Source organism: Ricinus communis, chromosome 4 (assembly GCF_019578655.1).
Source record: "Ricinus communis isolate WT05 ecotype wild-type chromosome 4, ASM1957865v1, whole genome shotgun sequence".
Lineage (NCBI taxonomy): Eukaryota > Viridiplantae > Streptophyta > Magnoliopsida > Malpighiales > Euphorbiaceae > Ricinus > Ricinus communis.
The window spans coordinates 11,940,716-12,012,804 of record NC_063259.1 but is presented as its reverse complement, the minus strand read 5'-3'; the positions used below and the strand labels follow the sequence as shown (position 1 = coordinate 12,012,804).

At 32.8% G+C, this 72,089-nt stretch overlaps 1 protein-coding gene across 1 annotated transcript; it reads left to right on the top strand.

Moving 5' to 3' along the window:
- Positions 1–24,844: 24,844 nt before the first annotated feature.
- LOC8286241 (protein FAM135B) lies at positions 24,845–52,639 on the top strand. The gene is made up of 14 exons (XM_025157286.2): positions 24,845–25,215; positions 25,304–25,389; positions 25,794–25,954; positions 26,312–26,376; positions 26,502–26,682; positions 26,773–27,015; positions 27,128–27,261; positions 34,063–34,252; positions 35,131–35,190; positions 35,317–35,571; positions 43,461–43,719; positions 43,798–44,003; positions 44,655–44,705; positions 51,718–52,639. The coding sequence occupies exons 1-14, from the start codon at positions 25,061–25,063 to the stop codon at positions 52,006–52,008; spliced, it is 2,337 nt and encodes a 778-aa protein (XP_025013054.1). The 5' UTR covers positions 24,845–25,060; the 3' UTR covers positions 52,009–52,639.
- The last annotated feature ends 19,450 nt before the right edge of the window (positions 52,640–72,089 follow it).

The following is a 72,089-nucleotide window of genomic DNA, read 5'->3' as shown; positions in this document are numbered from 1 at the left end:
AATCATCAAATACTCAATATAAACCATTAGACACACAATTAAACCAAGAATTTCTAAAATTACAGGCCAGAGAAAAAATTACCGAGACGCTCGATCGCTCGGTCGACTCGCCTCCGTCCGCCGGAGTCCGATCGACGATCCGAACACACCATCGGACTCACAACGACGCGCTGATGATGATCTTCGCTTTCGATTTTCTGATCTGACAACCGATCATCCGGAGAGATTTTCGAACGATCACGGCCGTCGATTCGCAAACGAAGCCTGATCGCCACGAAACTGGTGCTATCGCGAAGCTTGAGCTGAGGAGAGTCGGGATACGTCCTCCGATCATCTGGAGCTCACCGGAAAAGCCCAAAAATGCAGCTGCCCCCTACTTTCTCTCTCCACCGGATCTTCCGTCTCCGGCCACCACAGGCGTTGCCACTGCTGCCAAAGAAAGCTCTCTTCGAGGGGAGCCGATCGCCACCAAGATAGGTCGAAAAGGCCACAGGAAACGGCCGGAACGACGCTCAGAAGCCGCTGCCACACGTCGAGCGATTCCGCCGCCTGCCGACGCTATCGGTGCCGCCGGCCGTCACTGGTCGTCCGCGAAGGACACCGCCGCAGCTTCTCTCTCTCTCTTCCCGGCACCGCACTCTCTCTCCCTCTCTTCCTCTCTTCTTCCCCGATTCATTTCCTTTCAATATCGACATTAAGCCCCCAAACTTTTCTTTATTACAATTTAGTCCCTAAACTTTCTTAATTACTTACAATTTCATCCTGCAGAATTCCAATTTAACCTCTAAACTTCTTTTTAGCCTTTCAATTTAGCCCCTAACTATTCAATTTGGGCCAAATTAGAATTATTGAAAATACACAATTACATAAATACCCCTGACCGACATATTTATTTACCAAAATACCAAACTCACAAATTTCCATTAAGTCCCCATAAAAATAAAATTATACTTTCAATCCTTATTCCAAAATAAATTTTCAATTTAGTCCTAACACAAAATTAATTTAAATAATCAATTTACTAATAAATTTTAATACCACTAGTTAATTAAAATACCAATTTTTCCAAAATTCTTTTATAAAAACATCCTTTACAATTTCTACCATAATTTTTCCAATTTATAATTTTATTTATATATATATATATACATTTGGGAAAATTTTGAATAACCAAATAAAAATATAATTTATTCCTCAAATAATTTATTTAATAAACTCCTTAAAAATCAAACTAATTGGATATGGAAAATAACTCATTTATTTTATTAATATTAAAATTTTCATTAAATCATTTCAAATTAAACCCAATAAAAATGAAGCTAAAATTAACTTAAATAAAAACTCATTATTAAATATATAAAAATTCTGAGTGTTACAGTGAGAATTTTTCTGGGTTATCTATTATGTTTGACGATGATGCTTCTCTGCAGGACGACTTTTTGAACATGGAGATAGAACCAGAAAAGGAAGAGGCAAACATGATCCCTGTGAAAGACTACCAACAGGAATGTACAGTTGATGATGCTGAGTTGCAGTTAGAGGAATTTTTGGTGGATTTTCCACAAGTCCCTTCGATGATGGAAGATGAGCACGAGTTATCCACTGAAGAAGTCTTGGAAGAGCTCGAGTTTCTTCTAGCAAGTGAACCAAGCCAAGGACTAGAGAAAACCATCGACGTTCCTGAAGAAATTGCCCAACCGTCGATCCTTCCAATTGTTGAAACTCCAGCTTTCAAATTGGAAGAGCCCCTAGAGCATCAAGACTACATGCACTTATAAGAGGAGCAAGTTTTGTCCATCATACTGGCAGCCTGCTTGATAGTCGGGAAGAGAAAATTGACGATTATCCCTCTAAGCGAATACTCAAAGACATTTCCTTGGAAGAAGGATGGATGGTCGTCGATCACCACCGTTTGCTTTTCACCATGAGTCCAGCTAAGAAGACTCATCACATAAAAAAGAAGTGCTTTTGGGAGGCACTCCAAATTCTATTTTTCAATTTGAATACTTTACCCTTGCATTGTGAACTTAGTTGATTAGGTTTTATAGTTGGTTTTTGTTAAGTTTTATTTATGTTGAGTGTATGAGTTGAGGACTTATTGGTTTTGCAGGTGAGAAAGAGTGAGAAAGTGCTGAGAATCGCAAGTTTTGCATTTTCTTGGAGCTCAACACGGGCGTGTTAAAGACCGTGTTCATTAACACGACCCGTGTTCTAATTGAAGAAAATCAAACTAAGATGAACACGTTTACAGAAGCTAACACGAGAATTTATGCCCGACCGTGTCCACAACACGTCCCCCTGTTCAAGACCGTGTCCATAACACGGGCGTTTTCTCAGAAGTGGTAAGTCAGCACGTTTTAATTCGCTTAACACGGCCCGATATCTGGACCGTGTTCATGAACATGGCCCCTGTTGGCGAACACGGGCGTGTTTCGCACACTGCCTATATATACCACTTCATTCAAAATCTTCAAAAAATTTTCTCTCCCCCATCTCTTACTGTCTCACTTCTTATTTCTCATCTCGAAGGCTTTGAATATTGCGTTTGTCAAGTAAGTACCCTCCAATTTCATTTTCCATTATTTTATTTTGATATTATTTTGAATTTATATTTTCTTTGTGTTTCAATTTTTTTTTTGTTTATTCCCTTATTTTATTATTTGGTGCATGCATTTACATTCATGTTTGTGCTTAATTTTCTTTTATTTTCTTTAATATAGTTTATATACTTAACTTGCTCATATTTTCCATTTTTCTTTTCTACCATTATTTATGATTGTGATTAATTCCTTATTTTTCTCTTTATTATTATTGTCGATCGCTAAACAATAGGCTCTGTCATAGATAGTCGACTCTGTTTGTGTCTGTTTTATATTAGCATGTTGGTTTACCTTGTGATGGATTATGGCGAAGTAAACTCCATATGGATGAATTGTAAATTTAATTGGTTAGCATTGGTTGGTAGTGTTGTGGATTAAATTTTCTTTACAGGACATTGAGCAGTTTAAATTTATCGAGTTAAATCATTTAGTTTGTCCATTTTATGCCGTTATCTTTTGAATTTTATTGATCCTTAGTACTAAAAGTTTCCTTTTCAGGTACCATGTCCACCGGACGAGGATCGGGGAGTTTACAAGAGGAGGCGGACCGATGGTTCCTCTTCCTCTCGATCGTCAGCGCACGACCGACTAGTTCAGCCAAATTAGACCACCGCAGCCATCGATTCTTACTTTTCCAAGGGCAGCCCACCTTTGAGCGGTAGATATCAATCGATGAGGCACAAAGATTTGGGAAAGGGCATAGGATAGATCGCTTGCGATTCGATCCACCGATATCTTGAGACGCCCCCATTTCAACATTTCTTTGACATTGTTGAACCAACATATAGGGAGTTGATCGTGGAGTTTGCCAAGCACTTTCTTTCCTGCAAAGCCGGGCCATGGACTTCCAACAAATGGATGCGATCACGGACTAGCAAGGGAAACTTTCACGATGAGTGTACAATAGTTTGGGGTACACTTAGGCTTGTAGACCGAGGGAGGATGCAATTTGGAGAGGTTTGATCATTGTATACACACGCCTGGAGTGTCATATCCGCAGATGTGGGCCGAGATTTCTAATGACACTGAGGTATACAGTGCCAGCCAGTCCAAGGCGTCTAACTTGCCTGAGGAACTGCGGTACTTGCATGCATTGCTGGCTAGGACCATCACTGGCAGAGGAGATAACGGTGGTGTAGTTACCCAGCCGGACCTGTTTATACTTTACAGCATGCACCAGCACCAGTCTGTCGACATGGGGTACTTATTGGCCAGACAGATCAGTGCCTTCTACAACAACTCAAAGAAGGTTTTTTTCTGTTTTGGGACTTACATTACTCGACTGGCTAGGAGCTTAGGAGTTTTGGAGGAAGCGATACCACATTTGACAGAGCTGGGGGTGATGGAGACGTTGGGACTTCCCCAGATGGTTAGTATGGGGATGGTGACTCGTAGGCAGGGTCCGCTAGGACTAGAGTATAGACTGAGGAATGCTCTCTTGGCAGCACTCAGAGAGGAGTGACCTGCAGCAGCATTTCACTCGACAAGAGGCTTTTCAACAGGACCTTTTACAGCGTCAGACTGAGTTTCAGAGCCAGATGATGGCTCAGTTTGAGAGGCAGAGGGCAATGCTTCAAGCCCTGATTGAGCAGGGAGGTAGGTTAGAGGCCTCTATGGCCAATGACATGTTTGATGATATTTTTGCTACAAACTTTGCACCTGCCTATCCACAGAGCCGGGTTCCAGAGCAGAGCCATTTTGACATCCCTCTAGCGGATGATCCAGCTGGCCTTCCCTCTCCGACTGAGCACCCTTCAACACAGCAGCCTGACGAGCCTCCTATTGATGCTGCTCCTGCTGATCCACCAGCTCCTGCATGTGACACTACTTTCGATCCTCAGAGAGCAGCCACTCCTCTACCTCAGACCAGCCAACGCCCTGATAAACCTACTGATGCACCTCTTTTCACTCTGGAGCCATAATCGGGGCAATATTAGTTTCTTTTTCCTTTTTTATTTCATATATTTTGTACACTGAGGACAGTGTGTCCTTCAAGTGTGGGGTGGTGATATCAATATATACTTACTTTCATGTTCTATTATTTTGTATATGAAATTTAGATCCTTTTCTACTATATATATCGCATTTCATTTATTCCATCTCAGTTATTTGTTTATTCTTTGTGCAATTTTTTGTAAAATTTTGAAAATTTTTCACTTTGTTTCGATGCTCTTACTGTTGACTTGCTTTTGAAATCCTGTTTATGTCCATGTGATCGGGTAAAACCGATAGTGTTGAGTTTTGCGGAAGAATGTAAGATAATTAGTTTGAGTTTTGCACTAAGTTGCTTTGGTTTATTTAATTATGTTTTAATGATTTTTGTTTGGAACCTACTCAAAAGCATACTTGTGAGAAATTGAGCCTAAATTGTAAGCATACACTTTATATGCTTGTATTTATTTCTTGTTGAGAGTACCGATTACTGTCTTTACTTTTAGAACTTGCTCGGTAATGCTTATGAGGGCCACAAGGAGAGTTTAACACTTTGGTATGATAGAGGCACTTAGGTTTTTCATTCTAGCTAAATAGCCTTCATTCGTTTATTGATTCTGTGGATAACCCCTTCTTTTACCATTTTTTTTTATCATAGTCCATTACTACTTAGTTTTATTCTGCTTTGGGTTATGATTTTGTACATGAGTTGTTTTTATTGGGAATTTTTGTCTTGGGAATAGCTTTGGAATCTTGTAGCAACTTACTTCAATCCAAAAAGAAATTCACTCTATTATGAGAATGTTCTTCCTTTATGAAAAAAAAAAGAAAAAGAAAAGAAAGAAGAAAAATATAGAAATAGAAGAATAAGAGGGAAAGGTGATGAAAAGAAAGAAAGTAAGTGAGCTAAACATTTTGACTTGATTCCTATTTCCCACCTCGGACTACTGTTCATTGTTTATCCCTTATAATTTTTGTGGCTTGTGTGCAGGTCATGTATTTCATTGTAGAACACCATAGGTTCAACTCTGACTAAATTTACCTACCCCTACCTAATCCCCATTACAACCCTTCTAAAGACCTCTTGACATGGTTGTTGACTCTCCATAAGTGGTAGGAGTAGGATTTAAGAGCAAGCATATAGTAAGTAAGGCAGTAGTTGATGCATTGAGCGATTAAACACTACCCCTTTAAACACTTTGAGTGATTTAGAGTGAATCTGGTGAGGAGTTGGTTCTAAATAATTTTGTTGAGATAGTATTTTGTGAATCAATAGCATCTTGGTTGTGATACTTGAATTGATTGCTTCGTTTCTGTCTGTTTGACTTACACTTGTTAAGGATATGTGCAGGAGCTCTCTAGTTTGTCTGTCAGTTTAAGTGTTGTTTCTTAGTGGTTTATTTTTCTTATTTTACTTTTGATTGCTTGAGGACAAGCAATGAGCTAAGTGTGGGGTTATTTAATGTGCGTAAAATACACACATCTAAATGGGGTTTTTAAGATCGATTTTATGGATATTTGGATGTGAATTGGTACCAACACTCACCCTATGCGTATGTTTGTGTGCATTAGGTCAAAAAGAAGTCAAAGAATGAAAAAGGAAAGAATTGGAGCATAATCGGACATCAAAGCTACCGAAACGAGCTAAGTACGAGCATTGAGGAAACTGAACATGGCCGTGTTCTCAACACGGTCACAAACACAGGCCGTGTTACCAACACGGGAACCAACACGGCCGTATTGGACATCAAAGAAGAAGTAGATCTTATGGAGCATGGCCAGGAACACCAGCCCGTGTCCTTAACACGGCCAGGGACACGGTCGTGTTGGAGGCGATAGGGGGTATTAATTAAAAGAACGAAGAGAGAAAAGAGAGGAGGAGGCTAGGGTTAGAACGTCCCAAACCCTAATTTTTCTCTCCCTAAGGGTTTTTTGAGCTGAAACCGAGGGAAAAGGAGACTTGGATCAAGGTTTCAATTGGATTCCCTTGAAGGATCGAAGATTGGGCAAGGTTCGTCGATTGATTTTCAAATCGAGCAAGAGGAACAAGAATCGATTCAATTGGAGCAAAAGGATTTGGGGCTGTTTACTCTCATCCAAGGGTGTAATTGGGTTTTCTCTACCTTTGCTTATTATTGTAATTGAATTCTTGTGTATTTTGAGAATGAACATGATTAGCTAGATTGATTAAATCCATTGGGATTTCTTTACTATGTTGGCTTGATATTATATTGTTGGATTGTTTGAGTTGGTTTTGTATTCTTCTTGTTTTCAGTATTAATAAGATAATGCATTATTCATGAGACGTTGTGAATTGTGATGTTTAGATTGCTTTATGAGATTGAGAAATCTATTTGGCAATTAGAATTTTGAATAGCAAGAACTGGTTAATAATCGCTTAGAGATAAGGATAATTAACTAGTCGGATTAAGAATAAACAAAGCTTAATAGAGGCGGATTAAAGCTTAATGCTAATTTAAGAATCAATCGTTAGGAAGAGATTCTAACTTTAGGTTATTAGGTTTAGGAATTCGGTTATCTCGAGAGAGAAACTGAATTCGGTTAAGAATTCGTCCACGGGTAGCATAATTAGACTCACCGATCCTTTATCTTTTGTTTGATTGCCAACTAGTTTAGATTCCCTTTGGGTTTGTCTTCTTGTCTTGATTATTTCGTTTATCAATCACTCTTGCATCTCCCTTAGGACTTAGTTTGTAGCTATTAGTTAGTTTAGAAATTATTTATCGCTAATTTTAGGTTAATATAACAAAGAACAAAGGAGTAACTCTGGGCTTTCACTTTTCCGAGGAATACGACCTTGATACTCGCCATTAGTGCTAGACTGCATCGATAGGTACACTGCCTTAGATTGTAGCTAACACGAGTAGCACCCTATCATTAGTTAAATTGGCTTGTTGTGGACCATGCAATAAAGGATGCAAAGGTCATTTTGGGTGATCTTTTCATTGCCATCACACCTTCCATGAATGGTTAGTATGATGATCCTGTAAAAAGTCCAATGGAGAAGGGACTTGAAGTGTTTGGCATTTGTGTTTTTATCAAGTTTAGTCTTAATAGAAATTTTCTTCCAAAAAGAAACTAAACTTGTAAAAATTGTCGAGTGTCGTGATGCCATATTCTCGGCAGTTGAAGATCCCTCCAAGTTCACTTCTTGTAAATTGCCATATTTATAAAAAAAGGTTGAAGGAGATTCCGAAGTACCCAAGGTCTCCTCGCGTCTTGCTTATTTCGAGAGAACTTAGAGACTTTAAAGTTAGTTTCTTGTATCCATCCAAACTTGGATACCAACTTTTCCATCTGGATGTTATTGAGGTGCTTGAGAACATCTTCATATATCCCAAGCTTTCTGAAGTCTACATTGAGAGGGACTCTTGATGTCTTAAACTTCTTCTTGGCAAGAATTTTATATTTTGTTCTTGCCTCTTGAGTGGTACCCTTCATTCATATGGATATGTCAGGCAAGAAAATTTTCATCTTGGGTCTTACTCTTGCCTTTATGCCTTTGAGAAATGGTGTTCTTAGGAGCCATTTGAGAAAGATAGAGGAGATAAAGATGAAATGAGATGTATGTTAAAGAAGTGAGAAAAAAACTTTGAAAAAGAGAGAATTTTCTTGAGGGATGTTTGAAAGAGTTAAAATGTATGAAATGAGGTCTAAAGGGGTATTTATACATAAAAAGGAGTAAAAAAACGGTAAAAATGCATTTAATATGTGTAACTCCTCATAAAATATCCAAAATAATGATAAAGATTTTTATAGAAATCATGCAATTCGCAATCGCGAACATTGAGTGCGACAACGAATTTCAAATTCCTGTCAGAACAGTTAGTTTGACTAGCTTCATGACCGCGATGACAAGGGTCGTGACCGCGAAAAGTAGCAGTTTTATTACAGAAGTAATGCTTCAAACTTTGCTATTTTTCGCGACTGTTACCATGACTGACGACCGCGTGTTTTGAAATTTTGCATAAGATGATTAAAAATTAAATGCAATTGTCCCACAATGTATGCAATTCACATTGATATATGAATGGATGATTTAACCAATAAAATTATTTCATTGATCTAAGTTTGATTCCATTCATAATTAAAATAAACAATCAGGAAACAATCTATTTAGACAATCTCCATCAAACATGCCTAATTATCTTATAATGAAGTTTAATCTATCCTCATTAAGGGGTTTGGTGAAGATGTCAACAAGTTGATTGGTTGTGTTAATGAAATCCAGTACTATATCTCCACTTTGAACATGATCTTTTAAGAAATAGTGTCTAATATCTATGTGTTTATTCCCAGAGTGTTGAATGAAATTCTTAGATAGATTTATTGCACTAGTATTGTCACATTTAATTGGAATATGACTAAGAACCTGGCCATAATCCTTAAGTTGTTGCTTTATCCATAATACTTGAGTACAACAACATCCAACTGCAACTAATTTCGCTTTCCCGGTGGATAATGCAACCGATACTTGCTTCTTACTAAATCAAGATACTAGACATTCTCTTAAGAAATGACAGGTTCTAGAAGTAATTTTTCTATCTAAGAGGCTACCCACATAATCGGCATCAAAGAAGCTAATTATGTCAAAAGATGTATCCTTTGGATACCAAAGACCTAGATGCATGGTTCCTTGAAGATATTTTAAGATTTACTTAATGACATGCAAGTGAGACTCTCTAGGACTAGATTGAAAATGAGCATACAAGCATATACGAAACATGATATGGGGTCTAGAAGTTGTTAGATAGAGTAAAGATCCGATCATATACCTTTATATTCTTCTCATCAATAGGCTTACCCTTCTCATCATTGTCCAACTTTGTTGAAGTGCTCATTGGTGTCTTGGCAATCTTGCATCCTTCCATTCCAAACTTTCTAAGAAGTTCCTTTGTGTAATTGGATTGGTTGATGAAGATGCCATCCTTGCATTGCTAGATTTGCAATCCTAGAAAGAACTTAAGCTCATCGATCATGCTCATTTCGAATTCCTTAGTCATGCACTTAGAATTTAAACCAAATACTATATCATCAACATAAATTTAAACAATTAGAGTATCATGCTCATGAGTTCTTACAAAAAGTGTTATGTCAACCTTCCCTTCTGAAAAATCATTTTGTAATAAAAATGAGTTAAGTCTTTCATACCAAGCTCTAGGAGCTTGTTTTAAACCATACAAGGCCTTAGCTAGTTTAAAAACGTAGATTGAAAACTCATGATATTAAAAATTAGGAGGTTGTTCAACATACGCTTCTTCTTTTATAAAACCATTTAAAGAAAGCACTTTTGGTATCCATTTAAAAAGGTTTGAAATTCATGTGACAAGCATTGGCTAGCAATATTCTTATGGCTTCTAATCTTGGTACGAGGCAAAGGTTTCATCATAGTCAATGCCTTCCTCTTGGTTATAGCCTTTGGCAACTAATCAGGCTTTGTTCCTAATGATGGCACCTTGCTCATCTAACTTCTTCCTATACACCCATTTACAACCTATGATAGGATGATCTTTGGGTCTAGGGACAAGTTTCCAAACTTAGTTCCTATCAAATTGGTTGAGTTCCTCTTGCATAACAATCACCCAACACTCATCTTCAAGAGCCTCACTAATGGTCCTTGGCTTAATTTGAGAGACAAAAGCAATATTATTATCTAAGTTCTTGAAGTGAGATCTAGTACTTACACCTTTTGTAACATCACCTATGATAAGTTCATTTGGATGTCCCTTTGGTTCCCTCCATTCTCTAGGTAATGGTCTTTTGAAAACTATATTAATCAAATAACATGATAACAGCTTCGGTCCAAAAGTAAGTAGGTAAACTATACTCATTGAGCATTTTTCTAGCTATCTTTACAAGAGTTCTATTTTTTCTTTGTCCAACACCGTTTTGTTATGGTGTTTTAGGGGAAGAAAAATCATGTGAAATGCCATTTTCATCACAAAAAGACTCAAATAAAACATTTTGAATTCTTTTCCATGGTCACTTCTTACTTTGGAACTCTTTTTGTAAAATTTTTAAAAGCTTCAAAGGCATTATTCTTATGAGTTAAGAAACTAACCCATGTAAATCTAAAGTAATCATCTACAAGGACATATGCATAATATTGTCCTCCTAAGCTAGCAACTTTAGTAGGGCCAAACAAATCCATATGAATGAATTGAAGAGGTCTAGATGTACCTAATATGTCCTTTGCTTTGAAAGAGGCTTTGTGTTGCTTTCCTATTTGATAAGGTCCACAAGTCTTGTCCTTTGAGAACTTCACCTTGGGCAACCCAACCATAAGTTCATCCTTCTTTAGGCCATGAAGTAGCTCCATGCTTGCATGTCCAAGCCTTCTATGCTAAAGCCAAGAATCTTCACTAATTGACACAAGGCACCTAAAAGATTTATTAGCAATTTTGTATAAGTTAATTATGTAGGTATTGCCAAACCTTTCTCCTCTAAGGATTTCCTTGCTATTTTCTAAGGAGGTGACTTGACAACCTTAGAATCAAAGGTGATTATTGACTTACACTCATCAAGTTATGCTTCAAACCATTAACGAGAAGTACATTATCAATGAGAGGTGAGTCTTTCTTACTAATGGACCCAATGCCTACAATCTTTGCTTTGGCACTGTTCCAGAAGTCACCTTTCCTCCATCAGTTTTTCTTCAAATGAGAGAAGAGGTTGGCAGTACCCGTCATGTACCTTGAGCAACCACTATCTACATGTCAATCTCCTTCTTTCAAGGTTGACTTAAAGCATACCTACAAAAATAAAATTTTCTTTATTTTAGGTACCCAAACCATTTTGGGTCCTTTGAGGTTAGTCAAGAAGGTTTCCCCTAGTTGGAGTTGTGCCTTCCTAATATAACAAAAAATGTTTATGTCCCCATTCCTCATGCAATAGTGATATTTGATATTGGGACTGAACTTCATCTTGCTTAAATATCTCTTTGCTTGAGGCTTGGGTTCTTTTATTTTCTTACAAGGATTATGTATACAAAAACAAGTTTTAGATGAATGATTTTTGTTCTTGTTCTCATACATATAATCATGATTGGTTCTTTTAGGCTTGGCCTTAGGAACTTGTGAAACTTTAACCTTCCTTTTAAGGGATAAAGTTTTTGTGTGTGTCTTTCCTTTGTGTCAACACCCTTAATTGAAGAGGTTTTTGGTTTTGAGGTCTTGATGAACTTAGAGATGGAAGGAGATGAGGTAGATGATGATGCACCATTAAAATCAAGTCCATATTTTATTAAAGGAAGTTTTGAGACACAATTAAAGTGTCCCAAGCTTTCTTTTCCTTTTAAAATTTTAAAATGGAGCTTCTCAATTCCTCAACCTCTACCTTTAAGGCATCATTCTCTTTTGAGAGAGAGTTAAAGGAGGAGTTTTTAGATGAGAGTTCATTCAAAGATATCTTAAGGTTATCATTTGAAAGATTTAGTAAAGAAATTTTCTTTTAAAGCTCATTTAAATCTTGCTCAAACTTGAAGCATTTTTCTTTGTAAACTTTCAATTTCAAACGATATTTTTTGCATTTCAAATTCATAAATTCATTTGGTTCATCCTTTTGTGCCATGAAGCAAATATTGGCTACCTCATCATCTTCTTCTCCACTTGATAAAGAATCATCCCATGTTGCCTTAAAAGCTTTCCTCTTCTCCTTTTTCTTCTCAAACTTCTTCTTACACTTGTTCTTGAAGTAATAAGCTTTGATATGCCCTTACTTCCCACATCCATAGCAAGTGAGATCGCTCTTCTTCTCCTTGTTTTCCTTGAAGTTTAAGTTGTTGTTGGAGATTAAGAAAGACTTCTTGAAGGGCCTATTGTCCTTCCTTCTATTTCTCATGGTTTCCTTGACCTTTATGGAGAGCATGGCAAGCTCTTCATCTTCATCTTCACTAGATTCAGATCCATTGGAGCTTTCACTCTTTTAAGGCTTTGTGAAGCTTTTAAGAGCCAAGGGTTTTCTCCTTGTCTCCCTTTTTTTCTCTTATTCTTCCTCCTTCCTAAGGGCCATTTCATAAGTAAGGAGCTTCCTAATGAGCTCATCCGTTGACACCTTCCCCAAATCTTCATTAGCTTCTTCTATACTTGCCACTCTTGAACCATAGTCCTTAAGTGGTAGAGCCTTGGTAATCTAGTTATTGATGTCAACAAGCTTATAATGCTTGCCCAGCTTTTTAAGATTATTGATGATGGTAAGAGGCCGGGTTGTCATGTCGGTGATGCTCTCCTTGGGTTTCATCTTGAAAAGCCTATACTTCATCACAAGTAATTGGATCTTCTTGGACTTGACTTGTCTTGTACCCTCGTGGTAGTTCTCTACGGTTTTCCAAATCTTGTAGGTGATTGGTAGATATTAACTCTTTCACACTCCTCTATAGAGAGTGAGCTAATGAGGATGATCATAGCTCTTTTATTCTTGCCATTATTTTCCTATGAGCATCCACCTACTCATCTTTGTCAAAAGGAATGTCTATTCTATCTTCTTTTTTGGTTAGGGCTTCCATTATTTCCTTACACAATCCCACACATCCACCGTGTCATTATCCATATAGATTTCCATCTTGTATTCCAATGAGCATAATTTGATCCATCGAAGTATGGTCTTAGATGGTGGATTCCTTTATTGGCCATCTCGATCTTTGACTTTTGTACTTAAGCTTTGGTAAAAAGTACTAGATTCTGATACCACTTGTTTGCCCTTATGAACTAAGAAGAGGAGTTGAACTGGTGAATTGGAAAAGGATGGTAATTTAAAATTTTTGTGTTAAGGAAGAAAGAGTGAGAGTAATAAAAATAGCACACAAAGAGTTATAGTGGTTTGGATGTTAACAAATCCTACATCCACTCTCTAATACACAATTGGGTATTCACTATATTAGAATCTTTATACTTGGAGTTTTTCAAGCTCACTCCTAACTTAGTGTTTAGGGCTCATACTAAACCTTGTACACCAATGTGTCTTGGGCTCACACGACAACTCTTACAAGAGCTTTCTTAGGCTAACCCTTAAACCTTAACCTAAATATTTTTGGCGTACGCTCAAACCTCATAAGAGCATTCAAGCTCTTTCAACAACTAAGAGAAATAATAATTTCAAGAAGAAAAGAAATGAATGCATAAAATTAGAATTTTGGAGGTTGTTGATAAACCATAAATGACCATTTTATGTGGTTTTTATAGACTGAAAATCTAAGAGAGCTGTTATTCTCATAATCTAAAAGATCCACCAATTTTTGCTTTAAAACAGTGCATTAAATGAACTTGTTAGAATGAAAATCGCGGTCCCAATTCTTGCTTCGTGATTGTGATTCTTGAAATCCTTCAATGGCTATCTGACGTGGCTGCATGGCATTGGCGGCTTTTTGATAATGATCGTTGGCGATTTCTAATGGATATTTCAGTCTTTAATTTTTGCGGTTGCACCCTCTTAAGGTGCGGTCATGCCCTCTTAAGGTGCCGTCGCAATTTCAAGCTTTTGAAGACTAGAGACTTCTGCCTTCAAACCTTTGGTTTTTTTTCGGTAGCGCTTTACATGGTGTGGTTGCAATTTTGAGCAATTGTAGACTAGAATTTGCTGCCACCAAAGTGTTGATTTTTGCGAGTGCGCCTTTATGGTGCAGTTGCGATTTCAACTCCACTTATGCTACACTAAAGACACTCAAGAAAAACATTGGTCCAAGTATCAATTTGTTTGTCCAGATCAAAAATAGGATAATAAACTATGTGACAAGGCACTTAGGCTAGCACTTTTCACTTGGGTTAATTCTCAAACTCAAAATTCAAGTATTTAGGCTAACGCTCAAACCTCTCAAGAGCTTTTAATGCTTTTGCAACAATCTAATAAAGTTTACAACACAATAAATTGAATAGAAAAGGGCGAGAAATTAAAGTACAATAATTTGGCATTCAAATAGATATTGATCAACCATTAATGTCCTCTGAATCGGGTATTTATACCCCTAAACCACCAAGGAAACATTATACATGGGTCTTAGACCAAATTCTTACTTGTAGCTCTTGATAGTGAATTAAATATTCTATTAGAGCATTGGTCTTTGCACCCTAATAATGCTCGCTATAGGTGAATCGTGATTGCGAAGCTTGAACAATGGTTGTGATTTTTAAGTTCTATACATTTCAGTTGAAGTGAAAGGGAAGAGGACTCCTTGTGTGATGATGGATGATGGATCAACCATCAATATTTGTCCTTCTCGCATCCTTCCTAAACTGGGAATAAATGCGAAGGGTCTGAAGCCTTCAAACATGGTCATAAAAGCCTATGATGAGATGAAGAGGGATATGGAAGGAACATTCTCGGCTTTAGTAAAAATAGGTCCTGTATAATCTTAGGTCATATTCATAATCCTAGACATCCTAGTAACTTTTGCATTGTTTTTGGGTTGGTTCCATGCTCTGGAGGAGTGCTCTCTACTACGCACTAGAAGGCCAAATTCCCTCATGAAGGAGAGATAGTCAAGATCAATGTTAAGGGTGGTAAAGTTATTTCGACCATCCAAGATGCTTTCACAGAACTTGATGCCTAACTAGGTTTTAAGTAGATGTGCTTTATAAGGACTATATGGATCCTAAGCTGGCTAGTATGGACAAGAAGACATACTTCATGCTAGGAATAGGGCTAGAAAAGAATTAGCAAGGTGTTGCATAATTGCTAGAATTTAAGGGGCAGAAGACACAACATGGCCTTGGATATAAGGAAGATGAGAATGAGAGAAAACCGAAGGGTTATACTCTAAAGGAAGTCTTTGTCAACAAATAAAACCCTTACTCTAGTGAGACTGAGTTGATCATTGTAGCTGGGACCAAGGTGTCTGATTTTGAGATTTTTAAGAGCTTGATCATTGACATGATGGTTGAACTGAGTATTGAGGGTGTCAGAGAGAAGGTCAATGCGAAGGTTGAAAACTGAAGTTGGAAAATCTTAATAACTTCCATAAACTGGAACCTATAGAGCTTAGTTGCATTACTTGTAGAGAATATAACTGAATTTCTAAACCTAAGAACCTAAAGTTGGAATCTCTTCCTAATAATTAATTATTAAATTAGCATTAAGCTTTAATCCGCCTCTATTAAGCTTTGTTAATTCTTAATCCGGCTAGTCAATTACCCTTATTTCTAAGTGATCATTAACCAGTTCTTGCTATTCAAATTTTCAATTACTAAAAGAATTTCTCAATTACATAAAGCAATCTAAATACCACAACTCACAATGTCTCATGAATAATGTGATTTCTCATTAATAATGAAAGCAAGAAGAGACAAGCATTAATAATCAAAGTCTCATAAGCATTAAAAACAATCCAACAACATAGGAACCCCAATGGGTTTAACAAATTTAGTTACTCATACTAATAAGCAACACAAAATAAAGAACAAATTCAGAAAACTAAATTGAAATCATGTATACCCTTCTCCTTCCAGTTGGATGAAAACCCCTAAATTCCCAATTCTGAATGATGAACCCTAAATTGCCTCTTGAATACCTCTAAATCTCCTTTTGATCTTCAATTTGATGTTAAAACCAATGTAATCCTTCCTTCAATAGATGAAATGGTCTCCTAAAGTCAAGTATTGAAGTCTGGAAAAAGATGGCTTATGCATGTATATGTAAAATCAAGTCAGAAAATCGAACCCTAACTCAATAAATCGCATTTACCTATATAAATCTCTCAACACGGCCGTGGTCAAGCCCGTGCTGATCAGTACAGGCGGAGTCTAGGCCGTGCTGGACCTCCGCATCCCGTAACTTAAGGCTTCTTCCTGGTCGTGCCCTTGCCGGTGCTGAGCCACCACTGGTCGTGGTGGAGGCCATGGTGGCTTCAGAAACTGTGCCAAAATGGCACTCTTGAGGGTCAAGTGTAGATGGTTCAGCACGGCCAAAGTCCAGGCCGTGCTCAACCTTGGAATGCTAATCCTTGCTCAATTTTGATGGATTCTGGTCCGTAATTGCACGTATTTCCCTTGATTACTAATAATGTCCATCGATAATGACCTGAAACATGAAAGGAACCAAAACACAGGTGATTCTGGCATAAAACAAGATAACTATACATAAAAATGTAAACAATTGGGCATATAAACATGTATAAAATGATGCATATCAGAAGACAAGCTACCTGCGAAATTCAAAATGCCTGAAATGAACAAGTTCAACAGGACTAGTGATCTGAAAATTCACCTGAAACAGTATGTAACAATCATGGGAACTACTCAGCTGAGTAGAACCTAAATTTTCAAGCTATTTGCGTTGTCTCTTGAAGAACTCCTTGTAAACTAGTACCATGGTCTAGATAAATCCGCCAAAGCTGAATGGTGTGGTTTATGTAATTCTTTTGTCAACCAATACAATTATAATACTTATTTGAAAGTGTCAATTAGGGATTTTGAGTCCACCAAGCAAAATCCAAATAAGTCCTTCTCTGATTTCTTAACCAAATGGAGGAATAAGGCTGGATTATTGAAGAACAAGCCCTTTGAAAAACACCAAATTCGTATAATGGTCTGAAATGTTATATTACTGATTTTATTGGATTTTAAATCTGATAATAAGAACACATTAAATTTTGAATTTGATAATATGCTTGTTGTGGGTTTTGAATCTAATTAGTCACGTGATTAGGATTATATGATTATATTTCTATTTTGTCATCAGATTAGTTTATTAGAGTTATATAATTAAAATATGTAATCTGCCATGTTTGTTCATTGTATGTCCAAACTTTTAGGGTTTGCATGACTTCTTAGGATTTCTAGTTTAATTTAATGTTATTTATATCTTTTATTTTGTCTTATTTTTGTGTTCTAATTAATTTTTTTGACCTTTCGTACATGTGAAGTTGGCTCTGGGACGTGAGAATTGCAAAGAAACTATAGAAACCAGCCTGGAGAAGCCTCAGGGCCAATCGGCTCTATGCCCTTAGGTGATCAGTTTAGCTCATCTCAGACCTAATTTTTAGAGTTTTTTACATGTATTTTTGGCGATTTTATGTACTATAACTTAGTTTTAGAATTTTTTCTTTATGATTTATAGTTGTAGGTCGGGTTATAATAGCTAGATTTACTTTCTGCATTTTATTTTTGTTTAATGGATGTCAAATAAATGTAACATGATTGTTTAATTAAAGTAGGACATAGACTTTAGGTTAAAATTGAACCCAACCTGAAAAATGTAGTCCATTAGGCTAATCAAGTGGTAATTGGGCTTAAGTTCTAAAATCAAAGTAGACTTAGTGGGTTTACCATATTTTAATTAGGTTGGTCGTATTAGAATTAGATTCACACAATTGGGCCTTATCATAACAAGTAATCCATCTAAAAGTAAGGGCTTAGTAAAACATAACTTATAATTGGGCTAGACTATGAGGGATTTGTGCATAATTAACTGGTAAGTTAGATTAATAATCTTAACATGGGTCGGGCTTAAGTAAAAAATTAGCTAGACTTAAGTGAACTATATGTGTTATTCTGTATGTTTATAGATGAACTATTGTGTTTATAGGGAATGATTTGTTAAATAATAAAATTAAAGACTAAGATACATGAATAAAGAAGTTGGCTTCCAGATCCATCTCTAGATTTGTGGCATAAGCTTCCTTATGGAATCTAAGAAACGTCACTCATTATTAGTAAAGGTGTCCCGATGAATTATCCGGGTGGCGACTCTCGTCTCCCCGCTAGTCTCACTGACTAGTTAGCGTGTTCCTAATTAGGTTGAAAAGCTTTGCAGTGCCGTAGTCGCTAAAGTCACTTGGGTGCACGCCCGAAACCGCCACCCACAAATAACCTATTCTCTATAAATTCAACAAAATATTTTTATACATAAACAATACAATATGACATGGGTCTGCTTAGCCTCTACTTTCAGCTAGGCCCAATCCTTACCTATTATTCACCCTAATTAGCTATTGATATTCCATACAAAAGGCCTACTTAGTCTAACATAAATTGATTTATTGAGTCCAAACTTACCGTCCTTTTTAATCCTAAATGGGCTACTTTTTACATATAAAGGTCTAACTTAATGACTTAAGTATAAATGGGTTAATTTATTAATTAAATATGGCAAAACCCATTTAAGTCTAGTTAGATATTACAATTAGGCTCAAATTACCATCTTCTTAATCTAATGGGCTATAGTTATGCAAAGATCCAATGTTAGGCCTAAGTCTATGTGAGTTATTTTTAATCAGCAATCACCCATCAATAAGATATTTGTTCACAACTCTACAAATTACATAATACAAAAAAAAAAAAAGCAAAAGAGGAGGAAAAATAATAAAATTATATTCCTCATAAAACTATTAACTTAAAATAAATAAAAACTAACTAAAAATGAATAAAAGGGGAAAATCTGTCAAAAACTGCAAAAACAGGGAGTAAGGGATGAATAGTCGATTGCCTTTATGCAGAGTCAATAGGCTTTGTGGCTCTTTTGGGCAACAGGTCATCGCTTTCAGTATTTTCTCAGGTTTTTAGCAATAATCAAACTCCAAAACACTCAAACATTGATTCCAACATGTAAAAAAAAAAAATCAAGTAATAAGGAACTTAATTGATGAAATAAGGCATATAATTAATAAAATAATAAGTTCAAGTCTAGTCATGTGATGGGAATCAATTTAATATAAATATGCAGTAATCTTAGTCAAAACATGAACATATGTATATATTAATCATCTAACATGATAGATCAAATGAATCAATCATAAAGAATAATAAAAGAACTTTAAAACTAATGAATCCTAAGTATTTTGGCAATCAGATAAATAGATTAAGAAGAAACAGATTCATCAGATGGTAAATAGAAAAAAAGAACTTTCCTAAAGAAAGCATATATAATTAAAAATGACAAATTCAACTTTTCACATTTTAAATATGGCAATCATTTAATCAATCAACCTAGCATACAAATCTAATCAATTAACATGAAATATATAAGATTTAATCCTTAACAGGCAATATCATAACATATATAAAAGCTTGAAGAAAGGGGAGAGCAATTAAATTTACTAAGGCATCTTTATATGTTCTTCTATAAAGATTGGGGAATATAATAATTTACTAATTAAATTATCTTAGGTGAAAGAAAATAGAAAAAGAAAACAAACAAAAAAAATTAAAAGATGTTAACTCAAAATTCACAAATCTTAAGTTAAACAAAAATTCTCTAATAAATAGGAAGGTATATTCTTATCTTTTTCAACTAAAATTTTATCTTATTGGAGTCTTTAACATCTTTATTTACATATCTAACTCTATATAATAATAATCTTTTCATAATTAGTATTAGTTAAATAAAATTATTAATATAATTAAAAAACTTTATTAACGTGTTCTAACTATTGACATAATCAAAAAATAACTAAAAATATATATATTCATTTATATTAGCGCGTGCTATTGAAAATATAATAAAAATTATAACATTAAAATTAAAATAACTATAAATATAAATAAAATAAATAAATTAAGAAAATTATAAAAAAATTGATGGCCAAACTAATATGCTTTTGAAAATTAGATTAAGAGAATAAATGGAAAATAAAAATAATTTATATTTACATTTATAAATAAACAAAATATTTTGAATATAATTTTATATTCAAACTTGCAAATATATTAAATTAATATCTTAATGAAAAACATTTAAAAAATTTCTTTAATGATAATAGGATTTATTTTTTATGAAAGTTCCATATCTCTAAAAGTTAGTTTGAGAAAAATATCAAGTTAAAGAAAATTCAGATTTTAAGACAATAAATTTAACTTTTAACTAGATTGAAATATATTATTTTGGACTAATCTATATTTTATCTTCCAATCTTAATGTCAAATGACTTATGTGTCGCAACTTATTTATAAATGGATTATATTATAATTACAATTACAACCATGTAAATTATCTAAAATTATATAGATTTATCAAAAAAGTTAATTATTTTAATTAGAGTATAATAAGGTCAATGTTTGATGGTGTAAAAGAAATCATTTGATATGTATGTTATTTGATTTTTTTTATTCATTTTGAATTATTTTAATGATTTTAAATTGTGTGTAATATGGCAATTTAGTTTTAATTTAAGTAACTTTATATTTTCATTTTAACTTAAAATATTTTATCTTAATAATAGATCTTCTTATTTAAAAAGATATTTTCTAGCTTATTTTTTTACACAAATTGATATTAATTTTTTTTTAAATATGCCTTTTCGGCATTATTGTTGATGCAAAAAGAATTCTCATATAGATAACATCAAAAATAATTGAAACATCATTTTAATAATAGACAATTTACATAATTTCTAACATGTTAACAACTCATATAAGTTCCAATAATATTAAAGATCCACTATGTAAATAGAGATACAATCATGCATAGGCGTTACAGTTGAATTGTTGACATGTGAAAAAAAAATGTATCAATTTTAAAATTTCTCAATCAATAGAAACACATTAAAAAAGAATATGAATTTGATGGGAGGTTGTTTCATGAATCATTCAATATAAATGTATTCTTCAATTTATAATGATCTTAAATTTACGGGCACAGATATATACTCGTCTTGATATCAACTATATTATAATAGAAAAAGACTATTTATTTTTTATTGTTGATTATAAGAAGAGTCAAGGGTGTATCATTAATGAACATACAATAAATAAATTTGCATTTTAATTATATTTAGTTTTTGAGTTTATTCATGATATGGTTAAATTTAGATTTTTGAAAAGAATGTATGAAAGAGACAATTTCAGGCAAAGGTATAAGGCAAAACTTACTAAAGCTCCAGTTTTAATATTCCCTATTTATTGTATTACAAAGTAACTCCTAATTAAAATATTAATTTGGTAAATTATTATCTTTTAGCTTATTTCATGCATTTTTCTATAAATTGTTTCAATCACCTCTTCAATGATTGGTTCAATAACTAAAGCAAGCAACTCCGCAAAGATTAACATAATTTGTAAAAAGAATTAAGAATTTGATTATTATAATTATAAAATTAGTATAAAAATAATAACTAGTCTAAGTAAATATTTTTTAATATTTGATTTAATGCATACAAGAATTATATGAGAAAGAATCTATGTAATAAATTAATAATGACAAGTCCGCCTATTAACATTTACGTATAATGCACGTAGATTAAAAACTAGTCTATTCTAAATAAAATTCATATAATCATGGTAAGAACATCATATTTAAATCTAGGCAATCAAAATCAAAAGAACATATCCTAAACATGCCACTAAAAATAGAAAATCATAAAGGGAAAGAAGAAGAGATAATGAGATGATTGAGATTTGGAAACTCTCAAGTCATTAGTGTATTTTGCAGATCTTTAAGTCTTAAGAATAGAGGAGGAGGTCGATTCAAAAACTTTATAGGAATGTAGAGTATTTATGTTATTTGTGTTTACTTTTTGAAATCTCAGTATATTTGCCAAAAATCTTACCAATTGTTCTCTACTGAAAATCTATGTGCCCCTCGGTCTAGAATTTTCTTTTCTATTTATAGAAAAGATGGGAGAAACTCTAGAGGCCAAGATAAACAACCATTTAATTATCGATAATTCTAAAAAATTAAAGATAATTAAAATGTCTTTATCAAAATCTTTTCTAGCGATAAACACAAGGCCTTTTTTAATAATTTGGGATAATACTGATAAATATCTATTTAATTATAAAATAATTAAACAAAAATAAAGTATTATTGATAAAATCTCTTTAGAAAATTAATTTCGATAATTATGGGTGTTAAACATCTAAAAGTTATAAAAAATAAGCACAAAAATCAAATTTTAAGCTAATCATCATTGTGTCCAACCGATTGGCTCTATATAGAGCCGATTGGCTTTGAATATTGGTAGTCTTGAAAAAAATTTACGGTTTAGCCCTTGAACTTGGCCATTTGATTAACTCTGACCTAAAACTCATTATTCTAGTCAATTTGGTCTAATTTTGATGCTTCTAATTTCAAGAAACTAAATTTTGACTCAATTACTCGTAATCCTAATCGAGACCTTGACTTTCCCTAGCCCGTGAGACTCGAGAAGAATAGCGATTTTTATTATCGAATTTTCTGTAATTCTTTTGATATCTAAATTCAAAAATCAGGTGCTTGTAATGACTCACTCGAAATTTGACTTGTCCAAACTCGAGTTTTAATAAAAAAAAAGTTAAATGTTCAAATCCAAAATAACTCAAGATTGAAATGTCTGAACCTGAAATGACTCAGATTCGAAGCGCCCCGTGATCGAAGTGATCCAAGACTCGAGTGATCCTAGACCAAAATGGCCTGAGCCCGAAATAATAAAATATAAAAAATAATCCGAACCCGAGATGGATACAATTTGAAACTTAATAAGATCTGAATTTATAACCAACAGAACCTGATTCAAAATCTAAAATGACACAAACATAATTCTTTATGAAAATAAAAATAATATTTTTGTGACATTTAATTATCATATACAATTATTTTTTATACTAGTTTTACTAATATATTTTATTTTCAATTAGAATTTTAAGAAATATTTTTTGTAATATCATCTTCAAAAATTTTAATTTTTAAAATTATGGCTTCGTAAATTCTTAATCATTAAATAAAATAATTAGCTTAAGTTTATATATATTAACAAAATAATTTAATAAAATAATTTAAATTAAGAAATTGATCTTTATATTTGCTATATTGTAATTTAGTTTTTTTTTTTTACATTTTTCTTTCTAAAAAGAAAATAATTGATTTTTTTATGTTATATTTTCTAAAAAATGCTTGAGATTAAACATATAATTATATTTTGAATAAATAATAAATTAATAATATTAAGTATTTTTTATAATAAAAATCAAGATACTTAATTAATAATAAAAAATCAATTAAAGAAATATTATCACTATTTTGAATTTAATTTTTTAATTTATTTACAAAAACACTTTCTAAATTACTTTAATAGTTAAATTAATTATTTTAAAATAATTAAAGAAAAAATCAAGATAAATGAAATGATAGTTCAACAAAAAGACGGCTATGCATATATGAGGTAGAAGATGGTCCCTCATAAGTATAAAAGATTTGAACTCCAAATATTCAACTAGAGAATTTTAAGAAAATGAAATATATAGAATTTTACATGATAAAATTTATGAGATAAAAAAATAAAAGTTAATCTAAAAATTTAAGACTAAATACATAATTTTACTCTTGTACTTTTCACATTTGACCTTTAATACTCCTATACTTTTATTTTAACTAATAACATATTTATATTTATATTTGTAATTGATTTCACCTTTGATATCATTTACAGAAATGCAGATTAAGCAAATGCTATAACATGGGAAAATTACACCCATTGTTAATAAAAATTAAAAGATAAAGGACGTTAAAGGAAACCAAATCCCTACATTAGACATATTAAAATTGAAATTTCTAAACTTTCTTACAAATAAAAAAATTTTCTGAACTCCTCATTTATTTAACTAATTGCTTAAGGAATCTTTTAAATATTTATTTAATCTTTTAAGGGTTTGTGGTCCATTATTTGTGATTCTGAAATTCTATAATATTTGTGTTTAAAGTGATGGATAAGTTACTAAAAGTCAAAGAGAGAGAGATTTGTTAGTAATTTAGGATTAGAAAAGGAAAATCTTCATTAAATTGCACGTTAGCTAAGTTAAATCATTTCACACGTTGAACATCATTTATAATCATGCTCTTTTCCATGGTAAAACAAAATGAACTTGCATGATTAAATTAAAATTTAATGGTAAAATTGATTAAAAATAAAAATATAGATGTGGTATTGGTTAAAATAAAACTCCAAGAGTATCAAAGGTCAAATATGAGAGGCACAAGAGTGAAATTATGTATTCAGTCAAAATTTAATCTAAACTTAATAAATTAACCTGAAATCTGATTAGAAATTCGAAACAATTAAATTAAATCTTATTTGAACTGGATTTGATACGAAATAAAAGGAAGTAGGGCCATAAAGATCCAAACCTAGCCTAATCCAAAATCTAAAATTAGAAGAATCTAATACTATCTGAATCTAAAATTACCTAAATTCAGAAAAATTTAAACTCAAAATGGTTAAACCTAAAATAATTTTATAAAACCTAACCGGATTCGTACGTTAAAATATGTGGTATAAGGATAAAAGAATGCTAAATAACACGGGGACTAAAGTGTATATTAAGAAAAATTTGGGTGTTTCAGTACTCCATTTTTTTCTCTCTCTCCAAAAGTCTAACTTTTCACATGATCCCCTTTCACTTTTGACTTGTTTCTCAAAAGGGCCCTATTTGACTATTTGCAAGTGCCTGACGGTTTTCTTGTCTAAATTTGACTCGTGTGCAAAAGCAGTTCTGGGTTTGGATGGATTTTGGTGAAATTTGAATATAAAGAAAGAATTACAATAATAGAGAAGATATGAGAGATTTGATTATGTTGAAAAGGAGAGTGCTAATAATTAGATATAGAATATGATCAGGAGACTAAGATGGTTGATGGGTCGTAACTCACCCAAGAGCCTCCCTAGTAATGCTAGCCAGCAGAGCTCCGACATCACTCCTGAGACTCTGCATGAAGTTGCTATTTACATTCATAGGTTTCATAATCTTGACCTTTTCCAACAAGGGTAATCTTTTGTTTTACGAGTGTTGTCTGTTTTCTTGTTGGTTTCTTATATAATGCTGTAATAACCCTCAATGTTGATGTTAATGCAGATGGTATCAGATTAAGATCTCCATGAGGTTGGACGACAGTGAGTATAAGTCTGTAGGAACTCCAGCACGGGTTGTTCAATACGAAGGTACTCTATAATTTGCCATTGCCATTTGCTATTCAAAGTCCTTTTTCTTTTTTTCTTTTTCAAATCTGCAATTTGTTAAAGCCAATCACTTAAAAATGTGAAATTTGCTAAATGATACCCTTGTGGCCTGCTCAAATATAGCAGTTCGAGCCTTACCTAACTGCTTTGCATACACAATGATGAGCCTTTTGTTTTCATGTAATGGGTTCATTATCTTCCTTCATTCTCTGTGGTATTTAGTTCTTTTTCTCTTTGCATTCTTTTCATGGTTTAGGTGTCTATCTGCTTGTGTTATTGAAATACAGTCAGCTTTGGCTTTTTTTTTTTTTTTTTTTCCATAATTCATATGTTTAAATGGACTGAGGCTGAGAAGTGTGAACAACTGACTTTTATTTGATCTACAGCTCATGAACAAGGCTCTATAGGTGCACATGGAATTTGGACAATTGATGATATTGATAACAGTTTTTCAACACAACCTTTTTTGATAAAGTACGCAAAGCAGGATGTTTATTTGTCTATCATGATCTCCTTCATCCTGTCTCTTCATGCACATGGGGTTGAGGTCTCTTCTTCCTCTTTTCTTTACAATAGCTGAAATCGCTGTGGGTTTCATATAGGTTGTGTTCTAGTTATCTTGAATGATAAAATTCCTTGCTAAACTTGAACCAGTGGTGAATCTCCTAGGAGGATGCCAGACACTTATGCAGGAGCTTAGCACTTTGTATTCCAGCTTTTCTTTCTTCCTTTTCTTTAAAGGAAAAAACATTATAATCATTTTGATTTTGCAGAGATACATTAGTCAATAACTGGAAAACTATTATAATTTATTTATTTATTCCAACTCTTTTATGTTCCTCTTGGCCATTACATTCTGATACTGCTATAAATATCCTAGTAATTATAGCATGATGTTATTCAGGGTCCACCAACACCGGGTGTTGTTTTGAAGTTTGAACTCATGTATACTCCTGCTTTGAAAAAGGGGTTAGTTTACAATTATATAACAACTTATATCTCGGTATTTTGATATCTATTTGAACTTTATCTTATCTTCTTTCTTGTCGGTGTTTAACTTAAATTGGATATTCTTTGTAATTTCCCAATTGTAGGTCTGAGTTGCAGGGTTCTTTGAGTGCATGCCCTGCAGCAGTCCATGAATTTAGACTTCCTCCTAAAGCGCTTCTGGGGTTGCATTCTTATTGCCCTGTACATTTTGATGCATTTCATTCTGTCCTTGTTGATACAAGTGTACATATTATTACGGTAAAAGCCTCTTGGACACCCCTCAAGGTACCTTGGTTTGCCAGCTTGAGTTGCTAAACAGATTGCATGGTTGTGATTACTTTTACTTGACAACATTCTTTGTTTGTGACTGACCAGGCATCAGGGCAAGTGGGTTCTGCAGATTTTGAACAGATCTTGCTTATTAAAGAATTAGTAGCTGCACATGACATACTTCTTGATGACCTGCGAAATATTAGCAGAGCTATTGACCAATCAATTGAATTGAGTAGTTTTGTTCTTAATCTGGAAAATACAAAGTTTGGTTCCCTTATGCAATCTAATATGGGTGGTGCAGAGGAAGTTCTTGAAGTGTTAAACAAGCCACAAAATGGGGTCAAGGTGCTTTATTCATTTATAAAACTCGCCTTTTTGTTTTTCTTTTGTCTTAGCTTTATTATCATCAAGTTGCTACAGTTTTCATTCACTTGATATTCCCTTTGTATTTAAACAGAAAGAAAATGATACGGCTAATCTCCAAAATGATGGTTTGCTCCATTGCTTATCTCGGGATGATATTTTGGACTTTTTGCATTTGTTGGGGGACCAAATTTTGCATTTGTGGAATGCATTTTTGATGTTTCATAGGTACGTTTTTGTGCACTAACTTAATATTAGACATCCTTTGAATTCTTATGTGATCTGAACTTTTTGCAACACATGATTTCATTCATTTTTCTTTAGAGTCAAATTGGTAAAATATTTTCTCATGATCAATTTTCGGTATAGAATAATATTTTTGAGGTATGAGATTTGTGGGTAGATTGTAGATTTCAAATCATTTTTGTTGCTTTCAGTTATAATTATTATAGACTTCCTAAATGATGATATAAGGAAATAACAAATGAAGTTATATAGTTCAGGCCTGCTTCATAATATGTACTCAAACTTTCTTTAGTTTTTTTGTCTTATAAATTTCTTGTATAGATTGTTAGCAATTAAGTATACTATCTTTCAAAGATTAGCTTCTCTTTTGCTTGTCCCCAGCTTGCATCCCAAGCCAGCATTGCAACTCCATGGTTATCAATTTTTTACTGTCACTGGATTATCTCATATTCTAATATTATTCTAGGTATGGTTGTCCTTACATATTAAGGGTTGACTTTTTTTTTAACTGAAAGATTTATGGTGGAACTGGTTTAAGCTTGAGATACAAACCTGTAATATTAAATATTTTACTGAACTCCAATTTGGTTTTGAGTTGGTAGCATAGATCCTTATTCTTCATTTCCTTGTGCTTAGTGCTATATCTACATAGGGAATAAGCTGCTAAATCCTTGTTATTATTTGATCTTGATTTGAAGCCATCCATGGTGTAGCATGCTTGACCTCTCATATTAGTGCACTTTCTGGTCTTCAATGGACATGTCCTAGCCACCTCAAGTGTTCCTCTCACCTTATTTTCAGCGGATATCGCTATTACTTTCCTCCAAATGTCATTGTTCCTTTTCTGGTTTTGTTTTTAATAGTTTCCACATATTTATCTTAGATCTGGATATTTGCTACAATAATTTTATGATATTTCTTTGTATTTCCACATATTCATCTCGTACTCCCATTTTCTACATGTCATTTTTATGAACAAGTTTCTTCACTGCTCTAGGTACATCTTCACCAACAAATGTGAAAGTAGTTGAATTGCAATCTCGTGGAATTCTCTTTGAACTTATTTGGAATTACGAGTACTATAGCACTTCTCAATATCACCATTTTGCTTTAATTTTATGTTTGTTATTTTCAATCTCATCTACTTGTATAACATATCCTAGATTTTGTAATGTGCTTTATGTGAGACATCTAGAATATCCAAATTAACTCTACTTGTTTCACTTCCCTTTCCATTGCTTAAATTTAATGCATATGTTTTTTTCTTTCCTTTCCAAGTTATTTAGCTTGAAAATCTTGGACTCTAAGGGGTTCATAGCTATGGCTTGTGACTCTTTAGTGGGTTTCATTTACAGAGACAATACCATCTAATTAAACTTACATCGAGGATTATCCTATTGGATTTCTTTTGTTAGTTCATCCATGAAGAAACCAAAAATGATACACTTTAAAGATTGTGATGGTGTGAGTAAAATGTAATAGGAAACTATATTTGATCAATCAGAAGTTTTTACTGATCAGTGATGACCCTCTTTATTGCGTTCTTTGACACATTTAGGCATTTAGTAGATAATATGTTTCTTTCCAAAACAAACCATTAGGCTTGAGCATGGATTGCTCCAATTTGGTTATTTGAAATTCACCAGTGCTATACCAAACTTCAATTCTTTTCAAATGAAGGTACTAGAACCATACCATATATATAGGGCACTACACCGAATTGAACCAATTTTTCGGGTTCAGTACAAGTCGGCTCAATGCCATTTTCGATTTTGACATTCAAAGAATACAACTTCGAGTTGTGAATTAGGTTTTAACATTTTAAGAAATTACACAATTAAATATCATCAATATTGAGTCCTGAGTCTCGAGTCGTTAACAAAATAGAAGAAAGTACCTAGTCAACAATATATACATTGGTAAAAGCTAAATCCATAAACTGGAAAATAAATAGTGTGTACCTTGATTTTAGGGTATCAGCTCAAAACTTCAAATAAACAGCCAAAAAGACAGATCAAAGAAGAGATATTTGATTAAAAATTTCAACTTGATGTATCAAATGATTGCGACTTTTATTGATGAGTGAAATTGAGTTTGTGAATTGTGATTGTGATACCGATAGGTAAAAGGAAAATTAGGATACATAGTATTAGTAGTAACTGAGTGTGCATGTGTCTATTCAAATTATAATTATCAATAAAAATACATATAAAGTTGGTTCTATCAGCCTTGTATTTCAAAGTGAACACCCCATCTGCATCCAACCTGTTTTACTCCCAATGGTTTTGCAACAATATCCTATGTTCTGTCCATTTCCAACATATTTTTTCCTTTCTCATGCCTTGAGTCCAATTCTTGTCATTCAATGCATCCTTTATAGTTCTAAAAATTTCTGTTTAGTTGATAGGTGAGAGAGAAGCTTTGTGTTTATGTGAGAATTTGTGATAGGAGACAAAGTGGGAAACAAGATGTTAGGTACAACTCCTGATTACCTTTTTGAGAGCTATAGGTAAGTCTAAATCATCAATAATATTGGAAGAGAAAACGAAAGAAGTACCTGTTGAATTCTCTTATAGCCTAGTCACTGCAACTGGTTCAAATGATTGGTTTTGCATTAGGATCAATTGAACTTGTCTCTTCCTTGAGTAAATTAAAGGCAAATCTTCTCATTTTTTTGGGTCAATTTGTCTCTTTTCTTCTCCTATGGTAGCAACATGTTCTATAGATGATGGTAAATTAAATGGGATGCTTGTTTTTGGTGAAGCAAATGACTCAAGTGTTGGTGATGTTCATTGTTTGGTTGACTCTATGGCAAAAAAGTAGGCATGGCTAGTGGTTTAAGAGGAATAGTCAAAAGAACCTACATTATCTCTAGCATTGTTGTTCTTAATCTCCACCCAACAATGAGGATTATGTATTAAGAAACAGAGAATAGACTCACAAATGTTACATCCATGGAAACAAAGAATTTCTTAGAAGGTGGATAATATTAATAGCTCTTTTGGCTATGGAATACCTAAGAAAGACACTTTGGGCTCGGGGATAACATGAAACCATTTATGTAGGTGCATGAATGAAACACAACCAAATACCACACAAGTAAGGAATCCATGAGATAAGTAATGAGGAAAATGTATATAGAGTATTTGGATAGGCTTTTTTTGTCAAGAGTACGAGAGGGAACCTGTTAATAAGAAACGTAGCAACAAGCATTGTTCACCCAAACATTTCGGGACATCCCTTTGGAAAAGATGGGATTGAATGAAACTGAGAATATGTTTGCTATAGGGCATTCATGTATGAAGACTCATAAACAAGCCCTACTCTGTCAAAGAAAGAATAAAGAATTTATTTGAAATACTCTTTGGCATTATCAAATCTTATTCTTTTAAAGGAAACACCAAATTGTGTGTGAAGTAATTTAAGGAATGAAGGAATAATGGAACAAACTTTAGATTTATCTTTCATAATATAAAGCCTAGTAACTTTAGTACATTCATTATTAAAGGAAAAGCGAACAAGCCCTATTCACATTTGGAATTTTGGAAGGCCGCCTTACATTAGTATGAATCAGAGGAAAGGATAAAGAACTTTTGTTGATAATTGGAAATGACACTTGATGGTGCTTAGCAAGTTCACAAGCTTCAAAATGGAATAAACTAACATTGACATTTTTAAATAAGGAGGCTAACATGGTTTTAGCAAAGACAAAAAGAGATGGCCAAACCTAGAATGTTCAACCCTATTCCTAGTGGAAACAAATGAGGAGCCAAAAGAACACTTGAATACTAACCAAGTTCCTTAGTCTTAGATATGCCTTTTTCTCAAGGTTGTAGAGGTTGTTTCGCTTTCAAGCCCATGCAAATATCCTTCTAAGTTCTGCTCCTGAAACACACAATGATTATCATAAAAAATCACAAGGCAGTTTAGGGACTTGGTAAGTTGGTGGATGGGTGATAAGATTGTTAGTAAGATTAGGTGCGTGGAAGAAATTTTTTCAAAGAAAGAGAAAGTGGTAGAGTGATATTACCATGACTAGCAAAATGGTTTCCCATAAGCAACAATGATTGATTTCTCATTAAGAAAGTTTCTCTTTATCAAAAAAATTTAGGGTTAAAGAGTGATCAATTGCACTTGAATCAACTATCCAAGAATCCTAGGTAACTATATGAGATGCATTTAGAAAAGCAGTATTCAAACCCTTACCTGATTAATTGCACGAGCACAAACTGGATGATAAGGACTCCAAGAAGCTCTTTAATTTTGTAATTTCATCATCATTTAACCCTTTGACCGAGCTCTTGTTTTCATTAGAGATCTCTTGAGAAGTGGCTTCATTTATCATCAAATTTGCTCGACTTCTCTAACTATTTATTCTACTCAATACTTGTTCCACTCCTTGCAACTTGAAGCAGGTATCACAACTGTGGGGCGTGGTTTCTTAGAATGAGTTCACCAAAGGCTTAACAATAGAATGCTTTATTTGGCTCCTCTTTATTTGCTATCCGCTATCTCGTCTATGGTTGCCTTTAGCAACAACCATAGCAGAACTAACTACTATAGAATTAGTTTCTAGCATCACAAACCGCTTGCTCTTTTCTCCTCAAACAATAGAGAAAGTTTCCCCTAGTGAGGTAGTTTTTTTACTTCCCTAGAGTTTGGATTTTAACTTGATCAAATTCAGCATTTAGGCCTGCCAAAAAATCAAACACTCAGTTAGTTTCAGCTTCTGATACAAGCCATCTCCGTCCATAGACTAGTCATCACATTATAATAGTATGTGATTGAGAGATTACATATTGCTTGGTATTGATGGTCTTAGTTCTGATTTCATACATAACCACAGCATCTTCATCTTTAAAAAATAGGTGCTGCATATGGCTTCCCACACTTCCGTGGCATATTTTAAGAAACATGTAATTGTGGCCTATCTCTAGTTGCATGGGGAATTCAGCAGCCACATCATGATGACAGTATCTTCAATATCTAGTGTTCTGAATTTAGGATCTTCTTTGATTGGTGCTTCTCCAATAATATGATTGAGCTTGTCCTTCCCTTTGATAGTAAGTTTCACAATCGTAGTCCACTACAGGTAATCACAACCATCTAACAGAAACCCCAAATTATGAAGTTCATTGGAAACATGGTTTTTGGTTGCCTCAAGTAAGGTAACTTGCAGAATAACAGGATTTGAACTTGTTTCAGAGAAGTCAGACATCTTTAAACCAATAGAAACAACAAGAAATTAGGGCAATAAAGGCCAGAAGCAAGGTCGGTAATGAAGCTAACAGGATAGAGAAAAGGCAGCAGTAGTGCAAGGGGGAGCTGAAGGCCTGAGGGATGGCAGATATGGCTGCAAAACAAACCTTAGAACCGCTCTGATACCATGAAAGAGAAACTTCTGAAGTGCTATATTAATCACGCTGATTAAAGCCCTCTTATACATACTACTACAGATATTTACAAGAAAGGAAAAGAAAGAAATATCTCCTTCAGAATATATGAGAATAAAACAGAATAGGAAACTAGACAAAACAATATTTAAGCTACCAAACAAGGAAATTAATTCTAAATTAAGAAAAATATATTCTGATCCCAAGAATATTTAACAAATCCTGAGAGTATCTAACGTCTAATTCATATCTTTAAGATATGAACAACTTTGTATATTTTATTAACTTAAATATATAAGATCTAGAGTCTCCTCTGAACAATAGGAATTTCACTGATATCAATACATACATAAATTAGGGAAAATGACAGCAAAATACCTTGAACTGTGAAAAGTTTTCTGTGTATCTACTCCTAGTTCTTTCTTTTTGTTTTTCCTGCTAATTGCTTGACAAGACAAACTTTTTCCTTTCAAGGTCGGTGTAGCTGTTGCTGTTTATTCTTATGGAAATTTTAGCATGGACATAATTTCTTTGAATCCATGTTGAGTGGGGAAACATAATCCTTGTTTCAAAAAGCACAGAGAATCGGTTGCACCACATTACAAATCCTTTAAACTAGGAAAACACAGATAACAATAATAAAAGTGAGTCTTTATGTAGATCCAACTAAGATTAATTTTCCACTTCAGCATGAATCACAGAGAAAAGGTAGCCCAGACATGTTTATATTACTATTCTGATGAGATTAAAAAGACAAATCTACTTGATCAGAAAAATTATGCAAACTCAATAAAAGCTTAAGTGTAACCAATGACATAGTCTTAATTGATGGAAAGAAAGCTGCAGTGATTAATAAAATACTGTGTTGCAGTTAAATGCATTCTTGCTATATTTATCACGTAACTACCTACCTCTTTTTTTTTTTTTTCTTTTTATAACTAGAGTGAGCTCAAAGATCATTGTTTGTATTCCCTTTTCACTTGACAGGAGTTTTAAAATAGTTATAACTTTGGTTGACTAGGAATTGTGTTCTCTTTTTTCCTCCTTTCCTTCATGGTTGTTTCTATTTGTTTCTTCTATGATCATATATCTTCATTTTTGTATGTAATAAATGGTGCCTAAGGAATAGCTAATGGCTCAAAAGAAGTTTATAACAAATTTCAGTGATTTCCTTGAAATAATACAATGAAAACTTTCCTCTATAGATTTCTCAGCAAGCATAACTGGACTGATCTCAATTGTGTGTTCAAGGAGCCTTGTGGCATTGCACTAGTAATGGCTTGTATGTTTTAAACATGCTTCTTGTTTTTTCTTTATTGTGGTTATAATAATTTCAAGGTGTTCCTGTTATACATGATTACTCCTTTCTTAATATTTTACTATGCTCTAGGGCTAACAAGACAAAGATTTTGGAATTCCTTCATGATGTTTGGAATGATGGTCGAAGAGCTGAATGGTCAATATGGATGATACACACTAAGGTTGAGAGGCCACTTAATTTTTTGAGCAGTGGGATCGGTGCACCTTCCCTTCATGGTCTCCATGGAAAATCATTGAGTCAATGGAAGTTCTCTGACGATGTAATTCTAACATCTTTTTCTTTCTCTCTGTCACTGTCTGATACAGAATCTAGTTTTTATTATGCTCTAGATACACTAAGACGACAAATAACTATTTTATTGATAAGCACCATTATATAATTTACTTACGAATATGAGCCAAGTGTTAAAAAGTCTTTAGCCTGGTTTTGCTTCATTTTAAGCAAGTTCAAGCTCAATCTTTACTATTCAAGCCAATTCAATGCTATTACAGCCAAATAAAAGTTTCAGGTGTTGTTGATAATTGATTTACTACTTTTACATTAAACAAAACCAGCATACTGCAGTTTTAGTGGGTCCACCTACATAGGCCGCATGGTACCATATTTGCAAATGAAAGATATTTTCTCTTTATATAGAGGACACAATGCTCTTTCTATGCTTTTTCACGGTTAATGAAGGACAATCTTTCACATTTTGCTCAGATTTTATTCTTCTTTCCTTTCATTTCATGTACCTATATCTTCTATTATAGTGATTTAACTTAGTCATATGGTGTGCTTTTGCCAATATCTACATGGTGTATGCTATAATCAATTTTCAAACTTAAGTCTGTTACTTTTAAACCAAGTTTTCTTCGTGTAAAAGTTCGTTATATTATCATCTTTTTCAAAATTTTACCCAAGTAACATAAATAAGCCTTTTAATGATCCTAATTGTGTCAATGTCATAAGTGTTTGTATGGTCTGTTCATAAACAAGCTTAAGTTTATTTTTCTTTTTCCGTTGTGTTCATTTAGTGTCATACACAAATGAACGCAATTGAAATTGTCACATTTGTTCTTCTGTGTAAACCTTTGTTTTTTTTAATATTTATTTATCATTCATTTTTCCTTTAATAGTATGCTTGGATTTTTGCAGCCAGTCCAGAGTGCAATCACACGTGCTGAGCTTCATCGGCAAAGTATTGCCCAAATGAGGGTTAGTTATTGTGTTTTCATGTATTTGTATATTAAAAAGAAAAGAGAGAGAAAACATGGTTAATCTACTGTGATGTAGTGATTGATTGTTCTTAAATTTGTGCATGAATACACGGGTTCCATACAGATCAACAATCGGTCAATTCAAGATATGCATATGTATGAAGATCCTTTATCTGTTCCTATCATAATTGTGGAGCATGTTAGTGACGCACCATTGCATAATCACAATGGAAATTCGTGCATCAGCTATTTGTACCAGAAAAATTTGCTGAAAATACCTACTGGAACTAAATCTGGAGCTGTGCAAAAATTAACGGGGTCTAGATCGCAACCATGTGGACGTGTTATGAAAATAGTTGTCTTTGTACATGGGTTTCAGGTATAGTATGAGTTTCCAAAATTCTTATTTAGTGATCTTTTTGCTTGCTATTTTTCCATTTTTCCTCTTTTTTGATATTTATTTGTCTTCTAAGCTAGTGATGAGTATTAAACTACAAACAGGACAAGGCCTTCTACTCCCAAGTGAGGGCAAAAGATTGGAAAAAGAGAATCAAAACCAGCATAAATGATGAACTTAATGCCCCTAGTTGTCCTTATACTTCAAGAGTGGCATGTTCTATCTACATACCTGAATAAAGTAGCATGCAAGTTGGTTGCCATTTAGAATCTTAAATTCGGTAGAGGTTATGGAATCCAAGGATATGGTTATGAGTTGCACGTTCAAGAATATAAATGAAAATTTGAACTTGTAGAATTTTATAGAGAAAGGAAAAAAGAGAAAAATTCTCTTATTTTTTTTCATATATCAAACATAGGAAAAACACAACTTATATAGACTAGCTAAAGGATAAAAAAACTTAGATCAGGAACTAATTTATCTTATCCCTAAACCTTAGAATGTTTATCCACATCTCTAACAAACAAAGACTAATTAGTTATTATAACTTATCAACACTCCCCCTCAAGTTGGAGCAAATATATCTGTAATGCCCAACTTGCTAATTTGAAGTTTAAATTACTGTCTAAACAACCCTTTAGTTAAAATATTTGCCACCTGCTGTGTGGTTGGTACAAATGGAGTACAAATAATTCCTTCTTCAAGTTTTTCTTTTATGAAGTGCCTGTCAATTTCAACATGTTTTGTCCTGTCATGTAAAATGGGATTATGAAGCAATACTGATAGCTGCCTTGTTGTCACAATACAGCTTCATAGGTAAACTCACAGATCTTTTAAGCTCTTGTAGAACCCTTTTCAGCCAAAGAATCTCACACACTCCCTGTGCCATTGATTTGAATTCTGCCTCAGCACTAGTTCTAGCAACTACGTTCTGCTTTTTACTTCTCTATGTGACTAAATTACCCTAAACAAATGTGCAATACCCAGAAGGGGACCTTCTATCGGTGATTGAACTTGCCCAATCAGCATCCGTGTACACCTCAACTCCTCTTTTTTCATTTTTCTTGAAAAAAAGTTCTTTTCCTGGTGTACTTTTCAAATAACGAAGAATACAGCTTTAAGATGTTCTTTATATGGAGAATTCATAAACTGACTTACCAAGCTTACAGCGAAAGCAATATCCGGACGAGTATGTGATAAGTAAATCAGTTTTCCAACCAACCTTTGATATCTTCCTGTGTCTACTGGAACACTATTCTTTACCTCCCCAAGTCTAGAATTAGCTTCAATTGGAGTTTTAGAAGGTTTACAACCACTCATTCCAGTTTCTTTCAAGAGATCTAGAATATACTTCCGTTGTGAGACAACAATGCCTTTCTTTGACCTTGCCACTTCCATTCCAAGAAAGTATCTTAGTTGGCCTAAATCTTTAATTTCAAACTCCTTGGCTAGGTTTTGTTTCAATATGCTCATTTCAATTATATCATCTTCAGTCAAAATTATATCATCTACATAGACAATTAAAATAGAAATTTTGTCTTCAAGACTTTGATTATAACCTTGGCCTTTAACAAACTTTGTGAAACTCTTGAACCATGCTCTAGGAGATTGTTTAAGGCCATATAAAGATCGCTTTAGCTTACATACCTTGGTTCCAAATTTCTGAGCAAAACTAGATGGAGGTTCCATGTATACTTCCTCCTCTAAGTCACCATTCAAAAAGGCATTCTTCACATCCTGATGATTCAAAGACCAATCTAGATTAGCTGCAACAAACAAGAGCACTCGAATAGTATTGAGTTTCGCCAGAGGAGAAAAAGTTTCATAGTAGTCCACTCCATATGTTTGAGTGAATCCTTTGGCTACTAGACGAGCTCTATATCTTTCCAAGGATCCATCTGAATTTTACTTCACAGTAAACATCCATTTACATCCGACAACTGTCTTCCCATCTGGCAGATCCACTTCTTCCCAAGTAGCATTCTTCTCCAAGGCTCTCATCTCCTCCAAAATAGCATCTTTCCACTCAGGAATGTTTAGAGCCTCCTGAACACTATTTGGAATAACTATACTAGACTTTTGTGAGATAAAAGCACAATATGGTGATGAAATATTTTTGTAAGATACAAAATTTGACAAAGGATGTTTAGTACATGACCTACATCTTTCCTAAGAGCAATGGGAATATCAAGTTGACTAGATGAATTATTTGTAGGAAGTTTTGGAGACTTACCATAAATTTCATGATCCAACCTCTGAGTAGATTCTTGATGGTGCTGTGGGATAGTGGCTCTTTTTTGTGCTTGATGTTCCTTTGAATATACAAGACCTTTAAACTTTTTCGCATAGATATCAGTTGTTTCAATATTTTGATTTTGAGATGACCTTATCAAAGGTTGTTCAGTATTTTCAATATTTAAATAATTTGTTTCCACACTTTCTTTATTTTTCGACCCATTTTCTTTTGAAACATGATCAGACACCTAAGAAATATCATTATTTGAAAAAAAACTCAAAAGTTAAATCATAATCATAATTTAAATAAGAACCAGAATCAATTGAGACATCTTCACTAGTGTTCTCCCCCTGAAGATGAAATTTGTCAAAGTATGATTGTTCTTCAAAAAAAGGGACATCCATAGAAATAAACATTTTTTTAAAAACTGGATCAAAACATTTTTATAACTTTTTTGATTTGCAGGATAGCCTACAAAAATACATTTATGTGCTTTTGGATCAAGTTTTGAACATTTAGGATCATGATTATGGACAAAAGCCACACTTCCAAAGTTTTTTAAAGGAATGTTGCTAGTTAGCCGAGTTATGGGAAAATATTCACTAAAAACTTTAATTGGTGTTTTAAAGTTCAAAATTCTTGTAGGCAATCTATTAATCAAATAAATGGCTGTTAAAACTGCTTCTCCCTAAAGATACTTTGGAATTTTAGTTGTAAAACTAAGAGCTCTAACAACTTCTTGGAAATATTTATTTTTTCTCTCAGCCACCCCGTTTTGCTGAGGCGTGTTACTACAAGAACTTTGTTGAATAATTCCTTTTTCAGCAAAAAATTGTCCCAACACATTGTTAAAGAACTTCTTTCCATTATCACTTTGAAAAATTTTAATTTGAGTCTGAAATTGTATTTGAACTATATTATAAAAAATTTTAAACACACTTTCAACATCAAATTTCTCTTTTAAAAGAAAGATCCAAGTGACTCTAGTATGATCATCAATTAAAAGGATAAACCAGCATTTTCCAGAAAATGTTGGCACTCTAGAAGGACCCCAAACATAACTGTGAATCATGGTAAATGGCTTGGACTACTTATAAGATTGCGATTGGTAAACAGTTCGGTGATGTTTAGCTAATTCACAAAATCCACATTGGAAAAACAAAGGATTTTTATTCATGAATAACTTTGGGAACAAATACTTTAAATATTGACAATTTGGATGTCCTAACCGATAATGCTATAACATAATCTTAGTGTCACTTGAAACAGAAATAGAATTGAAACAAGTTTGCAGGTCTTGCCTTCCAAAGGTTGACTCATTATTGAAGAAGTAGAGTCCACCATCTACTTTAGCACCCCCAATCATTTTCCTCGACATTAAATCCTGAAATTTACAATAGGAAGACTTAAAAATCACTTGACAATTATGATCAGAGATTAACTTACTGACAGACAAAAGATTATATGACAAATGTGGAACATGTAAGACATTCTTAAGAATTAGAGAAGACGAAATAAGAATTGTTCCTTTCCCAGCAACAGTGGCTAAGGAACCATCTGCAATTTTAACCTTTTGATTTCCTGCACAAGGTATATAAGAGGAAAAAATTTGCTAATTGCCAGACATGTGATCAGTAACACCTGAATCTAACATCCAAGTGCCATGGGATTTGGAACAAGCTATGGCTGCAATTAAAGAATTACCTAATTGTGCAAAAAAACAAGACAGGTTAGATTTTTCTAAAGTTTGGGACTTAAACATCTTATACAGGTGCTCTATCTGTTCCTTGGTAAAAGGAAGAGATTCAGAAGAAGACTGGTGCCTCGGATTAGTATTGCTAGCTTGAAAAGCGCGTAGATCTCCCCCTAACTTGGTGTTGTCACTGCCTGTTTTCTTCTTCGGTTTCCCATGCAATTTCCAGCAAGTATCTCGAGTATGCCATGGCTTTCGACAATGATCACACCAGAGTTTCTGCTTTCCCCCTGAGTCTGTACCTCGAGTTACAAGAGCAGATCCATCAGCATCTATTTTTGGTTCATCATTTTTCAGCATTACTTTTCGTCGTGCTTCTTCTTTACGCACTTCTGAAAAAACTTCTCTAATAGTTGGTAAATGATTTTTTTTCCTAATATACATCCACGAACCTCATCAAGATCTTTGTTTAAACCAGCCAAGAAAACCAATACTCGTCCTCTTTCAATTTTCTTTTTGTACCGAGCACTGTCATTAGGATTCTCCCATTGTTCATCTTCAAACATGTCCAATTCCTGCCAAACAGTCATCATATCATTATAGTAAGCTGTCACCTCTCGATTACCTTGTTGCATTTTCCACATATGGGTGTTTAATTCAAATAACTGCGAATGGTTGTCCAAATCTGAATAGGTTTCTCGAATTGCTTCCCAAACATCCCGAGCAGTCTGCAAAAACATGAATGGTTTTCCAACAATCGGATCCATTGAGTTAATCAACCAAGCAGTAACCATCAAATTTTCTGAGCGCCATTGCCTGTATTTCGAATCATCGATTGCTCGTGGTTTTATCTCACTATTCAAGTATCCAAGTTTCCATTTTCCATCAATCACCAACCTCATGAAGTGAGACCATTCAAGATAATTCTTGCCATTCAGCTTGTGAATGGTGATTTGAAGAGAATTTTCAGGAGGAACAGGTGGAAGTAACTGAGAAACTCCCCCTAATGGTGTCACACCACTACTAGCTTCTGAAGTGGCTGAACTAGAGCCAACCATGGCAGCCTTTTAAAATTCATGATCAAGCCCTAAACTCTGATACCATATAAAATTTTATAGAGAAAGGAAAAAAAGAGAAATATTCTCTTATTTTTTTCATATATCAAACATAGGAAAAACACAACTTATATAGACTAGCTAAAGGATAAAAAAAATCTTAGATCAGGAACTAATTTATCTTATCCCTAAACCTTAGAATGTTTATCCATATCTCTAACAAACAAAAACTAATTAGTTATTATAACTTATCAACAGAACTTGTAAATGAGGATACAAAGTTCAAACGTATTGTAGAGCAGTACTTTGAAATTACAAGTCAGTTTTTATTTCCTTTATTGAACGTGAGCAGCACATACACAAGTATATGCACACTCGGAGGCTTCTTTTGAAACATGAGTAAACACAATAGAACTTGAGGCCTCCAATATCAACACATAAAAACTTGAAGTTCCCTCCTATTATTCCTATACCTCTCGCTGTCAAGGTGATGCACTTAAAGAAAACTAGATTTAAGAATTATTGTGATTTGATGTTAAGTTCTGAAATCAAGATATGCAATATCTAGTAAAGTTCTATGTAGGAAGTTTAGAACATAATAGTATTTAGGATTTCTATTGTTAGTTACGTTTTTGCTATCCTATTTAGTATTGGTCTAGGATTTTCCTTGTAAGATTGGTTTTTTTTTCTTTTTTTTTTTTTTCTCTTAGTTAGGATTTCTAATCCTAGTAGCTGCAGAATATTATGTAAACTTAGTTTATTTAGGTCTATGATTTCAGCATTTAAAAATTAATTCAGAAGTCTAAGCTTTGTTTCTGTCGGCTTCACGCTTTGTTTCTTGTGTCTGTTCAACTTTGTTTGACATCAATTTGGTATTAGAGCAGGTTCGACCAAGTTTTCTTAATCTCTTTCTCGACATGTGGGGGCTGTTAATCTTTTCCTTCAAATTCAAGATATATTTCTCTTTCTGAAGGAAGAAAGCTTCTATGCTGCAAGATATTTTGACAGCAACACTAAGTCCAACCATAGGAAGATTTTGATTTGTCCAAAATGCTCCTAGATTGCTTCCGATTTGATCAGAGATTAGCCAAAGTTGAGTTTGGTGATTTCTTTCGGGTTAAAAGAAATTAAGAGTGCTATAGATGCAGGGTACAATTGATTAAGTTGTATTATCATAGGAATCTGTATGGTGATATGGATAAAGATGGCAAGGTCTAACCCGAACTTGAAATCCAATCTGCCCTGCCCGATTTGAACCTGACTTGACCTGAACCTGATAAGACTCGAAACTGAACTAAGCCTGAAACGTCCAAAACAGCCTGGGACCACAAACTCTTCGAACCCAAAATGACATGAAACAAGACCTAAGCCCAAAACAACCCAAGAACCGAAATCACTCTCAAAACCGAGATAACTTGAGACCTATAATGATCTGAATTTATAATCAATAAGAATCCGATTAATGGGAACCCGAATAACCATATATATTAGTTATTTCATGATATTCCTTGAAAAGTTGGAGTTATTTTATTCCATTTATAAAATTTTAATGCTTACATAGGCAAAATCTGTCATGAAAGTAGTACTTCAAGAATTAAATGAGTTACAATTGTAAGAAGAGAGCATATTATTTATATGAAAGACCCAATTTTCATAAGGATAGTTATATACTATTTGTGTGTAGGAACTGAGATTACAACCAACTAAACCTTATAAATCAAATTGGCATAGACTCTTATCTTTAATATCTTTTTAATTTTTTGGTTATGATTATTTTTTTTTCTTTTCCTTTTTTTGCTGACTCAAGGTAACTTAAACCAAAACAACCGAAAACCTAAAATATTTGTTGACCATATGCCCTAAGACCGAAATTATCGGAAACCATAATAACCCAAGACCGAATCAACCTAAGCCCGCAATAACTCAAATCTGAAATGACACAAGACTGAAAATGACCCAAACTCAAAATAACCTGAAACCCAAAATAATCTGAAAAACCAGGACGGCATGAGATCAAAATTATCCAAACCTGAAATAACCCGAAACTGAAATCACCCGACTCAGTACTGAACTGACTCGCTCATTTGGCATCTCTAGGTATTGAAGATATCCTCTGTCTTTAATTGTCAAATATCTTTTACAAGATAAGGTCCATTAATATCTGCTATATTAGTTTTAATATTTGTTAATAAACCTGATTATGTGAAGGAAGTAATCAAGTCTATAGTTTCAGTTTTTGTTTTTGCCATCCAAAAAGATAGTGAAACTTTCTTCAAATCCTATTGCTGATTCTTCTGCATTACAAAACTGGAAGTCCAGTTTTCGCCTACCATGGGAGAATGATGCAATAAAAAACTAGAATTATGAATTATTATTATTTAATCTGTAGTTGTGAAATTAAGATATGTAATTCAGATTTTATCGTAAAATTTCTATATGTAAAGTTTTAGGATTTGGTATTATTCAGGATTTCATTTGTCTGTTATAATTTTGTGTAGAATTGGTTCAGGATTTTCCCAATTAGTATTGATTTATTATTCTCCTATTTAGGATTTCTAATTCTAATAGCAGTAGGATTAAAATTACTCCATATATTCTTACCTGCACTTTGTAATTTGTGGTAATGCTATGATTTGAGCTATTAAAATTAATTTTTTAAGGTTTGTGCTTTTTCTTAGCTTCATGCTTTGGTTCTTTCTGTTAGCTTCATGCTTCTGGGTTTTGTGTTTGTTCAACCTTTATGGTTCTGCATCACAAGCATATGCCAAAGGATATTGAGTTGCCTTAATACTTTGATAACTTTTTGATGTAATTATATGGATGATGTCATTGCCAAAGAGATCAAGTTTAATACACTAATGATGATATCTTAATTCAAACATAACAGGGACATCATCTGGATTTACGGCTTGTTCGTAATCAATGGCTTTTAATAGATCCGAAGACAGAGTTTCTTATGTCGGAGGCAAATGAAGACAAAACTGATGGGGATTTCAGAGAGATGGGGCTAAGGCTAGCACAGGAGGTGGTATCTTTCACAAAAAGAAAAATGGACAAGGCCTCCAGAAATGGAAACTTAAAGAGCCTAAAGCTTAGCTTTGTTGGACATTCTATTGGAAATATAATTATAAGAGCTGCACTGGCAGGTATATCAATGTGACTATAGAGGGTGTTTTATTGCGTTTGCTCTAGTTAAATGCTAGATTTGTGCTTTTGGTTGGCAGAGGGCATCATGGAACCATACCTGAGATACTTGTACACATATATTTCTATATCTGGTCCACACTTGGGGTATATGTACTGTTCAAACTCATTATTTAATTCTGGGTTGTGGCTCTTGAAGACGCTTAAGGGCACACAGTGCATTCATCAGCTTACTTTCTCAGATGATCCAGATCTTATGAACACATTCTTATACAAACTTAGTAAGGTACTGAAAGGGATTTCCAGTTTATTTGAGAGTACTGTATTTGGTTTCTGTTTTTCTATACTGGCCCTTTTCAATTATATTTAATACAAGGGAGAGAGAGAGAGAGAGAGAGAGAGAGAGAGAGAGAGAGAGAGAGGAGGACGAAGGTACTTGGGCTCCTGCTTCTTTGGTTCTTTTAAAAATTGTCTCGTCTTTTATACTCTTCTCATTGCCGATTGCTACCGTTTTCCATTGACTATTTTTCTTTAATGGAGGCCCTACTGTTCTCTTTCTATAAATTTTTAGGTCTTTTTTTCTTGTCTCTTCAATACTCTTTTTTATTTCTTTAATACTTTATCGTGAATGTATGGTCGAGCAGAGGTGACCTAGTTTTATGTTAATATAACGTTACTCTGTCAAAATTTTAAAATCTTTGAGATAACTGATTTGTTATTAGAAAGTCATACCTCATTTCACTTAGGTGCGTAGCCCTTTTTCCCCCTTCCATAGATCAGCTATTATTCAATCACTTCCTGGGACTAAGATGTCGGTCAAATGCAAGATGAATTGTGCTAATTGTATTTGGAATGCTTCAAAGAAAAAATGAAAAAATGAAAATGATTGCTATTTTCTATGGTTGAAGTACTAAAGTTCTTTTTCCCCCTATTTCAGGAGAGGACACTGGAGAACTTCAAGAATGTGGTCCTGGTATCTTCACCACAGGTATTCCTCGTACTTTTAGACATTTTTGGAATAAGTGTTGCCCTTGACTTAATTTTGTCCCAACAGGTGTAGCCATTTATTGAGGCCAGATTTCCTACTCGATAATTGAACTTCAAGAATTTTGCTTCTAAATCTTCCACGAAACCAAATTTCCTAGAAACACAATATCCTGATGTGGGTGTTCTATCCACTTCAGTACTTGTCTAATATGCATCTGAAAAACACTTAATATGAGTATGCCCATGATATGCATACATATTTACCATGTTCAGGTGTTCCTTCCAAGTGACTAGAAATTATGTTCTAAAGTTGCTCAATGATGTATTGTAATGACATGACATAAATTGACTCACAAATTGACAGAAGATGCAATATCTGGACAAGTCATTGTCAAATTATTTAACTTCCCAACCAATCTTCTATATTTCTCAGGATCCTCAAATAGTTTATCTTTTACAAGTTGCACTTTAGGCATCATTGGAGTGCTACAGGGCTTTGTCCCCAATTTTCCTATCTTAGTCAACAAGTTAAGACATATTTCCTAAAGATACCTTTTCTACTTCTTGTGACTTCAACACCCAAAAAATACTTTAACATCCCTAAGTCTTTTGGGTGAAACTAAGTGTGAAGGAAGGACTTGAGAGATTAGATTCTTGTAGCATCACTCCAATAATGACAATGTCATTCACATAGACAATTAATAAGATTATGCTAGCTTCAGGCTGTTTGTAGAAGATAGAGTGATCAGATTTGCTTTTCTACATTCCAAACCTCTCACCTATATTATTAAATTTTCCAAACCAAGCACGAGGACTTTGTTTCAGGCTGTACAAGAATTTTTGAAAATGACAAACTTTTCCATACTCCCCCTAAGCAACAAATCTAGGAGGTTGCTTCATATACACTTCCTCCTGAAGAAAGTGGTTGCCATAGAAATCAATAACCTAGTAGATGTTAACGTAGCAACAGGAGAAAAGGTGTTAGAATAATTCACCCATAAGTTTGAGAATATCCTTTAGTAACAAGACGAGCTTTCAAATAAGCAACTAATCTATTAGGATTTATTTTAACTGCAAAAGCCCATTTACACCCAATAGCTCTTTTCCTTGTAGGTAAGTTTACCAAGTTTCAAGTACCATTATCATCTAAAGCTTTCATCTTCTCTATCATAACATTATGCCATCTAGGATGACATAGGCTTTATGAACGGTTTTAGGAAGAAAGATAGAGTTCGGAGATGCAATAGAAGAATAAGAAGAAGATGAAGTGATTATACAACGCAAAAGAGGAGACAAGATAACTACACTGATATTTTCCTTTCCAAAGAGCGATAGGAAGATCATTGCTTAAGATTAGATCTGATGACAAAGGTACTGACACATGACATGTTTAGTTGGATGTTCTCGCTGAGAATAGACCTAAATGGTAGGAGGCTTAGTAGGATCAGGAATAGAGGATGTGATAAAATAGATTACCAAATCATCATCTCCCTGACTTGCACAAGCCAAGATGGAAAAACAATGTGGCCAACAAAGTAACATTAACTGACACAAGATACTTATTAAGGCTAGGATAACAACATTTAATATCCTTTTCTTAACACAAGAGTAACCAAAAAAAATGCATTTCAATGATTTGGGATCTAATTTTGTGCCCTGAGGACAAACATTCCAAGCTAAGCAAGTGCAATCAAATATCTTAAATTCAATAGGAAACAATGACTAATTTGAAAAAAGAATGTATTAGGGAGTCGTTGTTAAGAACAAATGAAAGCATATATTTAAATGAAAAACAAGTAGTAGAAACTACATCAATCCAGAAATGTTTAGTGACAGGGCTCTTTCAGTTTGAAGATGTCTTTTTTTTTCTTTAGCCACCCCATTGATGTATCCACACAAGAAATTTGATGTATAATACCATTTTGAATCATGTAAGTTTGATATAATACCGAAAAAATTCTGACAAGTATTCTTTGAGTTTTAATCTAAGCACAAAAATGAGAACAACTCGGAATGATTTTTCATCAAATATAAGCAAGTCAAACAAGAGTAATAATCAACAAAAGTAACAAAAATTTAAATCCAGCTTTGGACATAACTAGACAAGGACCCTAAACATTTAAATAAGCTAATTCAAAAGGAGAACTTGCTCATTTATTGACTCTAGCACTTGAACCAAGATGATGGTGTTTGACAAACTGACATGACTTACAATCCAATGAAGACCAGCTATCAAATTGAGGACACGTTTCTTCAGGAAAAGGAGAGAAGGATGACCTAACTGACATTGTGCTTCAAAGGGGTTATTATCTTAAATACAAGCTATGGATTTGACACTTGTGTCTTGAGGATGTAGAGACCCCTAGACTCATGTTCCTTATCAATAATTTTTTTTTCGTCATAAGGTCCTGAAAGAGGTAATAATTAGGAAAAAATGAGATCCAACAATTTAGTACACGAGTAAGCTTGCTGATAGAAATTAAACTAAAGGACAACTGAGGTAGACTCAAGACCAATGTCAAAGGAATTAACAGAGTTAGAATAATCGTGTTAAACCTAAGAACACAAGATGTAGATCCATCTGATTGAAAGTAGAAAATATATTAGAGTTACTTGGTATATGATATGTGGCACCAGAATCAATGACCCGTTTGGAAGATAAGGAAACAAGATACGTATTTGGTTCACTTGACTCGGCAATGGCAGTAATAGGAATGGATGAAGACTCTAATGATTCTTGGTATTGAGAGAAGTTTGCAAATTAATCTACAGAGATTAAACAAATTTCTCATATGCGTCACTATTGGATGTAACAAGGGCCGACTGAGTTCTTTGATTTTTGTTCTGCACTTTCTTATAGTCATGTTTTACATGACTTGGCTTATGACAATATTAACACAATCACTCCTAAGTCCTGCCCCGAGTATCAGCTCCTATGTTAGCAGTTTTGGATTGTTGTTTTCATATTCAGATTTGTTATTCCGACTAGGGGTGAGCAAAAAAAAACATTTAAACAGATACCCAAACCAAAATCGACCAAACCAAATTGAATTTATTAGTTAACTGAGCCGATGGTTTAAGTTTAGGTTTCAACTTTTTTACTTTTCTGGTTTTGGTTCAGTTTCGGTTTTCTTGTTAAACAAATTGTAGTTTTCGACTAACCAGCCAAAACATTATATTTTAAATTTTCTTAAATATATTTATTATGTACATTACCTAAAATAATCTTATTATCCTTTCTAAATTCTCCAAGACCCCCTTACAAAAATATAACAATACATCTTATATTTTTCAATATACTTATGGATAATTTCAATTTGTAGTCCTTGAGTTTGTGTCATTTAAGAAAGAGATTAGTTTGCATTTGCAATTTTGCACTGATTACTCCAGATTTTTATGATATTATCAGGTAATTACTATTTACCTCTTGATTTTTACTTTAAAATATGAGTTGCCCCTTGTGATTAAATCCTTCTTATATTTTTACAAAACTAACTACTAACTCCTCCATCCAAAGTTAATATAGTCAAAGGATTAAATTGAAAAATAAAAATTACGACTTAGTCCTTAAACTTTTACCAAGTATGAAACTCATCTAAAATTAATTTCTTCATCATGTTCGTGAAATTATTGATTTTAGTGAGTGATAATTTTACAATAAGTTAATTTTAGTATTTAACAAAATAAATTAATTATCATTTTTACTTGCTCTAATTTTTAGCACAATCTAATTCTAGAAATTTAAATATTTTAAAAATACTTATATTTAGAGCAACATTATCAAATTAGTGTATTATTTAATTTTAATATTAAAAAAGAATACGTATTTATAGTGAGGCATATTTATTTTTATTATTATTTTAATAGTAGAATTAAACTATGCTAAAAATAAAAATTTTACTCGAATTTGATAAAAAAGAACTTATTTTGGAAGATTTTAATACTTTATATGAAGTTCAAGGATCAAATTATGATTTTATTTTTCAATTTAGTTCGTTGACTGCGTTGACTTTGGATGAGGAGGTTAGTAATTAGTTTTGTAAAGACATAAGGATTTAGTATAATAAAATCGATACAGGGTATAATTTGTATATTAGAATAAAGATCAGGGAGTAAAAACCCTTGATATTATTTGTTGGAGAATTCGGTTAACCAATCCAAATAATTGGTTAGCCGATTCATGGTTACTATTTCAGTTTTAAAAATTAAAAAACTGACATGAATGGATTGCTCTTAATTTTTATGTAATGTTTTTGGTTAATCGAACCGTGAGCATCCTAAATTCTAACAAACAAGAGCACTGCTAAGCTGAACATGTGGGGAATTCTCTATGCAAGGTACCCTGTTAAATGTGTCTTATTATGAGGAAATCTCATAACGAGGGAATTTAAAAGTTAGCAGTACGAAATTTAGATGGAAGACCATCTAAAAACTTGTAACATTTATTTTCTCTCTTTGAGCTTGTTGAACTTTCACATCAAAACTAAACAGTAATAACATATTTAGCTCTTCCTGAAGAGTTGAAGTCCATGAAGTAGCTTCTGAGAGGCCTATCTAGTGATAATGAGTCTATCTATTTTAAGCTTTAGATATTTTTGCAATCCTAATTTTGAATTAGTAACAATTTACTAAATGAATTTTGCGAATTTTGTTACAATTTTATCACAACTTTCTATAAACGTGTCTTTGCTTATCTATTATTTTATATGTATAATAAAAAATAATGAGATGGAAACAACCTAATAGAAAAGAGTTAACAACATCAAAAATTACTATTGTTGACAAGAGGGGAGAGAGAGAGAGAGAGAGAACTATAATACACACATTGAGAAGAATTTTTGTATTTGATTCATAATGCTACATGTATTTATATACACAAAAGACTAATCCTACTTTAGGAAGGAGAATTAGTTTAATTCCTATTAGATCTCTTTCCTAACCAATATACATTGCTATCTAATTATATATATCCTGTAACACTCCCCCTCAAGCTGGAGCATAAATGTTAATCATGCCCAACTTGTTATAAAGATATTTAACTCGAACCCCATTTAGAGCCTTAGTGAAAATATCTCCCAATTGTTCTCGTGTTTTTACATGTCTTGTGGAAATCAAGCTTTGTATTTTTTCACGAACAAAATGACATTCAATCTCAACATGCTTCGTATGCTCATGAAAAACAGGATTAGAGACAATATGAATCGCGACATGATTATCACACCATAATTTAGCTAGAACTGTAGTCTTAAAGCCTAGCTCAATCAAAAATTTATATACACATTACTTCACACACAAATTGTATCATAGGTTTATATTCTAATTCTGCACTCAAATATGAGACCATATGTTGCTTCTTACTCTTCCATGATGCTAGATTTCCTCCAACAAGGATACAATAGCCAAAAGTAGACCTTTGATCTTCCTTGGATCCTGCCCAATCCGCATCTGAAAAACACTCAATCCTAAAATGATTGTGATTTCTATAAAAGATTCCACGACCAAGAGCTCCTTTCAAATAACACACAATTTATTCTACTACTTTCCAATGATCAATTGTTGGAGAAGACATGTATTGACTCACAACACTAATTGAATATTCAATGTCAGAATGAGCCACTGTTAAGTAATTCAACTTCCCAATCAATCTTCTATATCTCTCAGGATCTTTAAACAATTCACTATCTTTTGCGAGCTGCAATTTAGCCCCCCAACTTAACTATCTCGGATAATTAGTTAAGTACATACTTTCTGTAAATCCTTTGTGTGAAATTAATTGTAAAAAAAGGATTTAAGAGGTAAAATACCAAAGCATCACTTCCAATAATAACAATGTCATCCACATAGATAACTAATAGCATAATGCCGCCTTCAAACTGTTTGTAGAAAATAGAATGATCAGATTTGCTTTTCTTCATTCCAAACCAAGAACATGGACTCTGTTTCAAGCCACGGAGAGACTTTCAAAGACGACAAACTTTCCCATACTCTCCCTATGCAACAAAACCAGGAAGTTGCTCCATATACACCTCTTTAAGCTCTCTATAAAGAAAGGCATTCTTAATGTCTAGCTAATGGTGGGGCCAATTGTGAATATCTGCTATAGATATGAGTGACCTGACAGAAGTTAACTAGCAACAGGCGAAAAAAAGTATAAGAATAACAAACCCCATAAATTTTAGCACATCCTTTCACTACAAGACGAACTTTTAAACGAGCAACTGACCCATCAAGATTTACTTTAACTGCAAAGACCCACTTACACCCAATAGCCTTCTTTCCCTGCAGGTCTATCGACTAAGTTCCAACTACCATTTCCATCTAAAACATTCATCTCCTCAGTTGACTAAATTCCAAGTACTTCCACCAATTTCTTTATAAAAAAAGGAAAAAATATCACCTTGTGGTTTAACTTTTTGACACAAGAGGTTTGTGGTTTTTTTGGTAACATTTTAGCACCTTGAATATTACACTATTAATAATCTGTCCAAATCCATTAACACCGTCCAAAGCTACTGAATTTCAAACGAAGTTCAATTGCTGACGAGAAGTAGAGTTCTTTTGTCTTGTCAGATCATTCAAAACTTGTCAAAGTTGACTAGAATTAAAGAAAAAATCAAGTTGTAAAACTATTTCTCCTTCTTTGAACTTTTTTTCCTCCAAACTCGAAGAAAAATGACATAACTAGTGTTGGCTGAAAACTAACTTGATAAGGAGTTGAGTGGTGGTAGAGTAACAAGCAATTGACACCGAATAAATAAGCTACAACTATTGAATTAACGCTATTAGTGAATTTAGATTTAAATTGTTAATGATTTTATTTTGAGGGTATTAAAGTATAACAAAAAAATACTACAAGACCCTTTATATCAAAAGGTTAAATCACAAAGTCAAAGTTTTGTACTTTTCTCTTTCTTTATTTATGCTTAAATGGACATTCTACTGATCACATGCACAAAATCCCTAGTTATTCGGTCTTATTTCTGCACAATAACTAATTACTAATGGTCTCTCAGGATGGTTATGTTCCATATCATTCTGCCAGAATTGAAATGTGTCCAACATCTTTCTTGGACTACTCCAAACGGGGCAAAGTCTTCTGGGAGATACTGAATAATTGCTCGTCCCAGATACAAGTGCCTTCTACACCGCAACGACTCTTCATGCGGTGTGATGTCAGCTTTGATACTTCTTCTCATGGCAGGAACCTTAACACCATTATTGGAAGAGCTGCACATGTTGAATTCCTGGAATCAGACAAGTATGCAAAGTTGATAATGTGGTCTTTTCCCGAACTGTTTCGTTAACTGACACAGGAACCTGTATGAAATACCCATTCTCTTGATGCATCTTCTACGTCCTTAAGGGTACTTTTCAATGGTCAGAAAGTAGTTAAATTCAGTTAAAAAGTATCGGTGGATCCAACCAATGAGACATTTGCATTCTCAGAAGTAAATGGCAGGAATCCTGTCGGTTAGATCTATTTTGGCAGTCACGGTCCCCTTTCTTTGATGTCTTACCCTGAACTAAGGGCACAAAGAACTGCTTCTCCAGTGAACGGCAACAACATTTTCAAACTGGCACAGGCTAATACATGAAGATGCTGACTACTGTAAATAATTGGCTTGAAGGTTCTTCCAATGAGACAAGTCCTTTTCAGAATGACAATTTGGCATAGTCTGACCTCCAGGTAAGCAGTGTACTTTTCATTGATTGTCACATTTATGTTGCTCATACTGATATATGAAGTGGGGAGGTATGCGCTGATGAGCCTTGCAATCTTTTGTAATTCTATGTATAGTATGAGAAGGTAGTGTACCATCATTTTCTATCTCAGGGGAAAGCATAGATTTTTTACAAAGTAAAATATGAATTTGTATCAGCCATTCATTGTATATCATGTTTTATCCACTGCAATATAAACCTGATACTTGCCAACTTGTGATCTCTCATTTTATACCTGATGGACACTTATGGAGGACCTTTTGCATCATCTTCAGGGAACATATAATCCATATATATCCCTACATCGATTTACCTGGAAGCTAAGTATATTTGGATGGCTTGTTTCATATCTCAAGTGAATCTCTCAGTTGCTCAATCCCTCTTATCCTGATAATGAAAGATGGAATACATATTTGCATATCTGAAGTTCGGCAATTTATTCATTTTAACATTTTATCTTTGTTTTAACTTAATTGATGTTTGAATTTTATTTTGTAACTTGCATCTAATCTGACTTGTACTGTTTCTTTAGTAACATTTAAATAACTACGAGTAATACACAAAATCATTGAATTAGGCTGGATATCAGAAAAAACTGTAAAAAATCAAGTTGTGGTATATGTTAAATAATAAAATAATTAAAGTTTTAAGTGTCTAAATCTATATTTTGAGTTTGAAAAAAAAAAAAAAGACAAAAATTGTCTGGAAAAATTAAACTAGAAAAGTTTAGTTTCCACTTCCCAAGGAGGATTTTAATTCTCAAATAGTTAGTCTTCACTTATATCCTCACTTAAATTTGGTCGAAAATTGTATGGTATAGATGTTTATAACTCTCCCCTCTATGTTTTGCTGTAATGCCTCCTCTGACATCATAGCTTTTGCTACAATACTGTTGTCTCCAGATCAAATTATTTCCTGTGTATTAAATTTCACTTGCTCTATTATTTGTAGTCGGATATAAATTTTGTACAAATGTATCAACTTGCTATTAAATATAGATTGATATATCATATGCTCGGGAACATCAGGAATTATATGTCCAAACTAAAATACACGTGTACTGTTAGAAATAAAATTAGGCGTATATTTTGATAAATTATGAAGTTATAACTTGTTTGGTTAGAAATTAATTGATATCTTATACCATTAAATGACTAGTAGACCAAAAAATTAAAAATAAATTAATACTAAATTTAGATTTATTATAAAATAGATTAATCAATATACTATAAATATTTGTTATCATGTTTCATTCCTTAATTTTGTATTATATTATTATTAAGAAAAATTTATATATATTTTTTTATCACACTAAATTTATTTTTTTTAAATATGTTAATACTTTTATAAGAAAAATACTATATATTAAAATAATATAAGTTTTAATCAACATAATTAAGAGTAAACATAAGAAAAATTAATTTTATGTTTCTAAAAGAATAAAAATAATTTTAACATTTTTTGTTCTCCAAACATCATCATTATAATTTATATTTATAAAATGACTTGTAAATTTATATATTGTAAAGAGGAATGCTAAGAACTTTCTCTTTATTGTAATTTTTTTATCTTCTTTTTATTATTAAGACATATGTGGTATGATTTGAGTTTATTATAAATATAATTGAAGAAAATAAACTCAATGGCATTGTTGTTAAATTATTCAATTTTCAGAATAATTTTATTTTAATGCCTCCCATTTTATTTTGTCTTGTCCTAGTTCTTAAGTTTTCTATTTTAACTATCTCTTTTAACATGAATAATTCATACATATTTTTTTCATAATACTTATTTATAAACAAAATTTTAGGATGGACTAAATATAATATATCTAGTCTTTTGCTTTTTAATTTTTATTTAAATATTAGCTTAATTAAATATAATAAGGATAAATTTAATTTCAATTTATTTGAATAAAATTATATTATCTAGTTTACTTTATTTTAACTACAATTATGAAAAAGCTTTCGAGAAAAATAAAATAATAAATCACAAACTTTAGCAAATTGGCGAATTCTTGCTCCAAATTGAAGTTCACTCAAGTTCTAAATTAAAGTGTATTGGTGGTGGGTCAAAATACATTACGCCACACATTAGCAAATTGACAATTAAAGTTAGCTATTTCTAATCTCAATTTTAGAAATTTAATCAACTTTTGCAACGGTATAAATGATAGCTACACTAGAACAATGAATGCATGCAAATTACAAAAATAAAAATTTTAATAAAAGATAAAGACAAGCCTAAAATTAGATTGAAAATAATATTTAATCAAAATTTAAAGCATTCAGGAAGAATGAGAAACTTAAGTGGGAATGCAAAAATCATGTAAAAGACAGAAAGAAAAGAATATAACTAAGAGACAAAATAGGTTTAAAGATATAAACGAATTATTCTAAGAATTAAATAAAATAACAATAATGCTTAATAATTGTTCTTTTTTTTATTATATTTATAATATCTTTAATTCATGCCATGTGTCTTAATAATAGAAAGAAGGTAAAAAGAATGCAATAAAGAGAGTACATTCATCACACGTATGCTTCAAATTCATAAGTTATAAATTAAAAAATTATAAATTTAAAAAATAGATTTATAAATTAATAACAAGTTCACTAGTAAAACTTAATGAATAAACACTTTATATTTAATTAATCTTATACTAATAATAGATAAATATATAATTTATAAGTAATAAACTTAAAATTTATGTTTAATAGACCTAGTACTAATAATATATAAATATACAATTTATAAATAATAAACTTAAAGTTTATGTTTAATGAATCTGACACTAATAATAAATGAACATACACCTTATAAGTAATAAATAACAAATTCACAAATCAAGAACAAATTCATAAGTAAAAGTTAATAAATACACACTTTATATTTAATGAACCTTATGCTATACGATTTATAATTAGTTAATCTAAAATTTATGTTTAATAAGTCTGACACTAATAATAAATGAATGTGGACTTTATAAGTGATGAATTCAAAGTTCATGTTTAATTGAAACTAATAATAAATGAATATACACTTTATAAGTAATGAATATATCATCTGTTCGTAAAACAAATGAGCATTCATAGGTAAAAAAGTAACAAATTTATTATCTATAAACTACAAGGTTATCAAATGTACACTTGATGTTCATTTAATATAGTACACACATTAATATCTATAGATAGTCTTAATTAGTTATTTGTTCCTTATAATTAAACTTATTAAATATTTTTTTAATCTAAATAAAATACTAAAAAACCGTTAATTAGTATGAATATATACTTTATAAGTGATGAATCTAAAGTTCATATCTAATGAACTTCACACTAATAATAAATGAATATACATTTTATAAGTAATTAATATACCGTATGTATATAAAATAAATCAGTATTCATAAGTTAAAAAACAATATGCCCACTATCAATGAACTACAAGTTCATTAAATGTACAGTTAAAGTTAATTTAAACTTATTCATTAATAATCTGTTTGTTCCCTATAATTAAACTTATTTAATAATTTTTTAATCTAAATAAAATACTGAAAAAAAATATCAATTAGTATGGAATCAAATGAGTAATTATTATTAACATTTTAAATAAAAAGATAATTAATATTTAGTAAAAAATAAAATTATTTTTAAATTTTAATACTTAATAAAATTATTAATTTACTAAATATCAAATATATATATCATTTTTTGAATTTTATTATTAATTGCTAACAGACGTCTATTATTGAATTCACCGATCTGAGAGTACCCATTTTATTTTGGGAACATCCAATGCCAAAGTCACTGAATGGGTAAGTCGCCAATCCCTAAAACGGACTATGTAATGTACTTTATCTGTTGGGTTACGGCGGACATTTTTTCAGAGGTTTTTATTGTATCAACTACCCTTGTGTAATTCCTGTTGAAGCATATACTCAAGAGTGGTTGTAGGACGGACGCTTTCAAAGCGGACTCCCCATTCATTAGGTAGAGAAGACCACCAAAATTTCTTGATCCAGTGTTATTATCCAAAAGACTAAAAAAAGTTATATACAATTAAAAAAATAATCAAATAAAACTCTGAAAATAAATAGAGAAATTTACATCATGTACCCTTTTTCTTATATTCTTTACTTTTATAAGTTGGCTTTTGAAAATTATTTTTTGCTAAATCTCTCTTCTTTCTTTACGCTTTTTACATTTTAAATCTTTTATTTCTACTCATTATCTACACCTTGTTCATCGTGATTTTTATGGGATTTACACTCGGTTCATCCCGATTTTTTCTTACTTTGGTCTCCATTCTTAGCGAGTGTAAATATCATTTTTCTTTTCATGTTTTTACAGATTTTGATAAAATACTAGTAAATATGAATACTTACTTTTTAGATTTCTACATATTCTTTTTCAGTTTTGGGATTTATACTCTGTTCATTCTAAATTTTTTTTTTGTGTTGATCTTCATCACTGGTGAGTATAATCATCCAATCTTTTTTTTTTGTCTTTATAGATTTTGATTAAGTGTTAAAGATTTGACTGTTTGGTTTGATTTTTGTCTTTGAAAATTGATGATTTGGTGATTTATGTTCTCTTTATTATGAAAGGACTCCCAATTGGTTTAACATGCTCAAAGAATTTTAGAGTCAATTTTCTCTATTATTGTTGAAGAGATTAGCTTCGTTCTTTCTATCTATTTTTTTTAATAGTTTATATATATATATATATATATATAATTTAGTGAAAATCAAATCCTTACCAAAGCTAGGAGCCGCCGCTAGCTTTGGAATAATAAAAGACTTCTGTGCCAGGAAGGTAGTTTGCTCTTTGGGAGCTGGCAAGAAGCTATTTTTCGTAAGAAAACTTTATACCATTCTTTTAGATAGTTTTTCTTGGTGATTGAATGCTAAGCTCCTCAGCAATCTAACCTGCAAAAAACTTAGCAATTTCCAAGCTTATAAAGACACTTTCCTGACCAGAGTCATGCTTAGGGAAGATTCAAACCAACCTTTCTGGAAAGAAAAATTCTTAGCTGGTTTATCTAAGATACTAGGTGAAAGAGTTAAGAAGGTGAGTGAAGTTTGTGTTTTGAACCAAAAGCAGAAATTATGGCTTTGTAATGTATTTTGAAAATCAATGCTATCGGAATAGATCCTTCAAGCATTTTGTAATTATGTGTTTTTATTTGGAGAACAATGCTTTTTAAAACATTTTTGTCATTTAAGGAAATTGTAATATTTGGAAAACAATTGAAAGAAATTGGTCCTTTATTAAGGCTTGACTCAACAGTACCTAATAAAGAATCATAGAAATTTGTAAACCTAGCATCTCTAAGGACTGCTAAGATGGAAGTATTTAAACCTTCTCTAGTAAGGGGTTTTATTCTTACTTGGACAAGGCCTATATAGATGTATTTATAGTCTTTTTCTTTATATTTATGGAGGATTTTTGGATTCAAAGAATAGATTTCTTCAAAAGGCTTTGAAATTTGGATATTTCTTTCTTCAATTTTGATAGTAAAATCAGTTTTGAAGATAAAAAACTTTGAAAACTCATAGATTTGCTTCTTTTAATTCTTGGGTATTTTCCAATCATCAATATGCTTTGTAAAATCTTCAATAGTGATTTCCTCACTATTTACTAATCCTTTAGACCTTGAAGACTCAGAGGTAGAAGAGTTTAAAAAAAAAAAGACGATCTACAGAAAAGAGGTTCTAAATTCATTTTAAAATAAATCAAAATAATTTTCTAAACAAACATGAACCAAGCCATCAGTTTTACTACCCTTAAATCGAACGGGACTTACTACTGTGCATAAATGAACAAGTTTGTTTAACAGAGATATGATGCAGGAAGAAATAGACAAAAGCAAAGAAGACCCGGCCCAAAAGCAATTCCAAATTCAGTAGTGGCTTGCACAACAAACTCCTGAGTTTTTAAAGATGGTCGAAGAATATTCAAAGAAAATACCCGTGGCTGAAGCCCAGCCAAAAATTTCTCCAAAATCATCCTCCTCTTCAAACAAAGGTAAATGTATACTCTCTATCCCTGTTTCAAAACCTGAGATAGTAATTTTTTCTCAAAACCTATCTCAAAACTCTCAAAGTATTTCAAAGCCTAACTCACAAGAAATAGTTTTGTCTCAAACAAAACTTTTCAAAACCAATGAATACATAGAAAAGCAAAACTTTCAAAGCATTTTAATTATTGAGGAAGGATTCTGTACAGAAAGCCCCTCAGAATTAGTTTCAAAAGTTTTTCCTCCAGGATGATACTTTAAACCTTGGAATAGAACAAAATCCCAATCTTTTTACTAGTCTATCCTAGAGGTAACTGGTTTTGCAAAATTCAAACACTTCAAAAAGTATAAAGACCACAAAGACCCAGCTTATTCCACATGCACCATCCAAAGAATCCTTCACCCTTCTGATTGGGGAATGGATTTACACTCGTCAAGATCTTTTCCAACCTCCCTCCAAAACACCTACCCTTCAAGCCTAAATATAACTTTTAACTATTCGGATTACCAGCAAGCTTGGTTTAATACCTTTCTTTTATAAAATGAAGGACAGAGCCATTCTTGGCTTTTCTACTTCGACACAAGCACAATTCAAACTTCCAAAATTCCATATTGGTTTAAACAATAGTGGAATTATTATGGCAACGTTCCAGAAACCATAATACCAGAAGTTCTCCCTATGTTTAATCTATTCAAAGCTCACTACAAACCCAACAAAATAGAAAGACGTTTTTCTCTTTTACTTTTATTTTGTTCAAACTTCTTCATCCCATGGGTATGTGTGTGATATTTCCATTTCAACCAAGCAGCAGATGGAGAAATCATCCTTACCCGAAGGTTCAAAGTTAAATGGTGGGATAAATTCAACCACCAAGAAAATCTATCTCCAAAGATGGTACAAAGTTTTCTTACAAAAAATAGCTTCTTGCCAGCTCCCAAAGAGCAAACTACCTTCTTGGCACAAAAGTCTTTTATTATTCCAAAGCTAGCGGCAGCCCAAACAAAAGAAGATTTCCTACAATTGATCAAACAGTTGTCAGAGACCGCCTCTTCAAAAGGAAAATCTAAAGCTTCATCTTCCTCTTCCAGCACCAGCTCAGCACCAATTGATTTAGATGGTGATTCGAATGAAGATGACTGTTTTGGGATATTTAAGCCCATCAAATAATATCCTTGTAAAGCCCTTGGGTTGAAAACTAGAAATGACAGCCCAGATTAATTTTCTACGATGGGCCAAATACCCAATAATAAAAAATAAAAATAAAAAGAATCTTTTCAAAAGTGAAAAGAGATAAAAGACTCTGCACCGTTACTTTTTTAAAGAAAATGATGAAGATTCCTCAATAATGAAGCATGGCAGACAATTCCTGCTTCCTTTCAGTAAAGACATGGAGCCCCTCACTCCATTATCGAAAGCTTCCAAAGTAAGAATTATTGAGCCTCAAGACTGAAGACCTCTATAAATAGAGGAGCTACCAAAGAAGAAGGAAGACTGAAAAATCACAAGAAACTCTTGTATTCTTCAAGTCATAACATTAGAAATAAAGTGAGAAGAGAGTGTCAGTAAGAAAAAGAGAGAGAGAAAACCCTTCCTCTTGTATTCTACTACTCTTGTAAGTTATATTTCTTTGTTTAAAGCTTTCATTTCAAAGTTTGTATATTTGTTTATCAATAAGAATTTGTTATTTTCATTCTACATTATTATGCATAGTCTTTAACAAGTGTATGCTCTGTGCTTACCTCGTCTGAGGATCCTGCACATCAAAAACTTGTTAGTCGTTATCCCTTCTTTTGGTATCAGAGCCTCAGGGTTCTTGGGAATAGAAGGTTATTTACATATGAGAGATTTTAGAATCATTTTAAGCTGCATCATATCTCTGTTAAACAAATTTGTTCATTTATGCACAGTAGTAAGCATTCGATTTAAGGGCAGTAAAATTGGTGGCTTGGTTCATTTTTGTTTAGAAAGTTATTTTAATTTATTTTAAAATGAATTTATCCCCTCTTTTGGTATTAGAGCCACAGGGTTCCTAGGAAGAGAAGGTTATTTACATATAAGAGATTTTAGAATTATTTTAAACTGCATCATATCTCTGTTAAATAAACTTGTTCATTTATGCACAGTAGTAAGTCCCGTTCGATTTAAGGGCAGTAAAACTGGTGGCTTGGCTCATGTTTATTTAGAAAGTTATTTTGATTTATTTTAAAATAAATTTAGAACCTCTTTTCTGTAGATCGTCTTCTTTTTCAAACTCTTCTACCTCTGAGTCTTCAAGGTCTAAAGAATTAGTAAATAGTGAGGAAATCACTATTGAAGATTTTACAAAGCATATTGATGATTGGGAAATACCCAAGATTCAAAAGAAGCAAATCTATGAGTTTTCAAAGTTTCCTATCTTCAAAACTGATTTTACTATCAAAACTGAAGAAAGAGATATCCAAATTTCAAAACCTTTTGAAGAAATCTATCTTTTGAATCCAAAAACCCTTCAGAAACATAAAGAAAAAGACTATAAATACATCCATATAGGCCTTGTCCAGGTAGGAATAAAACCCCTTACTAGAGAAGGTTTAGATACTTCCATCTTAGCAGTCCTTAGAGATACTAGGTTTACAAATTTCTATGATTCTTTATTAGGTACTGTTGAGTCAAGCCTTAATAAAGGACCAATTTCTTTCAATTGTTTTCCAAATATTACAATTTCTTTAAATGACAAAAATATTTTAAAAAGCATTGTTCTCCAAATAAAAACACATAATTACAAAATGCTTGAAGGATCTATTCTGATAGCATTGATTTTCAAAATATATTACAAAGCCATGATTTCTGCTTTTGGTTCGAAACACAAACTTCACTCACCAAAAGGAGAAACCTTATTCCTCCAAACAGACCTTTCTAAAGCCAACACAACTATTCCAAAAACTATTCAATAGAAAGATATAACTCTTCTAGAAGAATGGATCCTTGAAGGAGCAACCCAACCTGAATCACCAAAGCAGACAGAACCAAACACCAATCTCAGAAACATAACCCAGTTTCCAGATGGGAAAGTAAAGCTTACATTCAATAGGAAATCAACTTCTTTTAGATTTTCTAATGATAATTCTTCAATCTCGACCATAGATATTAGGAGGGTATCAAATATACCTTCTGTTATTTATGCCCCTTACAAAGAACTAACTTCATCACAAACATTACCAAGATTTTTAACATTTGATATACCAAGCTCAAACACCACATTACAAAATGTTGATTACTAAAGCAATGTCCCTAGACCTATTTACAATGAACCAAAGAAGAATGATGATATAGAGACTGTCTCTACCCCCTCTTCACCATCACCATCTGCAATAATCCAAAATCTAGAAGCAGAAATCAACATGATTTTGAAAGATTTTCAAATCAATAAAGAGCTTTTACATGAAGATTTCTATTCAAAGAAAAATCATTCCAAAAAACTTTGGTTTTTTAAGAATTTTCTATAAGAAAAAGACAGTATCCAAGAAGGATACTACCAATTTTGCATACAAAACAGAATCCATATCAAGTTTTTTAATTGGTTTCAGATTTATTGTAAAGAAAATAGTATCTCTTATCCTTTCAAAGATAGACTCATTAGTCCTGTCATTATAAGGAATGAGGCTCCAGAATGGAAGGTCAGAGAAAACCAAACCATCCAGTCTGAACAACCTCTCCTTAGAAAGATAACCATTTCTTATAGAGAAAATGAAATCGAAGCCGCACCTTACAAATTAGTAGGAGAAGAGCTTGAGAAAAATGTCAAAAATATTGTTCAGCGGAACAATTTCTCAAACACCTATCTTAACACAATAGGAAAATAGCTTGTCAGGCTAGAAAGCCAAATTCAAAAACCTCCTACAGTCTTGACCTCTGTAATCCCCAACACTGGTCATCCAAGATAAATAAGTCAAACAGAAAGCTCAAAAACCTAGTCTTCAAATCCTACCAGATTTCAAAGCCTAGTCAAGACCAATTTCATAAGCAAACAGAGTTTACTAGAGCAATCAGGGAACAACTTAGCAAATTAGCCACTTCTGAGTCTTTCAAAAACCTAATACCTGATACTCCTCAAAGCAGTAGAAATATCAGTGCTATAGATCAAGCCCAAAGCAATGAATCCAATGATTCAGAGCTTGAAAGTGTCACTGAAACCAAAAGAGGGGATAAAGACTAACAAGTTTTTGATGTGCAGGATCCTCAGACGAGGCAAGCATAGAGCATACACCCGTTCAAGACTATTCAAAAGAGGGGATAAAGACTAACAAGTTTTTGATGTGCAGGATCCTCAGACGAGGCAAGCACAGAGATACACTTGTTAAAGACTATGCACAACAATGTAGAATGAAAATAATAAATTCTTATTGATAAACAAATATACAAACTTTGAAATGAAAGCTTTAAACAAAGAAATATAATTTAAAAGAGTAGTAGAATACAAGAGGAAGGGTTTTCTCTCTCTTTTTTTCTTACTAACACTCTCTTCTCACTATATTTCTGATGTTAGGACTTGAAGAATACAGAGTTTCTTGTGATTTTTCAGTCTCCCTTCTTCTTTGGTAGCTCCTCTATTTATAGAAGTCTTCAGCCTTGAGCCTCAATAATTCTTGCTTTGGAAGCTTTCGATAATGCAGTGAGGGGCTCTATGTCTTTACTGAAAGGAAGCAGGAATTGTCTGCCATGCTTCATTATTGAGGAATCTTCATTATTTTCTTTAAAAAAGTAACAGTGCAGAGTATTTTATCTTTTTTCACTTTTGAAAAGACTCTTTTATTATTATTATTATTGGGTATTTGGCCCATTGTAGAAAATTAACTTGGGCTGCCATTTCTAGTTTTCAACCCAAGAGCTTTACAAGGATATCATTTGATGAGCTTAAATATCTCAAAACAATCATCTTCATTCGGATCAACATCTAAATCAATTGCTGCTGAGTTGGTGTTGGAAGAGGAAAATGAAGCTTTAGATTTTCCTTTTGAAGAGGCGGTCTCTGACAATTATTTGATCAATTGTAGGAAATCTTCTTTTGTTTGAGTCACTGCTAGCTTTGGAATAATAAAAGACTTCTGTGCCAGGAAGGTAGTTTGCTCTTTGGGAGCTAGCAAGAAGTTATTTTTTATAAGAAAACGTTGTACCATCTTTGGAGATAGTTTATCTTGGTGGTTGGATTTATCCCACCATTTAACTTTGAACCTTCGGGCGAGGATGATTTCTCCATCTGCTGCTTGGTTGAAATGGAAATACCACACACATACCCATGGGAGGAAGAAGTTTGAACAAAATAAAAGTAAGGGAGGAAAATATATTTCTATTTTGTTGGGTTTGTAGTGAGCTTTGAATAGATTAAACATTGGGAGAACTTCTGGTATAATGGTTTCTGGAACGTTGCCATAATAATTCCATCTTTGTTTAAACCAATATGGGATTTTGAAAGTTTGGATTGTGCTTGTGTCGAAGTAGAAAAGCCAAGAATAGCCCTGTCCTTCATTTTGTAAAAGAAAGGTATTAAACCAAGCTTGCTGGTATCCCAATAGTTAAAAGTTGTATTTAGGCTTGAAGGGTAGGTGTTTTAAAGGGAGGTTGGAAAAGATCTTGACGAGTGTAAATCCATTCCCCAATCAGAAGGGTGAAGGATTATTTGGATGGTGCATGTGGAATAAGCTGGGTCTTTGTGATCTTTATGCTTTTTGAAGTGTTTGAATTTTGCAGAACCAGTTACCTCTAGGATAGACTGGTAATAAGATTAGGGTTTTGTTTTATTCCAGAGTTTAAAGTACCATCCTGGAGGAAAAACTTTTAAAACTAATTTTGAGGGGCTTTCTGTACATAATCCTTCCTCAATAGTTAAAATGCTTTGAAAGTTTTGCTTTTCTATGTATTTATTAGTTTTGAAAAGTTTTGTTTGAGACAAAATTATTTCTTATGAGTTAGGCTTTGAAATACTTTGAAAGTTTTAAGGAAAAATTACTATCTCAGGTTTTGAAACAGGGATAGAGAGTATACCTTTACCTTTGTTTGAAGAGGAGGATGACTTTGGAGAAATTTCTAGATGGACTTCAACCACAGGTATTTTCTTTGAATATTCTTCGACCATCTTTAAAAACTCGAGAGTTTGTTGTCCAAGCCACTCATGAATTTGGAATTTCTTTTGGCCCGGGTCTTCTTTGCTTTTGTCTATTTCTTCCTGGATGATCTCAGTCCAGGTTCTGATAGACTTTGAAGAGGAGGGGAAAATCTCCTTTTTTGGGCTTTTAACAACTTTTGTATTTGTTGTTGGCTTTTCTTCTTTATCTTTTACTCTCGTTTTTCTCGGTATTGTCACTCCTGTTTTTGAAGGAACTCTCTGGTTAGAAAGTCTGGTATTGAATTCGAATCTTCTCTTATGTATTCGATTTCAAAATAAAAAACAGAAAGAATGGCTTGCCATCTGGCAAAAATCTGTTTTGAAGCTATATTTTGTACATCTTTTTGCAACACTTCTTTTGCGGATTTACAATCAATCCTTAAAAGAAATTTTTGATTTAAAATATCACTTTGAAATTTTGAAATGCATAATACTATTGAAAGAATTTCTTTTTTGATAGTTGGATAATTCTTTTTAGTATCATTTCAGTGTGCAGAAGTAAATTGGACAATGCATTCTTTTTTGTTGTGAATTTGTTTGAGAATTCCACCATAACCTAAATCTGATGCATCAACAATTTTGAATGCAGATGGATCAGCTAGATGTAAACATGGAATTTCAGAAACTTGTTTTTTAATTCTTTGAACAATTTTTGTATGCTCATCAGACCATGTAGGGGGATTTTTCTTTAATCTATCATGGAGGGGTTTAGCTAAACAGTTTAAATTTGGATAAAAATCCATGACATAATTTAAACTGCTAAAAAACCTTTGCAATTGATTTTTTTCCAAAATTTTATCTGAAAACTTTGAAGTAAAAGCTAGAGATATTTCAATTGGGGTAATAGTTCCTTGGGAGATGTAGTGTCCAAGAAATCTAATTTTCGTTTGGAATAAAGATACCTTAAATTTGGAAATAACTAGACTATTTTTCTTAACAATATAGAAAAATATCTCCAAATGTTTGAAATGTTGTTCTAGAGAATTTGAAAAGATTAATACATCATCGATGTAAACAATGCAGAACTTTGAATAAGGATTTAAAATGTCATTCATAATTTTTTGAAATTCAGAAGGAGCACTTTTTAATCCAAAAGGCATTACATTCCATTCGTACTGGCTAAATAGAACCGTAAATGTAGTTTTGTATCAATCTTTAGGATGAATCTGGATTTGCCAAAATCCTGATTTCATATCAAACTTTGAAAAAAATAAAGGCATAATGAAGCTTTTGAAGAAGATCTTTTTTTATTTGGAATAGGATATCTAATCCATTTTAGAGCTTTATTCAAAGGTTTGTAGTTAATTACTAATCTAAGTGTTTCCCTTTCTATTTCACTATTTTTGTTGACATAGAAGGCTGCACACGATCAGGGGGATCTTGATTTGGTAATTAAACCCTTTTGTTTTAAATCTTTGATTTCTATTCTATAATGTCTTTCGAGAGTTTCATTCATTTGGATAGGCCTGGCTTTGGTAGGGATTTATTTTTCACTAAATTCTTTTTCATATGGTAAATCTACCATATGCTGTTTTTTTTCCAGAAAGCATTAGGAAGATCAGAACAAACTTCTTTTTTGAATTCTTTTGGAAATCAGAAATTTTTTTTTGGAAAAAATTATTTTGCAATTGGCTTTGGATTCTTTTTAAACTCATATCTTATTTTAGATGGAAAAGCTGGGTTTGTTTTCCTTTAATTAAAGCATTTATCTCAAAATTATAAATTGAGTGAGCCTTTATAAGATTGAGATTTCTTTTCTTGGGTTTTTCTAAAAAAAGAAAAACAATCTTTGAATCTTTGACTTTGAAAATGATACCAGCAATAGTTACTTTGAACGGAGTAATTAAATTGATAAAAGGGGTTCCCAAAATAACAGTTTGTTGTAAATCTTTTGTAAGAATAAAAATATTTTTTAAACCAATATTGTTGTTTAGAATTGTGGCTTCAGTTTTTCCCGCTATTCTAATCTTTAAATTATTAGCAGAGGTGAGTCTTTCTTTTATTTTTTGATGATATATTTTAGGTACCAGCTCATAATTGATACAGTTGAGGTCTGCTCCCATATCAAACAAGGCTATGGTTTCTATTTGGAAATCATCAGGAAAAATGAGTTTTATCTGAATCAGATATTTTCTTGAGGTTATTTCTTTTAAAACATTAATAAAGTTTTCTGGGACGTTCTTAGCAACCTCAAGATTTTGAAAATCATTTTCTTCTTCAGAATTAGAATCACTATTTTATTTAAGAATCAAGCTTTGGAGCAAAATAGAATCATTTTGTTATTTTTTTTTAATTCTTTGAGTTCTGTTTTAATAGTTTTAATTTCTTTTTGGAGTTCTTGGATAGTAGGGAGAGGGTTCTTTTGCTTTTTTCCTTTTTCCAAGATCATAGGTGTTCTTACTAGAAGAAGGTATGAGGGTTTCTATTTTTAGAATTTCTTTCAAAACTTGTTTTTGAATTTGAGGGTCATTAATATGCTTGACAGCTTCAAGAAGAGCTTCTTGTTGCCTAGTGAGCATATTAATATTTTTTTAGATATCTTCTAACTTTGATTTAGAACAATCGGATGAGGTTTTAATTTCATCAATTTGAAATTCTTCCTCGTCATTTGAAAATTCTGATTCAGAGGTATCAACTAGAAGAGCTGAAATTTTGCTCAAAATTTCTTCTTCTATTTGGAGCCCCTGAAGTTTTTTAGAAAACTTGCAATACTTTGAAGTGTGTCCCTTTTTTCCACATTTGTAGTAAGTAATTTTGCTAAAATCTTTTTTATAACTTTGTTTTGGAAATTTTGAAGAGGACGGTCTTTTGTAGAAATTCTCTTTGTTTTTTGGCACCTTCCTACTTTTGAAAAAATATTTTTTCTTAAAAGGTTTAGAAAAAATTTCTTTGCATTTTTCTTTGCAGGTGGGGGAATGTTCTATGGGATTATACTCAAACTGGTTACAAAAACTACCTAGCTCCTGTCTAGTCTTCTTCATTTCCCATTTGAGCTGCTTTTGAAGTTTAAGGTCATGGCAAATTTTTAATCCTTCTTTTTGAGTAAGGCTAACTAATTCGCCATAGGTGTAGAAATCATAAGGGATCTGGCCATTATGAGCTTCTCCGATAGTATTCCTAACCTTTTCACCTAGTATCTTAGGTAAACCAGCTAAGAATTTTTCTTTCCAGAAAGGTTGGTTTGAATCTTCCCTAAGCATGACTCTGGTCAGGAAAGTGTCTTTATAAGCTTGGAAATTGCTAAGTTTTTTGCAGGTTAGATTGCTGAGGAGCTCAACATTCTTATCTTTTAGAAGAGATGGGTCTCCTATGAAATTGAAGAAAATTGTTAGAATTAAGGTTGACACAACATCCTCAATAAGATTTCCTAGCTCATCTAAGATGGGGGTCCCTTCTATTGTGGTTTGGATGGCACCTAGGATTTGCAGCTCTGTGTTTGAGTGAGATGGTAAACCCACCATCCTTCAAGCTGGCCAGAAAATCCAACTATAAGGAGCTCAGCTAAAGCTCTATCAGAGGTACCGCTTTGGGTTTTGTAGGCATTAGCTGCCATGGTCATCTGTTGTAAGAGACCAAGAATGTTGTACTCAGACATTCCATCTATATTCCATTCATAGACGGAGGAAGCATTGAACCTAGATTGGGTGAGGACATTATTTCTATTTTCTATACCTAAATCTGAGGCAGTACTCCTAAGAGTATGCCAAGTTAATCTAGGGGCTTGCCATCTCAATCTGCTGATGTGGGAGGGTCTTTCAGTGACACTTTCAAGCTCTGAATCATTGGATTCATTGCTTTGGGCTTGATCTATAGCACTGATATTTCTACTGCTTTGAGGAGTATCAGGTATTAGGTTTTTGGAAGACTCGGAAGTGGCTAATTTGCTAAGCTGTTCCCTGACTGCTCTAGCAAACTCTGTTTGCTTATGAAATTGGTCTTTATTAGGCTTTAAAATCTGGTAGGGTTTGAAGACTGGGTTTTTGAGCTTTTCTATTTGACTTATTTCTCTTGGATTATCACTATTGGGGATTACAGAGGTCAAGACTGTAGGAGATTTTTGAATTTGGCTTTCTATCCTAACAAGTTGTTTTCCTATTGTGTTAAGATAGGTGTTTAAGAAATTGTTCTTCTGAACAATATTTTTGATATTTTTTCCAAGCTCTTCTCCTACTAATTTGTAAGGTGCGGCTTCGATTTCGTTTTATCCATAAGAAATGGTTATCTTCCTAAGGGGAGGATGTTCAGACTGATGGTTTTGTTTTCTCTGACCTTCCATTCTGGAGCCTTGTTCCTTACAGTGATAGGACTAATGAGTTTATCTTTGAAAGGATAAGAGATACTATTTTCTTTACAATAAATCTGAAACCAATCAAAAAACTTGATTTGGATTATATTTTGTATGAAAAATTGGTAGTATCCTTCTTGGATACTGTCTTTTTCTTGTAGAAAATGCTTAAGAAATCAAAGTTTTTTGGAATGGTTTTTCTTTGAATAGAAATCTTCATGTAAAAGCTCTTTATTGATTTGAAAATCTTTCGAAATCATGTTGATTTCTGCTTCTAGATTTTGGGTTATTGTAGATGGTGATGGTGAAGAGGGGGTAGAGACAGTCTCTATATCATCATCCTTCTTTGGTTCATTGTAAACTGGTCAAGGGACATTACTTTAGTAATCAACATTTTGTAATGTGGTGTTTGAGCTTGGTATATCAGATGTTGAAAATCTTGGTAAATCTGATGTTGAAAATCTTGGTAATATTTGTGATGAAGTTGGTTCTTTGTAAGGGACATAAATAACAGAAGGTATATTTGATACCCTTCCAATATCTATGGTCGAGATTGAAGAACTATCATCAGAAAATCTAGAAGAAGTTGATTTCCTGTTGAATGTAAGCTTTACTTTCCCATCTGGAAACTGGGTTATGTTTCTGAGATTAGTGTTTGGTTCTGTCTACTTTGATGATTCAGGTTGGGTTACTCGTTCAAGGATCCATTCTTCTAGAAGAGTGATATCTTTTCATTGAATAGTTTTTGGAATAGTTGCGTTGGCTTTAGAAAGGTCTGTTTGGAGGAATAAGGTTTCTCCTTTTGGTGAGTGAAGTTTGTGTTTCGAACCAAAAACAGAAATCATGGCTTTGTAATGTATTTTGAAAATAAATGCTATCGGAATAGATCCTTCAAGCATTTTATAATTATGTATTTTTATTTGGAGAACAATGCTTTTCAAAATATTTTTGTCATTTAAAGAAATTGTAATATTTGGAAAACAATTGAAAGAAATTGGTACTTTGTTAAGGCTTGACTCAACAGTACCTAATAAAAAATCATAGAAATTTGTAAACCTAGCATCTCTAAGGACTGCTAAGATGGAAATACCTTCTCTAGTAAGGGGTTTTATTTCTACCTGGACAAGGCCTATATGGATGTATTTATAGTCTTTTTCTTTATGTTTTTTGAGGGTTTTTGGATTCAAATGATAGATTTTTTCAAAAGGCTTTGAAATTTGGATATCTCTTTCTTCACTTTTGATAGTAAAATCAGTTTTGAAGATAGTAAACTTTGAAAACTCATATATTTGCTTCTTTTGAATCTTAGGTATTTTCCAATCATCAATATGCTTTGTAAAATCTTCAATAGTTATTTCCTCACTATTTACTAATCCTTTAGACCTTGAAGACTCAGAGGTATAAGAGTTTGAAAAAGAAGACGATCTACAGAAAAGAGATTCTAAATTTATTTTAAAATAAATCAAAATAACTTTCTAAACAAATATGAACCAAGCCACCAGTTTTACTGCCCTTAAATCGAACGGGACTTACTACTGTGCATGAATGAACAAGTTTGTTTAACAGAGATATGCTGCAGTCTAAAATGATTCTAAAATCTCTTATATGTAAATAACCTTATCTTCCCAGGAACCCTGTGGCTTTGATACCAAAAGAGGGGATAAAAACTAACAAGTTTTTGATGTGCAGGATCCTTAGATGAGGCAAGCACAGAGCATACACTTGTTAAAGACTATGCACAACAACGTAGAATCCAAAAGAGGGGATAAAGACTAACAAGTTTTTGATGTGCAGGATCCTCAGACGAGGCAAGCACAGAGCATACACTTGTTAAAGATTATGCACAACAATGTAGAATGAAACTAACAAATTCTTATTGATAAACAAATATACAAGCTTTGAAATGAAATCTTTAAATAAAGAAATATAACTTACAAGAGTAGTAGAATACAAGAGGAAGTATTTTTTGTCTCTTTTTCTCTTACTAACACTCTCTTCTCACTATATTTCTGATGTTAGGACTTGAAGAATACAAGAGTTTATTGTGATTTTTCAGTCCCTTTTCTTCTTTGGTAGCTCCTCTATTTATAGAGGTCTTCAGCCTTGAACCTCAATAATTCTTGCTTTGGAAGCTTTCGATAATGGAGTGAGGGGCTCCACGTCTTTACTGAAAGGAAGCAGGAATTGTCTGCAATGCTTCATTATTGAGAAATCTTCATCATTTTCTTTAAAAAAGTAACGGTGTAGAGTCTTTTGTCTTTTTTCACTTTTGAAAAGACTATTTTTTTAATTATATTATTGGGTATTTGGCCCATTGTAGAAAATTAACCTGGGTTGCCATTTCTAGTTTTTAACCCAAGGGCTTTACAAGGATATCATTTGATGAGCTTAAACATCCCAAGACATTCATCTTCATTCGAATCACCATCTAAATCAATTGCTGCTGAGCTGATGCTGGAAGAGGAAGATGAAGCTTTAGATTTTCCTTTTGAAGAGGCGATCTCTGACAAATGTTTGATCAATCGTAGGAAATCTTCTTCTGTTTGAGCCACCGCTAGCTTTAGAGTAATAAAAGACTTCTGTACCAGGAAGGTAGTTTGCTCTTTGGGAGCTGGCAAGTAGCTATTTTTTGTAAGAAAACTTTAAACCATCTTTGGAGATAGTTTTTCTTGGTGGTTGAATTTATCCCACCATTTAACTTTGAAACTTCGGGCAAGGATGATTTCTCCATCTGTTGCTTGGTTGAAATAGAAATACCACATGCATACCCATTGGAGGAAGAAGTTTGGGAACCCCATTTATCAATTTAATTACTCCCTTCAAAGTAACTACTGCTGGTATCATTTTCAAAGTCAAAGATTTAAAAATTGTTTTTCCTTTTTTAAAAAAACCCAAGAAAAGAAATCTCAATCTTATAAAGGCTCACTCAATTTATAATTTTGAGATAAATGCTTTAATTTACGGAAAACAAACCCAGCTTTTTCATCTAAAACAATATATGAGTTTAAAAAGAATCCAAAGCCAATTGCAAAATGATTTTGTCCAAAAAAGAATTTCTGATTTTCAAAAGAAAATCGAAAAAGAAGTTTATTCTGATCTTCTTAATGCTTTCTGGAAAAGAGAACAGCATATGGTAGATTTACCATATGAAAAAGAATTTAGTGAAAAACAAATCCCTACCAAAGCGAGGCCTATCCAAATGAATGAAACTCTCGAA

Excerpts from the sequence above, each read along its gene's own strand:
- LOC8286241 (XM_025157286.2), top strand. The coding sequence starts at position 25,061 with ATGATCAGGAGACTAAGATGGTTGATGGGTCGTAACTCACCCAAGAGC. Across the intron at positions 26,377-26,501 it reads ACTCCTGCTTTGAAAAAGGG|GTCTGAGTTGCAGGGTTCTT; the intron begins GTTAGTTTACAA and ends TCCCAATTGTAG. Across the intron at positions 35,572-43,460 it reads TCTTTGTACATGGGTTTCAG|GGACATCATCTGGATTTACG; the intron begins GTATAGTATGAG and ends CAAACATAACAG.